At 44.5% G+C, this 72,089-nt stretch overlaps 1 non-coding gene across 1 annotated transcript; it reads left to right on the top strand.

Moving 5' to 3' along the window:
• Positions 1–33,626: 33,626 nt before the first annotated feature.
• Positions 33,627–33,731, top strand: LOC135054237 (U6 spliceosomal RNA). Its single transcript, XR_010243440.1, has one exon. It is a non-coding gene; the product is annotated as a U6 spliceosomal RNA (small nuclear RNA).
• The last annotated feature ends 38,358 nt before the right edge of the window (positions 33,732–72,089 follow it).

Genomic DNA, 72,089 nt, shown 5'->3' with positions numbered 1-72,089 from the left:
ATTGGAATGTAGGGCTATGCATAACTTAAAAGGTGGATAATGTTAAGCAAATTGTGAGTTGTGTTTTTTTATGCCTTTATTTCAAATCTTTATCACAAATGTATATTTGCGTTATAAAATTCTAAGATTATAAAGTATATAATACTCAGCGGGTAAGGGCTTGGAGACCGGTGCTCGGGATCCCGGAGGTCAGCATACAGACCCTGGGATCCCGGCAGCAGAATGCCGATGGGCGGGGCTAGCGCAACAAAGCCCCTTGCGGGCTCGCTGCACTCACTCTGCAGCAAGCTCACCACAGGTTCTATTTCCACTCTATGGGTGTCATGGACTCTCAAGAGTGGTAATAGTCCCGGTAGGTTAGCATTCTGTCTGCCAGCATTTTGATTGTTTGGGATCCCGCCATCAGTATGGTGACCACTGGGATCCCGAGCAGCGGTCACAATACCACATCCCTACTCAGCAACTAACTAGCCTAGTTACAGGGAACAAAACATCATTGGTGGCCTGCCATCATCTGTCCCTGCAATCAGTAACACACTACTTCAGTAGCAGTGATACTTACCACCCTCGTGTCAGCCTTCTACACGGGTCGCACAGTGAGGAGTGCCATATGAAGATGGCTGGTGTTCTTGCATGTTGAGTTTGCTCAATATTAGATAGCCCAATCTGGCCTCTAATAATGAATGGGCCTTTTTCTTAAAACATTCAGAAATGCTAGTTTCAGCATGTGTAATGGGCCCATTAATGTTGAAGACTTGGCCCCAAAGTAATTATCTGTCATGATTCATGGGTAGATTGATGGATGTTTACCTGTACTAAGTAATTGACTAAGACCCAGTACAGAGGCACACAGTCTAAAATGCTGGTGGTGTTCAACAGGGACCCTGGCAAGGAGGTATGGACTTTGCTGCCCTGCCACGCAGGTCATGGCACTCTGACAGGTTTTCCTAATACAGGAGCTGTTATACACTGGAGACTGAACTGAAGTTGGATGATGACCTGTATGTCGGCCTAGAACTGACTACTACACAGTACACCAGTCTGGAACAGGCTAAGCTTGAAAATGGAGTTGGGCTAGGAATAGTAATCCTGTGAACTAGGCTACTTAAAGACTGTGGCTGTATATGTACTGCTTTGTATTGAGGTAGAAGGCTGATGAAATGCACACACAATAATATATGCTTGCTGCAGGAGTTTGCTGGAGATATCAGGAGAACTGGATGCTAGAAGCACAAAACTGAGATGACAGGGGGCCAGATATATTAAGCCTGGAGATGGCATAACGCAGTGATAAGTGCAAGGTGATAAACGCACCAGCCAATGAGCTCCTAACTGTTAACTTACATATTGGAGCTGATTGGCTGGTGCATTTATCACCTTGCACTTATCACTGGTTTATCACTTCCTTATGCCTTCTCCAGGTTAATACATCTGCCCCAATAATGTCCTTTAGACTTACCATTTAGCAGTAGACAGGAACTTTGCACATGAAGCAGATAGGAAACTTGCTTGCAGTACAATCAGAGTCTAGCTGCTCACTGATTCAGGAACATTGCAGGAACACAAAAAGTGCGCTATTCCAGGGACAGTTAGCAACTGGTTAATAACAGATATGAGCTGAACTCTGAAGAACCTGGAAACTGTTGCTGAATACATGAAGCTCACAGGTGGGATGCTCAATTGGTGGTTAATAACAGATATGAGATGAACTCTGAAGAACCTGGAATCTGTTGCTGAATACATGAAGATCACAGGTGGGATGCTCAATTGGCAAATACACTCACAGCAGCACTAAGATAAAGGCTCATCAACACGGCTAGTGGTTTCAGGAGCAGATTACAGCAGACTAGTAACTTGAATACACTGAAGAGTCTGGAAATCAGTGAAGTTCAGCTGGGCCCTGCAGTGAGCTGAGAGCAGGTAACAGGTAAGATCTGTAGCACAATCACTATAGGATCACTCTGCTTATTATTAACGTGATACGGTAAAGAAATGTACGATTGTGGTTAATGCTATTTGGTTTGTATAAGACTGAACCACACTCTCCTTTTCAGATACGTTAGAAATATTGTGATACTGTGAAGAAGCTTACGACTGTGGTTTATGCCTCATGGTGTATGTTAGACTGGACCACATTACCCATGCAGACATTTTTCAATACCGTGCTACTTTGATAGCTACGTAATTGTATTAACCAATACTTACAGGAAACAAACTCTACTGCTCAGAATACATTCCTAACTCGGACCCTATTACATTTCCCCCATTCTCTGATTTTCTAAATACATAGATAACCACACGACTCTGCCTTTGAAGATATTGTCACACTGCATTCAACTAATGGTGATTGTGCTGGGGGGGGGGGGTTCTGTGCCCCTGATACTAGTACAGTAACAGTAACAATGTTAATTGACAAACAGTGATATAATGTACATATAACCAAATGGGTAGACACACAGAGCACTGATTGAAGGCTGTAGTAGAATTATCTATAGGATACATTGCCCAACAATTGGGCATGTGGAATTAACATATTACTTATCTTCGATGATCATGGACTAACATAAATTTATCTATTGTAGATATATTCAGCATTATTATTATTATTGGTCTGCATATAAAGAAATATATTGTTGACTCCACAGAGGACATCCATAGATGGTCATCTGTAATTCCTTTCTGTATAGGAGTTTAGTTGCAAATATCTACAAATGTAGTTACATTCATTCATCCTCCAGCTTGGACGCAGAGGCACACACGCTGCACCGAGGCACAGGTGCGACCTATCCCGCCAAGCTGTGGCTTAGTATGCTGCCCATATATTCCTATGGGCATGCATACTTAGACGATCATGTGCATCCTAGTCGTGGGCACACTTGCTGCTCCCGGATTGTCGCGAATACGCCAATCTGCAAGATGGATGAGCGTGGCTACATCTGTACTTGTTTTTCTCATTTATAAGTAAAATTTTATAATCCCTTACTTATTTTAACAGTTTTTTTCTGTTTACGTATCACTGTCAAGTCTTATATATCTAATCTTTTAATTGAAGCAATAAGTTATATATATTTTTAACATTTTATATATATATATATATATATATATATATATATATATATATATATATCAGAGATGAGTGGGGTCTGTTCCCTGAGAACCAGAACGAGGCAAAACTTCATTATCCTGCTGTCGGATTCTCACGGGGGTTGGATTCCATATAAGGAGCCATGCGTCACCGCCATTTTCACTCCGGCATTGGGGAGTGTAGAGAGAAAATGTGTCTCTGACCTAAGTGTCCTGCATCAGTTCAGTGTTATACCCCTTTCACATCGCACAAATAACCCGGTATCGACACGGCATATTGCCGTGTCGAAACGGGTCAGTGTGCGATGTGAAAGCGCCTTTGCCGAATTAGCGGGTCGCCTGACCCGGTAATTCAACCCGGTTAAAAAGAAGGGTTATTACCGGGTTGAATACCGGGTCAGGTGCAGTGTGAATGGGAGCTGTTCCGATGCGACACGGTTCCCATTCACAGCATAGGGAGAGGCGGCGCAGGAGATGAGCTCATCTCCCAGCGCCGCCTCCACCCCCGCCTCTGCAGCTGCTGCGCCCCCCGCTGCTATGGCAACCGACCCGGTATATTGCCGGGTCGGAAAGCCAGCAGAGGAGAGCAAATGCCGGATTCCACCCGGTAAGGACACGTTTCTCTTACCGGGTAGGATCCAGCATTTGCGATCTGAAACCAGCATTAGTGTCTTGTGCTGCATCATTCCAGTCACAGTGGTTGTGTTCTCTGCTGCCATATGTCCAGTGCTGCTGTATAAGTCCAGTCCAGTGGTGCTGTGCTGCATCAGTCCAGTGGTGCTGTGTTGTGCTGCATCAGTCCAGTGGTGGTGTCTTGTGCTGCATCAGTCCAGTCACAGTGGTGGTGTCCTCTGCTGCCATATGTCCAGTGCTGCTGTATAAGTCCAGTCCAGTGGTGCTGTGTTGTGCTGCATCAGTTCAGTGGTGGAGATTTGGGGTGGTATTCAGGTTGCCGACTGTCGGGATTCCGGCGCCCAGTATACCGGTGCCGGAATCCCGACAGCCGGCATTCGGACAGATTTTCTCCCTCGTGGGGGTCCACGACCCCCCTGGAGGGAGAATAAATAGCGTGTCGCATGTAGAGAACCCGCAAGGGGCTCATTTGCACTCACCACACTGTCGGTATGCTGGCGGTCGGGCTCCCGGCACCGGTATGCTGGTCACCGGGAGCCCGGCCGCCGGCATACCATACTACACCCGGTGTATTGTGCTGCATCAGTCCAGTCACAGTGGTGGTGTCCTCTACTGCCATATGTCCAGTGCTGCTGTATAAGTCCAGTTCATTACAGTGGTGCTGTGTTGTCCTGCATCAGTACAGTGGTGGTGTCCCTGTTCTGCCATATAAGCCCAGGGATACTGCTGTATAAGTCTTGTTGTATTGCCGTATAAGTCTTGGGGTACTGCCGTATACGTCCAGTACAGTGGTGAAGCTGTATAAGTTCAGGGGTACTTCCGTATAAGCCCAGGGGTACTGCCGTATAAGTACAGTACAGTGGTGCAGCTGTATAAGTTCAGGGGTACTGCCGTATAAGTCTTGGGGTACTACCATATAAGTCCAATACAGTGGTGCAGTTGTATAAGTTCAGGGGTACTGCCGTATAAGCCCTGGGGAACTGCCATATAAGTATTGGGGTACTTCCGTATAAGTCTTGGGTACTGCCGTATAAATCTAGGGATACTGTCGTATAAGTCTAGGGATACTGTTGTATAATTCCAGTGATACTGACGTATAAGTCCAGTGATACTGCCATATATGTCCAGTGGTACTGCCGTATAAATCCAGTGATACTGCCATATATGTCCAGTGGTACTACAATATATGTCCAGTGGTATTGCCATATAAATCCAGTGATACTGCCATATATGTCCAGTGGTGCTGCCGTATAAATCCAGTCCACTAATACTCCCGTATAAGTCCAGTGATACTGCCGTATAAGTCTAGTGATACTGCCTTATAAATCCAGTGATACTGCCGTATTTGTTCAGTATTTCTGCCGTATAAATCCAGTCCAGTGATACTGCTGTATATGTCCAGTAATACTGCTGTATATGTCCAGTGGTACTGCCGTATAAATCCAGTGATACTGACATATAGTGGTACTGCCTTATAAGTCCAGTGATACTGCCGTTTAAGTCCAGTCTAGTGGTGCTGTCATATAACTTCAGTGGTGCTGTCCTGTGCTGTATATTATTTACTCCAAATAAAGGGGTTAGTAATATTTCATCCAAATAATTTTTACAGGGTTTGTCCTGTATGGTGTAGAGGTATGCTCTCTTGTGCTGCAATAATGGAGAACAAAAATTTGGAGGATAAAATAGGGAAAGATTAAGAACCACTTCCTCCTACTGCTGCTGCTGCCACTGCTGTTGTTACTGCTGGGAGTCGATCGTCATCCCAGAGGGGAAGTTGGAAGACCACTTGTCCAACAGTCTTTTGCGTGGAAGATGAAATATGACAGCAGTCATCTTGTTGCAAAGCAGATAACTGAGGCCTTGACAGCTATGTTGGTGTTAAACGTGCGTCCAGTATCCACCATTAGTGCAGTGGGACTGCAGTGCCAACCCTAGATGGGCCAGGTGTTTGTGCCGCACACTTGTGTCACTTAGTCATACAGCTACCTCATTGCACCTCTTTTACTTCTTTGCATGATGTGCTGTTTGGGGCCTAGTTTTTTTTAAGTGCCATCCTGTCTGCCACTGCAGTGCCAACCCTAGATGGGCCAGGTGTTTGTGTCGCACACTTGTGTCGCTTAGCTTAGTCATACAGCTACCTCATTGCACCTCTTTTACTTCTTTGCATGATGTGCTGTTTGGGGACTAGTTTTTTTTTTAAGTGCCATCTTGTCTGCCACTGCATTGCCACTCCTAGATGTGCCAGGTGTTTGTGCTGCACACTTGTGTCACTGAATTTAGTCATACAGCTACCTCGGTGCAACTTTTAGGCCTAAAAACAATATTGTGAGGTGTTCAGAATAGACTGGAAATGAGTGGAAATGAATGTTATTGAGGTTAATACTATAGGACAGAGGTTCCCAAACTGTGTGCTGTGGCTCCCTGGGGTGCCTCGGGACACTTGCTGGGGTGCTCTGGGTTAGTGGTACAGGACCAATTCAAATTATTCATGATCAATATAATAGGCAAAACCAGTTCTGGTGGCTGCCAGTCATAAAATATGTGGCCAAACAGAAGCAAATCTTGTCCCTCACCACACACCTGACCCTAAGGATAACATATATACATAGATCTACTTAATGTAATATTTCTTTCTAAATTTCTCAATAAGAAATTTTTGGCCTAGGGGTGCCGTGAAAAAAATTCTGATATTCTAGGGCGCCGTGATTCCAAAAAGTTTGGAAACCACTGCTATAGGATCAAAATTACCCCCAAATTCTGTGATTTTAGCTATTTTTATGTTTTTTTCAAAAATCATCCAGATCACAAACCAAAACCAAAACATGAAAGGGTGGTTTTGCTAAAACCAATCCAGATCCAAAACACAAGCGGGAATCCATAACCAAAACACAAAACACGAAAAGTGCCCACCGCACATTTCTACTATGAACACAATGAGAGATCAGGGACATCATGCAGCATGAGAAGCTTTGTGGCCTGACAGGGATGCAGTGCAAGGCACAGGCAGCAGCAACATGTTCGGTTTAAGCAGATATAGTTGACCAAAACAAAGCATCCCAGGGAGACCCTGAAGCACATGGGTAGCATAAAATTGGTGGGGGCAATGAAGGATTAACTAACACTGCCATCTGTGAGGCACACCAACTCAGTCCCTCTTCACATAACAGGTGCATGCATGTGTTGTAGTTGCATATGCTGCATACATGAGTTCATCAGTGTATGCACCATAATTGCATTTTAATGCTTATTTTAGACTTGCCACATAAGACTGGATGCATTCAACAGGGTCTTGCTATGTTAAACACAAGTATGTCCATGATAAAAATGTTATCAGGGAGACAGATCTCCTCAAACTTTGCTATCAACACCTCAGGGTCCTCTCTTTATCATCTTCTCTCAGCCCAAAAGTATATTATTTATGCACCACCTCAGCACCAGCAAGATTCTGGAGCTTCTAAGTTTGTACCTTCTTGGACTTGTCTGCCAGCAACTTATAAAACAGCATATGAGGGCTGTAACTAGCTAGGGGTGTGTGAACGATGCTGCCACACAGAGCCATGTAGGTGGCACCGCCCCTGCCCAATAGTCCCTGTATATGGCTCGAGGAGGCCAGAATACTAGCTCCAGTGCTGCCTGGAGCGTCTTAAGGATGCACACCACAGCCCTTACAGCTCCAGGCATTGCTGTAATTCTTAGTGATAGTGGCCTCTACCCCTCCAACATGACACAGTGTCCTCAGGTGGCTTCGCTGGCACAGGATGTCGGGGCACCCAGTTACAGCGCTGCAGAACTTTAACCATGTGCTCATTAAAAAATAGTGGATTTATCTGGTAGAGACCCTGAGTGATCACGGGCCCTCATTCAGAGTTGATTACCCCAAGCAACTTTTTGCTGCTGCTGCGATCAACTAATCTCTGCCTATGGGGGAGTGTATTTTAGCATAGCAGGGCTGCGAACGCTTGTGCAGCCCTACTATGCTGAAAAAGTTTCCTACAAAACAAGACCAGGGTAAGAGTTACTTACCCTGTGCCATGGCTCCAGCGATGAAGGTCCTGGTCCTGACGTCAGACATCCGCCCTCCAAACACCTTGACACGCCTGCATTGGACTCACCACGCCTGGAAAACGGTGAGTATCCACCCTGCCTCCCGCCCATCCATCTTCTTGCGATTGCGGCTGCGATCACATTTGTCGCTGGCGTCGTCGTTGCCCAGCGACGATCGTCGCCAGGCAACGACACTCGTGCAAAATGCGTCTGCTGCGCATGCGCATTTCTGACCCGTTCGCACCGCAGCAAAGAACTGCTGAGTGCGAACGGGTCAAAATGACCCCCACTGCCTCTTCTGACACCAGGTAGATTGCATTGGTTCACTGAAAAATGTTAGGAAACAAGTGCAGTGCAGCATGCATCTTTACTCGAGAAATGCTAACACTGAACTGATTGTTAACACTCCTGGCAAAGGGTAAAATGGCAGGCTAAAGGTTCTGCCAGCAATATATGAGGTGTGGCTATTAAATAACAAGACTATACTTGTAAGAAATAAACCATTCTGCATGAGTTAAAAGTGACTGGGAGAACATTGGCCCTCATTCCGAGTTGTTCGCAGCAGTTCATCGCATCGCAAACGGCGGAAATCCGCAAACTGCGCATGCGCGGGTGCTGAACAGCGCGTGCGCAAAGGCAGCGATACGACGCCTGTGCAAAAATACTAACAGAAATTTCTCTCTTACTACACCACCGAAAACAGGGAGTGACGAAGGCGTGACAGAGGCGCGGCTTCGCAATCTGACGACATGGGCGTGAAAGTGAGCGTCTAGTGTGGGAGTATGCAACCAGCAGTAGGCGTGTTTTGAGCAAAAATGCGTTTCCGATGGTAAACTTAACACAACAAATCTTCGCTATCTTGACGCAGCATAGGAGTAGGTCTGCAGTTACTCTGCATTTGCGAAGTACTGTTACAAGTGTGTATGCAATAATTAGCAGTTAATTTGAGAGCCCATTCATCTGTCGGCCAATTACTTCCTAAACACTGCTCTGCTGAAATACTGCAAACAGCAATTGTGTGAACACATTACATGTTTATTGTAAGCACCTATAAATCTGACACGCTGCCAAATAAGGCATGAATTGTTTTAGTTATTAACTAAACATTGATGTTAAATGCATGTTTTAATTTTGTCTTAAATACTACCAAATGCAAACAAGTGGAATTAACCAAACTTCAAAACTACATCAGCAACATCTAAACTACATAAAAATATTCCTTTGTATATCACAAATATCATGATCAACATAATGCAGCATACACTTTTTTTTTTTTTAAATGTTTAACTTTGGTTCGAATATCTGACAATGTTTAATATTATGTCATGTTGCATCTAGTAACCCAAGAACCTAGTTGTAAATACTATTTTAATATGGCCATTAAATTGTTGTGCAAGGCATACCTGTTGCATTTTGAAAGATGCAATGTTTGTATGAATAATCGGATTGTTCCCTTGTTCCACAAATGTCTATATGCCATGCAAAACTTTACTGTGCTAAGTTTTACATAATGCATTAACTTTAATAAAGTACACAAACAAAATTGTTTTAAATATTTTTTTTACTGCAAAAATATATTCATTGGGCAAAACAACATGGCTACAGGTGAGCATCACAGACAAAGATGGACATAGCAGCAAGCAGATGCCACTGACACAAATCACATAGCAGAACCCAGTACTAGGGAAACTCCATCTTCTGACAAAATAATAATTTTAATGTTAATAAATAATATGGTGTGAACACCTAGCCAGACATATTTTTTTGGGGAACTGAGTTAGATTCTGGAGCCAACACACAAACACAACAATACACAGCACGCTAGGAAGAGGAAGATGGCTCTGGTGTACAGGAAAAAAAGCTCACAGGCTACAATATACCAAAACAGAAATGTATCTTTTTACTAAGAGGGAGTTAGCCATTCTGGCCACACAAGCCAACACAAAAAATACATCGAGCCAACATGAAAAACATGGGTGCTGCCCATCTGGAGAGACATCACTTTCTCTTTTTTTTCCCGCCTGATGATGTTCTTCCTGGCTTGGTCTGCGAAGCGACCTTCGAGGGCCCTGCCCAGTGGGATGTTCTTCCTGGGCAGAGGGAGGGGAGGGAGCAGATGTGGCTGGCTCTCTGCCACTGTGGGCAAGGGAGACAGCGAAGTCCTGGACCCCTGCAAGATGGAATTTGCAAGGTCTTTGAAGGAGGAGGCGAGTTGCTCTTGGCCCTGCCTGATCTCTGCCAGACCTTGGCAGAGTTGAGCTACACCTTGCTCCACACTGGTTCTGTGCTCAGTGAGCCGGAAAGGTATCTGGCTAACCTCCCGGATCATCCTGTCTTGAAACGCATTCAGGCTCTCACCATACCTTGCTATTTCAGACAGGATGGCCGGGATAGCAGAGGGTTGGGTGGGGGGTCCAGTTGGAATCTGGATTGGTGGGATTTGTGGTCCCACAGTGCCAGAGTCACTAGGTCCCTCCACCTCAGCCTCAGCCACATAACCCTCCTCTGACTCTACCTGCTCACCCACCTGTGCTGTGTTATGTTCAAAGGAAATAGAAGAATGAGTGGAAAAAGATTTTTTCAATTAAACATGAGCCTTTTTGAACCACTTAATTAGTTGTTTATGAATATGTGTATAAACTTACCAGGCGAGTCACGTGCCGTCAGTATTTCAGGCAGGTCTGTGTCCATATGAGACACCCCTACCCCCTCCTCGTAACTGACACAGTCCATCGCCATCTCCTCAAGTTCTGTGTACTCCACAGTGGCAGCTGTTCCTCCCCCTGTTGCCCTCGAGGCATTCCACTAACTTTTTAAGAATACTTGGCACAGATAATGGACTGGCAATATACACTTACCGTCTTCGAACTTCCTGTGATGGTCGGAATATTGAGCCGACTTCATTAACAGAATGAGTGATGTCCCTCCAGATTCTATCTTTGGTTGCAGCACCCACGTTTTTTGGTCCTCGATGTATTTTTGACATGGCCTGTGTGACCAAAACACGCAACTCCCTCTTAGTGAATGCAGGCTGCCTTTTTTTTCTCTTTGAAGTAGCCTGTGAGCTTTGGTCCTGTTCCTCCTCACCATCTTCCTCTTCACTAGCTGCTTGTGTAGTTTGTGTTTGTGCGGCTAATGCTGAATCTCCCTCAGTTACCCCAGTATGTATGTCTGGCAGGGTATCCTCTCCTAATTGCTGGATATCAGAAGTTGGAATGTCTCTAGTACTGGGTCCTGCTACTTCAGAATCCACCTCTGCGGATTCCATCATCTGCCTACGCAATGCTAGGCGCCTTTGTGTCAATGCGGACATCTGCTGCTGCACGCGGTCCATCTCTGCTGCCAACTGCTCACGAGTAGCCATGTTGCTAGTGGCATGTCTGTTTGCCCAGGTGTGTAGCTATATATAGCTGCGTGTCCATTGCGGTAATTCACACAGGTGTAAATTATGCTAATTCTGTGACTGATTGTACTGCTTATTTAACAGTCTGGATTGCAGCCTGTGTGAGTGGGTGTATGATGCCAGAAGCAGCTTTGTGCTCTTTCAGAGAAGGTGGTCGTGTTTGCTCCAACTTTGCTGAGTGAGTTATTTTTTCAGTATATTGCAGACAGATGGGCGTTTGTTAGCTTAAAAAATTATCAATGTTGTGTTGCGTAGTGCATATTTTTTGCTAAGTTTCTTTTGTTAGTATTACTAAATTAGGCAATTACCAAACCAAGTATGTATGGGTGTGCAATGGAAGTTTCTACTTTTTAAAACAGGGTATAACTATTTTGGTGGATAACTGTTTGACATATAAATGGATTCTTATGGCATATGTTAGATTTTTGTTACCTGTACTTTACAGTGTGTCTGTTCTATTGTTCACACTGGATACTTTATTTATTAGACTCCTTTTCTGTCTCTTGTAGGTGTCTCTGTGAATATTATTTTGGGTTCATTTTGTATGCCAAGTGGGCTATTTTCATTTAAGTTTCCAACCCCAATTGGCTGCCTTAACATATTGAGCAGGTAAGTAGCCTCTCTCAGTGTGTCCTGCCGTTTGTTGCAAGTGTCTATCTGATCTCTTAGACTCCTTTTCTGTCTCTTGTAGGTGTCTCTGTGAATATTATTTTGGGTTCATTTTGTAGGCCAATTGGGCTATTTTCATTTAAGTTTCCAACCCCAATTGGCTGCCTTAACCTATTGAGCAGGTAAGTAGCCTATCTCAGTGTGTCCTGCTGTTTGTTGCAAGTGTCTATCTGATCTCTTAAACTCATTTTCTGTCTCTTGTAGGTGTCTTATTTTTTAGATTTAAAAGCATTTACTTTTGACAAGGTATGGCTGATTTTTGCTGTATTTGCAAATAAAGGCCACCCGTTTTAATGTAGCATATGTGTATTGTGTTTTTTTGCAATTTGTTTTGTATTTGTTTTCATAAAATGAGTCATACTTATTTTCAATACTATATATTGTTGCATTCATTAAATGGGTAGTGTTGTTTTGCATTTTGGATTTTTAATTTGTGATGTGAACCTATGTTGTGGAGAATTAGCTAATTTATTTTTTTTTGGATCCTAATGAAATTTTTAAGAAATGGAGTACACACAAGCAGTAAGTTAACACCCATACACTTTTATTTTGAATATGGATGACAATGTTTATTTTACGTTTGTTTTTTGGTGTCATGATTCTTACCTTCTTTTTAAGTTGGTGATGTCTATCCATGTCGGTGCGGAAACACTCCCACCCCAACCCACAGAACCACTCCCACCCCAACCGCCGTAAGCCCTCCAACATTAACCGGCTCCTCATCATCCAAGGCAACGGAGGTGTGCTAGGCTACCAATTTTCCGTACCCGTGTCCTTCTTTTTGGGATGCCTGATGATGTAGTGTTGCGTAGATACAGACTGCCACCTCATCTAATCCTAGACACTCTCTCCATAATAGAGAGTGATCTAGAACAATCCATTAGGTATCCTACAGCAACACCAGCTTTGACACAATTCCTTGCTGTGTTACATTTTGTGGCCACTGGTTCATACCAGCATGTTGTGGGAGATCTGGTTGGCATGTCGCAGGGCCAGTTCAGTAAGGTCCTGCGGCGTGTCAGCCAGGCTTTCCTTAAGAGAGTGAAGCAATTTATTTCTATGCCTTTGGATGTTGGTGCCCTGGATGTGGTGAAGCGGCAATTTGAGGAAGGTGGTAGTCGCTTCCCACATGTTTTTGGGGTTGTGGATGGCACACATGTAGCTATTGTACCACCAAGACATAATGAAGAAATTTTTCGAAACAGGAAACTGTTTCATTCTCTGAATGTAATGGTTGTTTGTGGGCCATCCCTCCAGATCCTGTCCCTGAATGCTAAGTTCCCGGGGAACTCCCATGATGCCCATGTCATTAGACAATCAGGGATATGGCAGAGATTAAGATCGATGGAAGGACAAGACATGTGGTTATTTGGTGAGTATTGTTGCATATTTGTGTTTAATTTTTATTTAAAACATTTTTAATTATAAAAATATAATTTTTATCTTTTATTCTCATCAAACAGGAGACCGTGGATATCCTTGCACCCCCTGGCTCATGACTCCTTACAGTAAGCCCAGGCCAGGACCACAGATGGCATTTAACTCCGCACTTACTGCCACTAGACAGCTGGTGGAGCGCACGATTGGTGTCCTTAAAGGGCGCTTTCGTGTGCTCCACCGCACTGGTGGCGACATCATGTATTCGCCAGACGGTAAGTAAAATTGTGGTCCTGTGCGCTATCCTACATAACATCGCTGTAAGGAGTCGCGTTGAGCTTCCTCAAACAGAGGAATTGCCTGATGAGGAGCCAGGGGTTGGGCGGACAGTCGGTGGGGGGAGTGTTTCCCGGAGGGGAAACGAAGTAAGGGCACACATTGTGCGGGATTATTTTCAGGTATAGTGATTTTTTACATATTTTATAAATTTGTTCAAAAGTCACTGTATGTTTATGTTCAGTTTGCTCTGATGTCATTTAGGTAGCTATTGAAAGTTCATTGTGTAATTGTTTTGGTGTGTGTGTCTATATTATTCGTTGTTTTTGTTAAAATTCTTACATATTAACCTTACAATGTATTATGAAACAATCTGCTGTTTTTTTTTATTATTATATTTACTTTACATAATTGGTGTAATAACTGTTTGATTATTGCTTATTTTTTTTTGTGCTTCTGTTTTCATTACAAAATACACAAAATATGATCCTAAATGTTGTAAACTTTGTGACTTTGTGCAGCTGATTGTTCTTGGCAAATGTGGTGAGTACACAGATTTTAACAATTATTTTTCTAACAATGTGAGTGTGTGTGTATGTGTAATTGTGAGTGTACGTATTTTTTGGATGTTCTTCCGCGACTGCGAATTTCCGCTATAGTGAACTACCCCCTCTGTCCTTCACAGCAATGCACAAATCAATAAAGTTTATGCAATGCACACATCAATAAAGTTTATAAGATGACACCATAAATCTACCACCAATCACATGCCACCACACACTATAAATATAAGCCTATATATGGAAAACGCCATTGCCATTATGCATGCAGCAGATTTTTCTCGCTGCGAGCTGCACGTTCTGGTGGCAGTAATGGACCGCCGCGTAGGCCGCGCAGGGCCCTTTATCCCAAATAGGGTAAAGCGCAAGGCCTACGCGGAGGTCCGTCGCTTATTGAGAACCGCCCGCAGCAGGAGGACCATCATTCAATTGGAGAGGCGCTGGAGCGACCTCCGCAGGCGTACGCCGGACCTGTTGGCAGAGCTCCGCCAACAAATCCGTGACATACGTAGGCGCAGTAAGTAAAATATTACAGTCAATAACACTGAGAATTTTTGCATAAACTTTGCCTACTTTCACTAAGTGAGAGTGTGAAAATTTGCACACTTACAAAAAACTATTGTAGAATAAACATGACAGTGTATGTGGGTAGGGCAAGCAGTACTGACTGTGTAGCAAGGTGCTTCTGCAAAAGTGAATGTTGTTGTGTAGAGTTCCTACACAGCCTGTCAACTTAACCCAATAACTTGCTTAGTGGGTTTAATTTTATAATGTGGGAGGTTTTTTGAACTGGTGATGTTGTCTATATCAAACAATCACATTCTATATATTATCTGATAGAAGCAGCTTAATAAATGTTACGTATAATCTAATTGGTTGCTATGGGCAACATCACCAGTTTAAACATAAAAAAACTTAATAATGTTACCCCTGTCTCTTTAACATGGGACAGAACAGAGTAATAGGAATATGCTGATGTTATAAATGTATATGCTACAACCTAAATATTACATATGTCATTCTAGGGTGAGCACACCAGGCCCCTTCTCAGGCCCCCTCTCCTTCTGTCTCCCCCTCCCCTTCTCCAGCCCACTCCCCCTCTCCTGGCCACACCCACTCTCCAGCCCACCCCCCCCTCTCCGGCCCACCCACCCTCTCCAGACCACTCCCCCTCTCCAGCCACCTCCACCTCTCCGGCCCACTCCTTCTCTCCAGCCACCTCCCCCTCTCCGGCCCACACCCCCTCTCCGGCCACCTCACCCTCTCCGGCCCACAACCCCTCTCCGGCCACCTCACCCTCTCCGGCCCAATCCGACTCTCTTTCCCAATCCCCCTCTCCAGCCCAATCCCACTCTCTTTCCCAATCCCCCTCTCCGGCCCAATCCCACTCTCTTTCCCAATCCCCCTCTCCCGACCAATCACCCTCTCCGGCCCAATACACCTCTCTTTCACAATTCCCCTCTCTGCCCCCCTCCCCCTCTGTGTCCCAAAAATCCACTCCACCACCCTCACACTATCATTCTCAAACCCCCTCTGTAAGGTCCTCCCCCTTCCATCCTCTTACACAAATAGACCCTCCTTCCCCCATCCTGCCTCCTTCCCCCATCCAGCACCCATCCCCCATCCAGCCAACCTCACCCATCCAGCCTCCATCCCCCAGCCAGCCACCTTCGCCACCATCAGAATGGGCAGCAGAGGCCCCAGAGCCACTTGAGGGAGGTGGGCAAGTGGCAGAGGAGAGTAAGTTCACACACATTCCTTTTTTTTTTTTTTTTAAATGACACATTCAAATAAATGCAGTGTAGTACTGTGGGCAATCTTTTGTCAAGGTTAAATGCTTGTCTTCTTCATCATGGTATGGATGATGCATTTACATTTGTGTGAGGAACATTATATGTACAGTGTCTACATCTGCAATGTTGAGGATGCTCACTCTGGGTCGCCAATCACTATGTCGACAGGTTTGGCTGCACAACAGGGTTTGTATGTGATACATTATATGCAAAACATTTAGACCTGAGTGGTACTTTTTGTGTGGTTTTACTTTTACAATTGTGCCTGGGTATTGCAATATTTTCAAATTAAAGTCGCAGGAGTCACTTTGTTAGGCAGGCTAAGGACACAGTGATTTGTGTTGTGAACGTTACACTCCTACTATTTAGGATTTATACATTTAGAAAGCTGTTTGACCTTATGTTGTAAGGCAGGCTTTCATGGAGTGTGGGCATGCTATGATATGTGGTCCTTCTGAAGATGTGGATATGCAGTGTGATGATGCAGGGCCAAAAAAAAAAAAAAAAAAAAGACTGCTTCACTCCAGATGTTTATGAATCCCTGCATGAGGCTACATTTACTAAGATGGTATTACTATTTAAGTTGGTATTTTGGCCATAGCAACCAAGCAGATCATACTTTTCAATTATTTTGCACCTTCTACAAGATAATATGTTGATTTTGATTGGTTGCTATGGGTAACATTCCATCTACAATATAACTCCCATATTACTGTATGTACCCCATGGTGTCGTACACTTTGTTTAAGTTAAAAATAAAAAAACCTTGCTGAGCAGGCTTGTGTGTTGTTCTGCTAATGTTTTCTCATTAAAACATCCATGATGTAGTTACTTGGCCATTAAAGCAGGCCTGTCCAATCTGCAGCCCTCCAGCTGTTGAAAAACTACACATCCCAGCATGGCCAGACACAGCTTTTGCATTCTCTGACAGCAAAATTAGGTCAAGGCATGCTGGGATATGTATTTTACAAACAGCTGGAGGTCCGCAGTTTGGACATGACTGCATTAAAGTGTGCTTTGTGCCTTGTTTGTATAATAGGTAATGTGAGGAAGTTATTAATGTTTATTTTGCATCTTAATTTCAGATGTTGCGGTTGGAGATCCCACAAGTTTGGGCGAAATTCTGGCCAGCATGCGCCAGCAACTACAAAATTTACTGGCAACAGTCGATTTGTTGGAAAAATTTGTTTAAAATAAAAAAAAATATTTCTAAAAATTTTGTTTAAAAAATCAAATAAAAAATAAACATTTTTGATTCAAGTTAATCGGGTGTTGTGTTTATTTATGCAATAAAGGAACTGCAGATTGCCTAGCAGAAATTGGTTAGCTTAAACATTTCTGACATGTAACTTAAGAATGTGAATTTAAAATTTATACCGAAAATAAACATTAAAAATAGTTAGGAGCTTATTGATTTTAAAAACATGTTAACACATTTATTCACACACTACACCTCTACAAAAAAAAAAGCCACATTTCCCACATCTATATTAAAAATAACTTATTTACAATGTTAATGGCCAATTATGCCTACAAAGTGTTCTTCAGGTATTATTTGGAGACTTAATTGGTTATGACCATTAACAATCATTACACTAATTGGAATCGTAATTGAGGAAGGCTTGTGGAGCCTTATTTAACTTAAAAGTGAAAAAAAAAAACATTGCTGTGCGTTTTTTTACCAAAAGCGTGAGCAATTTTAAGAGGAATGTGTAAATATACGAGAAGTTAGGTTTTATACGATGAGGTTTGTGGTATTGCGATGGGTTCACAGTAGTGCAATGTAATTTGGCTTACGCCTACTTTGTGTATTACTGCGTACGAAATTGGAAAAATACGTTGGGGGCGGATTTTCGCTTTTGTGCAACGTATTCGCAATTTTGCGAATATGTTGTGCGAATGAAAAAAATAGCGAACAACTCGGAATCACCCCCATTGACCTTGGACTATTGCAAAATGTTTTTGCAGCTTTAACCCTTCTTCCGCTGATAATTTGCTGTAATTTCAAGAAGCTACAGTATGTTTTTCCTGTGCATCATAAAAATGCTTACAGTAGTTGAAACGTGGAGCAACATGTTAACGTAAATTTCTTAGTTAAATTGAACAAAACACAAACCAAATCTTTCTGTATGCTAACTAGAGATGTGCAGCGGACATTTTTCGTGTTTTGTGTTTTGGTTTTGGATTCGGTTCCGCCGTCGTGTTTTGGATTCTGACGCGTTTTGGCAAAACCACCCTTTCGGATTTTTGTCGGATTCGGATGCGTTTTGGATTCGGGTGTTATTTCAAAAAAACCCTCAAAAACAGCTTAAATCATAGAATTTGGGGGTAATTTTGATCCTATAGTATTATTAACCTCAATAACCATAATTTCCACCCACTCATTTCCAGTCTATTCTGAACACCTCACACCTCACAATATTATTTTTAGTCCTAAAATTTGCACAGAGGTCGCTGGATGACTAAGTTAAGCGACCCAAGTGGGCGGCACAAACACCTGGCTCATCTAGGAGTGGCACTGCAGTGTCAGACAGGATGGCACTTAAAAAAATAGTCCCCAAACAGCACATGATGCAACGATAAATAAAAAAAGAGGTGCAAGATGGAATTGTCCTTGGAATATGTTGTATAAACAGGACATGCACACTTTAACAAACCAATCATTTCAGCGACAGGGTCTGCCACACGCAGGGCCGGCTCCAGGCATGTTCCAATAGAGCGGCCGAACAGGGCGCCGCACTTTATGGGCGCTGCTAGCTCTGGCCGCCATATTGGAGCCTGGAGCCGTCCCTGCAGCACTGCACTGTCTGTCTCCCCTGCCCCCGCTAACTGGCGCCGGCCCGTGAGCCAACCAGAGCTCGCGGTCCAGCAGCTGAGGCTGATTGGCTGCCGGACCACGAGCTTTGATTGGCTTGCGGGCTGGCGTCTAGTTGAAGTGGCCGCCGGAGATTGAGGGCTAGGAGAGGCCCACGCTGTGATTTCCTCCCACCCTCAGCTACAAAGCAGCATGGGCAGCAGCCTCAACCCACAGGAGCAGACTCGCGGTGAGCAGCACAGGGGGGGGGGGGAGGAAGGAGGAGGATGTCTGGCACTGGGGACATGTCTGGCACCGGGGGCATGGTACATGTGTATCTGGTATTGGGGGCATGGGACATGTATCCACGTCCTCTCTGTACCCTCTACACAGGTGAAAATGGCGGCGACGCGCGGCTCTTTATATGGAATCCGAATCTCGCGAGAATCCAACAGCGGGATGATGAGGTTTTGCCTCATTTGGGTTTTCCGAGTCAGTCGGGAACAACTGAGCCTGCCTCGGACCCGTGTAAGACACGTGGAGTTCGGGAGGGTTTGGTTCTCGGAGATCCGAACCCACTCATCTCTAATGCTAAGCAAGGCTTACAGACAGATAGTATTTTACATGTATGTGTGTTTGAGTGGCACAAAAGATTTAGTGACGGTCATAACGATGCCGAAGATGATGAACATCCGGGAAGACCTTGCACATCAAAAACAAATGAAAATGTGGAAAGAGTTGAGAGAATTGCTTGACTTGACCGTCAATTCAGTATCTGAATGATAGCAAAATGGTAAACATGGCCAAAGAAACCGTTAGGCAAGTTTTGCATCAATATTTATTCTTAACATGACAAGGTTTGTGCTAAGATGGTTTCACCTATAGGGGTTACCTGTCTCAGAGGCTGCAGCAGCAGAGAGTGGGAGCCGGAGTACAGCGGTCAGGGTGCATTGTGACTATTACCTAGTGACGGTAGCTGTCTCCGGCTTCCAGTGGTGCAAGTAGAATTTTTTTCTTTACGGTACTGATAGTGCGTGCCATAGGTGCGCTGCAAAATGCGTGTAACCGCACATCATGAGGGGGCGTGGCTGCACAACACCTGACACCACCCAGCACTGCTCCTTCAACCTGCTTAAAGTCTGCCCTCTAGCAGTGCTCCTCCAGGCTCCTTTCAGCCCCCCAGTACCACTTCCCCACCTTCAGACTCCTTTCACCCTTCACCAAACACCATTCCTCCTCCATGTCACATCATTCCTCCTTCAAACACCATTCCTCCTCCATGTCACATCATCCCCTTTCCAAACACCATTCCTCCTCCATGTCACATCATCCCCCCCCCCTCCAAACACCATTTCTCTTCCATGTCACATCATCCCCCCTCCAAACACCAATCCTCCTCCATGTCACATCATCCCCCTCTCCAAACAATCCTCCTCCATGTCACATCGTCCCCCCGTCCAAACACCATTCCTCCTCCATGTCACATCATCCCCCCTCCAAACACCATTCCTCATCCATGTCACATCATCCCCCTTTAAATAATCCTACTCCATGTCACATCATCCCCCCTCCAAGCAATGTTCTTCCATGTCACATCATCCCCCCTTCAAACAATCCTTAGTCATGTCATATCCCCCTCCAAACAATCCTCCTCCATGTCACATCATCCACCCTCCAAACAATCCTCTTCCATGTCACATCCCCCTTCAAACGATCCTCATCCATGTTACATACCCCCTCCAAACAATCCTCCTCCATGTCACACACACCCTCCCCCATGGGACCCACCAAACTCCCTTATTCCAAGATTCTCTGATTTTCCTCCTTCCCCCTCCTGCCAAAGCACTGTTCTCTTTCTGGCAGCCTCACGTCGAATCACGACAAGTAACCACCGAACCACCTAGTCATCCTGCTCCTCCTGAGTCCTTACTCACTCCTCAGTCTGAGTCACGCTGGTCACTTCACCACCATGACTGGTGAACGTGGACACGGACACAGACGCAAAGGCAGTGGTTACTGCAGCTGCTGGGGTCCTGCACTGTCACATGCATGGAGGAGCCAATTAGGCCGTACACACTGGCCGATACCACTGAAAGATATGAACGATCTCGTTCATTAATGAAAGAGATATTGTTCATATCTTTCAGTGTGTATGCACCAATGATGAACAATGCGTGGCCCCGCACTCGTTCATCCTTAGTGCCATCTCATTTAAACATACAAGACAATATGGACAATCTCATCTTTATTAGCATGCAAGGGCTATGGGGCCGGGTGACGGGGGAGTAAAGAAACACCACGGCTAGGTCACCTGTCAGCCATATTGGCTGTCGGGCACCTCGGCAAGTACAGTATATAGGGCCCATTATTGTAAGCCACGACTGGGACGTTCGGATGCAGTGGCTGGCAGGGGTGGGCAAACAGGGGGCAGGCATAAATTAGATTAAGATAAAAAATCAAGACTACAGCAGGGCTGTTGGTACGGCGTACCGGCAATATATTTCTTAATGGTATGCCATACCACATCGTACCACCGCACTTGCACCCCTGCCGGCTTCTACAGTGCAGCAGGATGATCCCTGGCTACAGAATGGGGGGCACTACTCTGACACATCCTATTGTATAAATCTGTCCTCTGTCTCCCCCAGCCTCTTCCCTTTTCTCCTTTTCCCTGCTGCTGCTGCTCTCTGTCAATGTAACTGATGCTGATCTGTGCTTCCAGCACCCATCTCTGACACAATCCTCCTCCTTTAACCTTCTAATCCTCAATCAGCTGCTCCTGCCCCTCCTACATCTCCTATACCCTGTAAACTCCCCTGGAGCTGGGTAATTGTATCCAATGCAAAGGGGTGCTGTGCAAAATAGGAATGATGGGGTTATGCATTGTACAAATGATGTGTGATGCGTTACATGTTAATGCAGGAGCAATGAGAATGCAGGAGAAATGAACACGTGATTTGCATTAAAAATCCACGTGTGTGTGTGTGTGTGTGTAGAGAGAGAGAGAGATGCTGCATTTTATAAACATAGGCACGAGGCCCTTAATCCAGGGAGATGATTGTAAAAGTGGCCCCTGTACAACGTCAAAAAAGGGTATTGAAATTGCATTTGGCTAGTTGACAATTTTGCCAAAAATTGGGAATATCTTTGTAATATTTACAATATTTACGTGTCCCTGACGGGGGGTGGGGATATACTGCCTTGCCCCAGCTGCCAGAAATCCAAGTTTCGGCTTTGGTTTATTTCAGGACTAAAATTAGACTACAATTGGATATGGGTGCACTACAGTAAGTCAGATTCCATATGCAACACATTCTCAGTTTACTGAGTCTAGATTACTAAACACATACTGTACAGTAGTTAAAGGTATGCAAACGTCTTAATGTAATTATAGAGTAATGTTACTCAGAATTATCCATTACAGTGTCATTAAACTGTTTGCAAAATTCCTGACTAAAACATTGACTAAAATTAGACTACAATGAAAACTGAGATCCACTGACTAAATCTTGACTAAAATGAAGCAAAAAAAAAAAAAAAAAGGCTAAAATTTTACTATAAATCAACTACAATTTAGGTAAGTGAATAAGACTAAAACCAAATTGAAAATCAATGTCAAATGAATACTGGTACCAGAAGGTACAACAGTGTTTTAGAAACTTTTGCAGGAAAGATTCTGAGGAAAGAGGCTAGAGTTGTGTTAAAATGCTTTCATCCTCCATCAGGAGCATCACTAGCCTACACATGTCTCTTTGTGAAGATGTTTTTGGCTGAGAAATAGATTGCCGTGCTAGAACACCCTCCATAGTCACCATACCTAGCACCATGAGACTTCTTTATTTTCCCTAAAGTCAAATCTGTATTCAAAGAAACCTGTTTTGAATCAGTTACTGAGGTAAAGAAAAAAAATGACAGAGCTGTTTAGATAGCTGACAATAATGAGCTACAGCACAGGTTTGACCAATGGAAAATAATAATGCTACAGTGTGTGGAGGCAGAAGGGGAGTATATACAGTAGAAGGGGAATGGCGTTAAAATGTTATTAATAAAACTAAATGTAAATTATAGCATCAGTCTGGTTATTTAATAGCCATACCTCGTATACATCTACAATGCCTAACATATATTTACCTAGCACATGACCACCAGTAATTTACAATATATATCCTGCAAACATCCAGAATATCTGGCAAATAACCCTGCAAAATCCATATCTGCCTGGTAAATTACAGGCGTATACTTATTGTCTAACATATATTATCTAGAAAATGGCATTAGTAAAACACCCAGTATATTACTAGCTCATGTAAGTAAATGAAACTTATTACTGGTAATGTAAAATAACATCTTACTGTATATCATCTAATACTGTATCAGTGGTCTAATGGAAAAATACAATACAAGTGAATTTCAGCCAATACATGTTTATTGCACAGTTGAAATCATTATTATAGAATGTTGATCCCAGCACTACAGCAAAAAGTATTGTACTGTAATTTATTTCTCACCTCTACAATGCTCAATGCTCACGATAATCCTAGGCAGCGTTGGCTAAAATGTTGTGCTTCTTACAACCAGAACAGTAACAATCATATTTTTAGCAATATAAATACTTGGGAATAAATACTGCCTATAATATTACCCATGGGCATTATACCCGTTAAACCAGGTTAGAAAGGGAAACAGAAGTTCAGACTGTAATCATACTGTGATAACATTTATTGGGGAATAAATTAGTGTGGCAAGCAAAGCTCGGGATTCTAGCCTCGGGATCCCATATTGATCCCATTAATAATGCAAGGTAAGCACCTTGAATTGCAATTAAAATCACAAAGGACAGCTCTTCCTAAAAGAGCTGTCCTTTGCAAAGACAGGACTTCCGGATTTATGACTCTGTAGCCCTTCTGCGCATACACTAAATTACATGCGCTCTGCAGAGGACACTGGGAGAGATCAGATTGGATCCCTATCACGGAAGACTGTGAGCTTGTATCCAGTGTCAGACTGTGGCATGAAGGGCCCACTGGGGAAATGCAGTAGTAGGCGCCCATACTTAGGGGTGTTGCCAGCCTCCAGAGGTGGTGTGGCCAGCCACCAGAAATGTTAGGCTAACCATTAGAGAGTGCATGTCTGGGTCCCTTAATAAATATATACAGCAAATACTGCAAGTGCATGTATAATAATGCACCAGATTGATAACCGCAATGCACTGTAGAGAATATACCATATTCCTGTACAGTATAATGTAACATACAGTATGTATAATGAATAATTAAAATGCCCAGGCAGTAACCTGATCCCGAGAGGAGGAAGTGGGTCATTAGGCAGTGGCCCCTTGTGAGCCAGTCCGACCCTGCTTCTATTAGTCTGCTCCATCTGTCGATGGCATTGTCTAACGGGTCCAAGCTCTGGAGATTATCACATACAAAAGCTTGGTACATGCCAATGTCAATTTTATGAGTTTTGGACACATTTGGCTTAGTATCTCCCACAGCGTACACACTTGAGAGATATGTCGGTGGACCTGCCGTCGTGCCGATCAAGTGGCCGATCAAGGTAAGCATACACACTTACTGATCAAACACTCGATATGTTGGAATCTGTCATGCAGCTGAATAGTAGAGATGTGCAGCGGGCATTTTCCGTGTTTTGTGTTTTGGTTTTGGATTCGGCTCCGCAGTCGTGTTTTGGATTCGGACGCGTTTTGTCAAAACTACCCATTTGGGTTTTGGATTAATATGTGTTTTGGATTTGGGTGATTTTTTTTAAAAATCTCAAAAACAGCTAAAATCATAGAATTTGGGGGTGATTTTGATCCTATAGTATTATTAAGCTCAATAACCATAATTTCCACTCATTTCCATTCTATTTTTAGTCCTAAAATTTGCACTGAGGTCGCTGGATGACTAAGCTAAGCGACCCAAGTGGGTGGTACAAACACCTGGTCCATCTAGGACCAGGCACTGCAGTGTCAGACAGGATGGCATTTAAAAAAATAGTCCCCAAACATCACATGATGCAAAGATAAATTAAAAAAGAGGGGCAAGATGGAATTGTCCTTGGGCCCTCCCACCCACCCTTATGTTGTATAAACAGGACATGCACACTTTAACAAACCAATCATTTCAGTGACAGGGTCTGCCACATGACTGTGGCTGAAATGACTGGTTGGTTTGGGCCCCCACCAAAAAAGAAGCAATCAATCTCTCTTTGCACAAACTGGTTCTACAGAGGCAAGATGTCCACCTCACCTTCATCCTCCGATTCCTCACACCTTTCACTGTGCCTCCTCCTCACAGAGTATTAATTCGTCCCCACTGGAATCCACCATCATAGGTCCCTGTGTACTTTCTGGAGGCAATTGCTGGTAAACGTCTCCACGGAGGAATTTATAAGTCATTTTGATGAATATCATCTTCTCCACATTTTCTGGAAGTAACCTCCTACGCCGAACGCTGACAAGGTGACTGGCTGAACTAAACACTCTTTCGGAGTACACACTGGAGGGGGGGTGGGGGGCAACTTAGGTAAAATAAAGCCAGTTTGTGCAAGGGCCTTCAAATTGCCTATTATTCCTGCCCATATACGTACGAACTGTCTGACATGCCTACTTGGATGCTGTCACTCATATAATCCTCCACCATCCTTTCAATGGTGACAGAATCATATGCAGTGACAGTAGACATGTCAGTAATCGTTGGCAGGTCCTTCAGTCCGGACCAGATGTCAGCACTTGCTCCTGACTGCCCTGCATCACTGCCAGCGGGTGGTTTTGGAAATGTCATCCTTTTCCTGGCAGCTCCAGTGGTGGTAGAAAATGAAGGAGGAGTTGGCGGGTCACGTTCCGCTTGACTTGACAAGTGTCTCACCAGCAGGTCTTTGAGCATCTGCAGACTTGTGTCTGCCGGAAAGAGAGATACAACGTAGGCTTTAAACCTAGAATCGAGCACGGTGGCCAAAATGTAGTGCTCTGATATCAACAGATTGGCCACCCGTGAATATTGGTTAAGCAAATGAAGGGCACCATCCACAAGTCCCACATGCCTAGCGGAATCGATCCATTTTAGCTCCTCCATCAATCTCTCCAGCTGCTTCTGCAAAAGCCTGATGAGGGGAATGACCTGAATTAGTCTGGCAGTGTCTGAACTGACTTCACGTGTGGCAAGTTCAAAGGATTGGAGAACCTTCCACAACATAGAAATCATTCTCCGCTGCGCTTGAGTCAGGTGCATTCCCTCTCCTTTGCCTATATCGTAGGCAGATGTATAGGCTTAAATGGCCTTTTGCTGCTCCTCCATCCTCTGAAGCATATAGAGGGTTGAATTCCACCTCGTTACCACCTCTTGCTTCAGCTGATGGCAGGGCATGTTCAGGAGTGGTTGCTGGCGCTCCAGTCTTCGGCATGCGGTGACTGAATGCCGAAAGTTGCCCGCAATTTTTCGGGCCACCAACAGCATCTCCTGCACACCCCTGTCGTTTTTCAAAAAATTATGCACCACCAAATTAATTGTATGTGCAAAACATGGGACGTGCTGAAATTTGCCCACATGTAATGCACGCACAATATTGGTGGCATTGTCCGATATCACAAATCCCCAGGAGAGTCCAATTGGGGTAAGCCATTCTGCGATGATGTTCCTCAGTTTCTGTAAGATGTTGTCAGCTGTGTGCCTCTTATGGAAAGTGGTGATACAAAGCGTAGCCTGCCTAGGAACGAGTTGGCATTTGCGAGATGCTGCTACTGGTGCCGCCGCTGTTGTTGCTGCGAGAGGCAATACATCTACCCAGAGGGCTGTTACAGTCGTATAGTCCTTGCTCGCTTAGTCTGCCCTGCTCCACTTGTCCACATGTCCGTGGTTAAGTGGACAGTGGGTACACCTGCATTTTTTAGGACATTGAGGACACTGTTTCTGACGTTTGTGTACATTCTCGGTATCGCCTGCCTAGAGAAGTGGAACCTAGATGGGATTTGGTACCGGGGACACACTACCTCAAGCATTTCTCTAAGTCCCTGTGAACTAACGGTGGATACCAGATGCACGTCTAACAACCAAACATAGTTGTCAAGGCCTGAATTATTTGCTTTGCAACAGGATGACTGCTGTGATATTTCATCTTCCTCGCAAAGGACTTTTGGACAGTCAATTGCTTAGTTGAAGTAGTACAAGTGGTCTTCCGACTTCCCCTCTGGGATGACGATCGACTCCCAGCAGCAACAACAGCAGCGTCAGCAGCAACAGCAGCAGTAGGCGTTCCACTCAAGGATCCATTGGAGGAATCCCAGTTAGGAGAGGACTCATCAGTCTTGCCAGTGACATGGCCTGCAGGACTATTGGCGTTCCTGTCTAAGGAGGAAATTGACATTGAGGGAGTTGGTGGTGTGGTTTGCAGGAGCTTGGGCACAAGAGGAAGAAGGGATTTAGTTGTCAGTGGATTGCTTCCACTGTTACCCAAAGTTTTTGAACTTGTCAATGGCTTCTGATGAATGTGCTCCAGGTGACGTATAAGGGAGGATGTTCCTAGATGGTTAACGTCCTAACCCCTACATATTACGGCTTGACACCTGTTGTCAGCATTTCTGTTAAAATAATTCCACACCGAAGAGGTGATTTTTTTTGTAATGTGACCAGGCACGTCAATGGCCATATTCGTCCCACGGACAACAGGTGTCTTCCCGGGTGCCTGACTTAAACAAACCACGTCACCATCAGAATCCTCCTTGTCAATTTCCTCCTCAGCAACAGCAACACCCATATCCTCATCCTGGTGTACTTCAACAGTGACATCTTCAATTTGACTATCAGGAACTGGACTGCGGGTGCTCCTTCCAGCACTTGCAGGGGGGCGTGCAAATCGTGGAAGGCGCCACCTCTTCCCGTCCAGTGTTGGGAAGGTCAGGCATTGCACCCGCCGACACATTTGGACTCTCCTTGGAGATTTTTGATTTAGAACGCACAATTCTTTGCTGTACTTTTGCCAGCTTAACTCTTTTAATTTTTCTAGCGGTAGGACGTGTGCTTCCATCGTCATGTGAAGCTGAACCACTAGTCATGAGGAACATAGGAGAGGGCCTTAGCCATTCCTTGCCACTCCATGTCGTAAATGGCATATTGGCATGTTTACGCTTCTCCTCAGACGATTTTAATTTAGATTTTTGGGTCATTTTACTGAACTTTTGCTTTTTGGATTTTACATGCACTCTACTATGACATTGGGCATCGGCCTTGGCAGACGACGTTGAAGGCATTTCATCGTCTCTGCCATGACTAGTGGCAGCAGCTTCAGCACGAGGTGGAAGTGGATCTTGATCTTTCCCTATTTTACACTCCAAATTCTGTTCTCCATTTTTTAATGTGTGGAATTATATGCCTGTAATATATCTGGAATAAGACGGCAGTAATGTCTGGAATTAGATACCACTAGATAGATACCAGATACCACTGTGACTGGAATGATGATGACCCATGCACAGTGACAGGACACTACCACAGCACCCTACAGCAGCAAGATGCAGCACAAGACACTGTGCTAGTATTAGTAATGTATTATTACTGAGCATCACAATGCAGCACAAGACAATGATCAGTGATACAGAGCACTGATGATACTACTGAGAACTGACACTGAGCAGCACGATGCAGCACAAGACACTATACTAGTATTAGTAATGTAGTATTACTGAGCACCACGATGCAGCACAAGACAATGAGCAGTGATACTGAGCACTGATGATACTACTGAGAACTGACACTGTGCAGCACGATGCAGCACAAGACACTGTACTAGTATTAGTAATGTAGTATTACTGAGCACCACGATGCAGCACAAGACAATGAGCAGTGATACTGAGCACTGATACTACTGAGAATTGACACTGAGCAGCAAGATGCAGCACAAGACACTCTACTAGTATTAGTAATGTAGTATTACTGAGCACCACGATGGAGCACAAGACAATGAGCAGTGATACTGAGCACTGATGATACTACTGAGAACTGACACTGAGCAGCATGATGCAGCACAAGACACTGTACTAGTATTAGTGAGCAGCACAAAAGCACTCTGGAATTGTCACCCCCCCCCCCCCAGATACCACTGTGACTGGAATGATGATGACCAATGCACAGTCACAGGACACTACTAACACAGCACCCTACAGCAGCAAGATGCAGCACAAGAGAGATACTGTACTAGCATTACTGAGCAGCAATAAGCACTGATACTGAGCACTGATACTGAGAACTGACACTAAGAGAACGTAGCCACGTCCTGTCTGTACTCTCTACAATGCCGGAGTGAAAATGGCAGCTATGCGCGGCTCTTTATATTGAATCTAAATCTTGCGAGAATCCGACAGCGGGATGATGACTTTTTGCCTCGTTCAGGTTTTCCGAGTCAGGCGGGAATAACCGAGCCTGCCTCGGACCAGTGCTTGACACGTGTAGTTAAGGGGGGGGGGATTCGGTTCTCGGCGAACCGAACCCGCTCATCTCTACTGAATAGGCATATGAAATTGCCTGCGCAACTGGCATTGGCCCCTGTAGCAGGTTCACTGGCAGTCGGCAGATTGCTCGTACACGCAGCACCATGCACAGATATATCTGCAGATTCTTCGGCTATCAGCTATATGTCACAGACATATAGCTGGTACACACCCACCGACTCCACCACGATATATTGGCATGATAATATATATGTATGAGGGAAGAGACGGTGCCTTATTGAAGGCAGTAGGCATGAGGCTGCATGTATTTTTCATATACAGTACATTCAGTCTAATGCGCACATGCAAACTTCTGCTCATTGTGGCTATTGAGACTAGCTTTTGGCCCTCATTCCGAGTTGATCGCTCGTTAGCTGCTTTTAGCAGCAGTGCAAACGCCAAGCCGCTGCCCTCTGGGAGTGTATCTTAGCTTAGCAGAAGTGCAAAAGAAAGGATCGCAGTGCTGCTACAAAAAAAAATTGTGCAGTTTCAGAGTAGCTGCAGACCTACTCCTACCTTGCGATGACTTCATATTATTTAGTTCCTGTTTTGCTGTCACAAACACGCCCTGCTTTCGGCCAGCCACTCCCCCATTTCCCCAGCCACACCTGCGTTTTTATCTGGCACGCCTGCGTTTTTACACACACTCCCCGAAAACGCTCAGTTTCCGCCCAGAAACAACCACCTCCTGTCAATCACTCAACGATCAGCAGTGCGGCTGAAAAGCGCCACTAGACCTTGTGTGAAACTGTATCGGTTTTTGTGAAAGTACGTCACGCGTGCGCAGTGCGCACCATACGCATGAGCAGAAGTGCCGATTTTTTTGCCTGATCGCTGCGCTGCAAACAACGGCAGCTAGCAATCAACTCGGAATGACCACCTTTGTTACGTAAGGTGCTGCTGTATTGGAAAATGCAGCCAATATTGAACTATGGGCCTAATTCATGTGTGTATGAAATTGCAATTGTGATTCTCTAGGCTACAGAGCTGCTAATGTTAGCAAGTGAAGCTGTTAACCAGAAATAAAAAGAAATGTCCATCGCAAACACATTTGCAGCCTATATGCAAAAACAAGGAACATCGAGGATAAGAGTACCCCTATGGCTATGTGGACTGCACACAGAAGTAACAGCGCTGGCACCATGATTTTGCACATAGAAGCTTACAGTCAAAAGTGGATACACAACCCAAAAACAACCATCACACGCCTACATTTTTCCAATTACTCCTGTTAACATGTCCAAACGGTCACTTCCTGTTGATCACTTCTCCATGAAATCCTCATTGTAAGCAAGATCATAGCGGCACCTATATGATGCATGTGCATTGCAATTGCAGCATATGTGCAGTTGGGGGGATTTGATCAGATGAGGGCTGAATAAGCACGAGATCATATAAGAGCCCCTTTTTTTGTGGTTGGTTGTTTATGACAAAGCAGTTGCTAGGTAGTTTTTCCAAGGGACCTTGGGAATTTTCTATAGGTTGTTTTCCTTGTCCATCAGTATTTGTGGGTGTAGGCTTCAGTGCATATAAAAGCTTGGGTCATGTGCTTCATACTTCCTCTTGCCATTTGGACAGCTAATTGACACAGGCTCTGTGCCTGGTTTTTTTTTATTAGGGCTGCTGTTTTAATTATCCCACACTGTTTTATTGCTTCCCCCCCCTCCTCCTCTCCTCCTCCATCTCCTTTCCATTTTCCCCCTCCAGCCCTGCTGCCCTGCGTTCCCCTTCCTGCATGGCCGCTCACACCTCATGTCCTGCATTCCCCTTCCTGCATGCCGCTTACGCCTCATGCTGGCGTGTGCGGCTCATCCCCGTGCCGCTGCCGGTTTATATGGCCTTGGACCATGTCTCGGCCTCTGGGTACGGCGTTCAGCCACCCCACCTCCACCCCTCCCGGCATCTTCCCCGGTCCCCGTCCGCGGTGCCTGGCAGCGGATGCTGCTCTACGTGGCGTCTGCTGGCCAGGGTACACGCGGCGGGGGCCATGCACGCGGCGGGCGGTTTAGTTTCCGGAGCACCGGCCACTGGCACCTTGCCTCCGGTAGCCGGGCTCCGTGTGCAGGGTCTCTTCCCCCGCCACGTGGTTGGCGCAGTGCTGACGCCACAGCGGGGGGACAGACTGGCGCGCGGTTCTCTGGGGGGGGCGGCCGGATCGGCTTCCTGTGGGGGGTGATTTGGTTGTCTTGGTGGCTCGGGGTCCCCCAGCTTACACATGTGGGTGGGGTTTTTTGTGGCTTCGGTCCGGTCACTGGGGGTTGGATCACGGGGGTTCCTCCTGGGGCCCTGCAGTGCGGAGGGGTGCCCCTACGCCCACCGTGGGCACTCTTCAGGGTCCCCTGTCCACTGGGTGCATTATGCTGCGCCCTCATATTGGTGGATCTGCTGCCCCCCCTGCTGGGCATGATGGGGGTTGCTGGTGGTGTCTCCGGACTCCCTTGCTGGCTCCCATCATTGGCCGGTCCCTCCTCCCCTTTTTCCACGTCGGTCCCTCCGGTTCCAGCCCATCGCCACGTCGGTCCCTCCGGTTCCAGCCCCTCGGCGGCGCTTTGTTGCTCGGCGGTTCCGGTTTCCTGCTAGGCTCACTCTTTTCTTCCCAGCTACGCGTTTCCTTTTCGGGCGTCGTCAGGACCGCGGAATAGGAATCCATGAGTCGGAGGCCGGGAGAAGATTCGGTGTCGGTGTCTGCTAGAGATGTTCGGTCGGGATCGTCGTCGGCTGGGGTGGTTCCGGGTCCTTCAGGTAACGGTGAGTATGCTGTTTTCTTTGTTCCTTCAGCATTGTTTAGTTCTAGTTGTGTTTCCTCTGGTTTTCCCGGGCGCCCACGTAAATTTGATTAGCTTACTGAGCGTTGCGCGACTACGGGAACTGGGTACGACGGGGTGCCGGTGGCTACGGGCATGTCGGCTCCCTGATGTTTTGGTGGCAAGTTCATAGTGCCATGTCGGAGGTTGCGGGTGGTGCGAACGGTGTGACTGCGGCATTGCTGCCACACTGCACTGTGGTCATGCAGTCATTTCCCACCGTGGCTCTGACTGTGTGGAGTTTTTACATTCTCCCCAGACGTATGTGGGGTCCTTGTTAATCCGCACATATACTGGTAGATCGTGGGTGCCAATTTATTTTAGCAGGGTAGGTAGTGGATACGTTTAGAAAGGGGTAGGTGGCCTTGTTCTACATTACGGGGGTCGTGCTATGCGGTCGTGATAGGCAGCAGCTGGGGACGCGTGATTTTCTTGGTGGTTGCAGCTAGCTCGGTGGGGGGTGCATGGGCCTCTTATTATCAGGGTTTCTGCCTGCCATGCTGGTGCTCGGACCATGGACTGTCCTATTGGCACGGGCTCCTGCCCTGGGGGGTTGAGGGTTAGTGTTTGCCTCGTATTATGGTTGGCGCAGGGTGGGGGTACATTATCTTGTTCGCCTCTCTTGCGGGGTAGTCACACAGTCAAGTATGCACCCTGGTCGCGAGTGGAACACTTTCCGCTCCTTCAGGGGCCATGGTAGCTAGCACGGAAAGGCCCTTCCGCTGTTACCGGTAGGTGGGTGCCCATTTCTGTCACCTTTGTCTCACCCCCATGGGGTTTTGTTTTCTACTGCTTTTCCGTATGCTTCCTGCAGGGAGCGTTTTTCTGTCTTTTGACTAGTCCCTGCGTTTGGGTGACATTGCGGTCATTTTTCCTGCTGATTGGAGCTGGACGTCACGTCCGCTTTTCACCTTCTTCCCTTGCCCCAGTATCCGTTTTTCTATTTCTGGGTTTTCCGTTGGGGATAGGTTTTTTCTGCGTCAGTTGTTCTGTTCACCTGTTGGTTTAATTATGCACGTTTTTTGCATGGATGCTTACAGACCGCTTGCGGTGATGGCTCGGGGCCTTGTTTTCTTTCTCTAGGTACTTTAGGGGTGGTTCACGCTTTTCATGATCCTCCCCCTCGGCCCTCCGCCTGTTATGTTGTCTGGTTCCCAGAAGTTGGCGGCGCGACATTTTTTCCCCGGCGTTGTGACCCGGGCATGGCACCTGGGGTGGCGAGGCATGATTGTGCCTCCTTTGCTACATTACGTGCATTGGTGCCTGGGACGGCTGTTGATGTTTCTTTTCGTGCCTGACTTGTATCTGGTTGATGGCCGAGTTGTCCAGCTACTTGGACGGGCTAGTGGTGGCTCCTCCCATGCTGCGGATGATGGCTTTGATTGCCGAGGTTCATTGGCTTTCTTGGGTAGGATTGTTTACTTCGGCGGGGTGGTTTTTATTTGGTCACCTTAGGTACTTCGAGGGCCTTGGTCTGCGGGTTTTTTCCCAGGACGGCAGGTCTGGGACAGCCAGGGCGTCTGCCTATGCGGGCTCTTCTTTTCGCTCCGTACCATTGCGGCTGGATGCTCTATCAGGTCTTTCGTGCTATCCATGGCCTTTTTTTTCATCGGGCGTTCCGGATCAGTGGGTTGGAGGCCGGTGACAGGTCGTATTTGTACGCCGGTTTGCCTTTCAGTGGAGTTTTATGGCGGGGTGCCTAGATGGTGGTCGGTTCGGCAGCACATGAATTGTATGTGGGTAGATACAGAGAAGATTAAATGGTCTCTGCGCAAGGATGCCACACCAATCGTGAGGCGTTCCATATTTTCCTGTGCAGACTTGTGGTTTCTGCATGGGATTGGGATGGCCGGGGTCATTAGTTTCCCCCTTTTAGAGCGCAGGCGCTTACGGATGGTGGCACATTGCCTTTGGCGTGGGTGTGTGTCCGGTGCGGCCTTTGGGGATGGCCATTTTCTCTTGTGTGCCCTCCTGAGTCCTCTTCGCTAGTTTTTCAGTTTCTGTATCGTTACGGTTACGGGGGTTGCCAGGGGCTTGCAGTGGGCGGGGTCCAGGGTACCCATTTCCTTGTGGATTGGTGGGGCTACGCCTGCTGCAGCGGCAGGTTCTTCGGTGACAGCGTTAGGTGCTGGGCTGCTGGGGATATGTGTGGTATACAGCCTCTGTGCGTTTGGGAAGGGTTGTTGGGCTATTGATACCTGTTTCCTTGAGGATTGGGGCTGTTGCGCATGCTGCAGTGGCGGGTTTTTCAGCGGCAGCCCTTCGGGTGCTGGACTGATGGAAGTCTGTGTGCTATGCAGCCACTGTACGTTTGGATAAGGTTTTCGGGCTCTGGTTCCCATTCCTTGCGGATGGGGGGCTGATGCGCATGCTGTGGCGGCACTTTTTTCAGCGGCAGCACTTCGGGTGCTGGGCTGATGGGAGTCTGTGTGCTATGCTGTGCATCATTTTGGATAAGGTTTTCGGGCTCTGGTACCAATTCCTTGCAGATTGGGGGCACTTCGGGTGCTGGGCTGTGGGGACGGTGCATGGTATGGTGTTTTTAGGGCTGGGGTACCCATTCCTTGCAGATGGGGGCATCTACGCATGCTGCAGGTGGCAGGTTCTTCGGCGGCAGCGTTTTCAGGTGCTGGGCCGCTGGGGATTTGCTTTGTTTTGTGTTTTACGACTGGGGTGGTTGTTCATTGCGGATTGACGAGGCTGCGGTGGCAGGTTTGGAAGCGGCAGCGATTCCGTTGCTGGGCATCTGCGTGGTGTCCGACTGGTGTACGTTGGATGCGTTTTCGGGCTATGGTACCCATTCCCTGTGGATGTGGGCAGTTACGCATGCTGCGGCAGCAGTTACATCAGCAGAAGCGAATCAGGTGCAGGGCCGCTGAGGGTGTGCATAGTATTGCGGTTTGGTGGACCGTCACTACCAGCCAGCGGTCAAGGGTGTGCATAAGTGGTCATTGTGGGGCACCCCCTTTTGGTAAGTCGACGAGTGTCCTCTCCCTGTGGGTGGACTACGGATGTCCCCTATGGTTTCGTCCATTGCTCTGCTGGAGTAAAGGGTGGTGAGTCCTGCACAATGCAGGCTATGCTTTAGGAGGCTTGGGAAGTCCTCTCCTAGGTTATTCAGTTTTCTGCTAGTTGACTGATGCTGGTGGGTTGGTAGCGCCTTTTTCTAATGGCGTTTGGATGCGGCTTCAGGGCTATAGTACCCATTCCTTGCGGATTGGGGGCGCTGCGTGGACTGCAGCTGCTGTGATTCGGGTGCTGGGCCACCGGGAATCTGCGTTGTATAAGTTTTGTGTATGTTTGTAAGGTCTTAGTTGCGCCTGTTGTTTGAACCCAAAAATTATGTTTACCGGTCAGTTTTTGAACGGATAGCGTTCAGGAATTGAGGGTGTGAAGCGATTTTAAAATTTTCCTCCAAGGGGGCCAAATTACAATTGGCTTATCAAAGGTCCACAGGAGGTTTTTTGAGTTTTCTCCTTCACTTGGGTTTGTTTTTTGCTACTGTTTACCGTGTAATTTTATTGTCTGTTTTAGTCACAGGTGTTAGGGATATTTTCTTTATCAGATGCTATCGACACGCAGGAGCGTGTGCATGTTGGGCCATTTAAAAAATTTTTGGGCGGCTTCGCATCCTATGGTAAGAGGAACGGCTGTGGTTTTGGTCGCGGGGTGGTCTGTGGGTAAGGTGCTCGTGGCTTGCGTGGGGGTGATTTGGTGAGATTTCTTTTCTACCGGGTAGGTAGGTGGTGTCGCCCATTTAGGTGTCCTGCCCTAGTCAGTACTGTGTTTGGGTCGAGTTCGTAGGCTTCTGCCTCATTTCTGCTATCAGGTCCCCTTTTGTTGCTCCATGCACTCTCTGGCTTTTCAGCGGCGTTCTGCTGTCATTGGCTGGTGGAGGATTATGCTTTGTTTTTATTGTAGGGGTGCAGCGTGTTTCTCTGCTGTCTGTTCGGGCCCTGGAGACGGTGGCTCTTCAGGTTTGTTTTGTAGCTTTCGGTGGTTTGGTAGGGCGGTTTCTTTTGCTGGTTCTCCGGGCTGAAGTTTTTGGTAATGTTAAGCATGTCAGTCTTTTCCCCGGGGGGGTCGGTGATTTTCTTGATGGGACGTTTGGGTTTTGCTTTAGCTTACGAGGTTGTTTTTATCTTTTTTCTGGGGATGGCGGTCGTGGTTTCGTAAACCTCATTGTGGCGGAAAAGTTGCTACCAGCCAGCGGTTATATAGGCCTAAGTGGTCATTGTGGGGCACCCTCTTTCGGAATAGACGGCAAGTGTGTCCTTACCCTGCGGTTGGACAGTCGGACGCTCCCCTAGGGAAGCATCCATATTTGCCAGAGGAAAGAGTGGTGGGTCCTGCACAATGCGGGTTAGGCATGTAGGAGGTAGTTGTTGTGGTAGTCCCCTCCTCAGTTTCTGTGATATAATCAGATGACTGGAGCTGGCGTTTGGTAGCGCCTTTGTCTTTGCCATCGTCCAACATAAAATCTAGTTTAAAGTTCCGGTCAGTCATCAATAAATACCGTCTGATCTTTTAAATCTAGCTATTGGTGTCCGTGTCTTTATTTGTAGTGCTAAGCTAGCTTAAAGTTAAAGTGTAAGTGATCACAATAAAATGATGGGCGCCTTATACTCATCAATGTTTATTTTTGTATAATAACTGTATAACAATTTATGTAGCTTGAGAAAGCAGCAATCCTTAACAGTTGTAGAGTTATGTCTTGGCAAAATCGTGCGTAGCACTGCCAACTTCATCAAAAGTATCTATCAATATGATCAGTTTCACAGTGTATTTGCTGTCCAGATCATTTAGTTTAGTTTGTCCACTTTCTCTTTGCAATATGCAACCAAAAATTCAGTGTTTTTATAATTTCCTGTAGACCAAAGTGTTAAGATAAGCATCTAACTTCATTCAATTGCAACTGTTACATATTGTAGTACTTCTGCCATTTCTCTGAACTCTGCTTTCTTGACTGATGACCTGTTAAATGCAGTATATAAACCTTCTCAGAAGTGCGGTATCTTCTATTTAATGAAGCATGAATGCAGGCATCCTTAGCCCCAAGTCAGAAACAGAAACAGTCCTGCCACACAATACTGTTCCAGTGAATGTCAGACATCATGTATAAGTTGTGGAGTAAAAACACTGAGTTTTCCTAGCATTATGTAAACATAACCATATTTGTTTTTTGTTTTTTTATCCAACTCATTGTCTGTTTAAAATGTTTAAACCCCTTCACTGCAGATGACGAGTGGGACACTTTATCTTCATATACACTTAAACTGTGGATGATAAGTCACACTTATCATCTACATGCTGCTGGAAAAGGAAATAAATGACCTTACCCACTGGTCTGGACTTCTTAGCCAAGAAGTCTGGTTCTGGGCACAGACATCGGCATGCATGTTCATTACAGTTTTGTAAAAAAAATAAAAAAATGTAAATGAATGTATGGTGTGAGGGACTTTAAAACCCCTCTATCTCCCCAACCCCAGCAACAGAGTAGATGGGGGATCCTTCATTTGAAAGTTACCTCTTTCACAGTAGATGACCCCATGAGTAGGGCCGGATTAAGCCTTGGGGGTGCCCAGGAGACTTTAGACAGGGGGCCCCCTGGTGGAAGGGGGAGAGATATATTAAAGTGTCCATACCTCCCAACATGATACATTCCAGGAGGGACAAAATGCTCTCTAGATTAACTTCCCTCTTAATATATGATTGATATCACCTGTGCTGAACTATTTAATTGTTAAGAAAAGTGTTTCAACACAGGTGTTTATAATCATAATTTAAGAAGGAAGTCCAGGTTTAGTGCATTTTGTCCCTCCTGGAATGGGTCATGTTGGGAGGTATGGATTGTGTATATTAAATTTAAACCGATGGGGTATATAAGATTTAAACTAACAGTTTACTAATGCCTGGGTACTGTGTAGAGTGCTACCTAATTGAAAGACAACTATTGTATACAGTTTTCTATTAGTGGAACAAAAACAACTTAAACAACCTGAAACTAACTTATCTTGTCACATGCACGAATAACAGCAGCCTCTGTACTACTTACACACTGGGACAGGACTCAGGAGGTCTCTCTCTAGACCCTCATTAAATAACAGGTTACACGGGACCCAGTTACCCAGGCAAGGAGGAGGAAAAGCTAGGATCCCTGGGTCATTTTCTTATCCTCCCTCAATATCTATCCCCTGGTCAAAAATCTCCTTTGGTAGCTCATGAAATCTGATACTGTGTCTCTGCCTGCACAGCATACTGTCCGCCGTCTGGCTGCCTGTTCTGCTGCTGCATAAGAGGGAAACCTAGTGATGTCAGTGGGTATTGCCAGATTAAGGTGGGGATACAGGGCATACCATACCCTGGGCCCCCCTTTGTTAGGGGTCCCCATCCGGGGGACCCCTGACAAAGGGGGGCCCAGGGTACGGTATGCCCTGCATTCCCACCTTAATCTGGCAATGCCCATGAGAGTTACTGCCTAGAGTTCAGTGTGATTACAAGGTATTAACCCTATTTAATAAAAAATCATGGAGTCCAGGGAAGGTCTTCCACCAACCTGGTACCCAAAAAGCAGGGTCATCAACATTTCAAAGAGGGGGGTCCCAGCTTTCAAACTATGTTGTCCCCTACTAGTTATTGTCTCTTAATTACAGATGATCATCAGACTATGGGGAATAAGTAGCAAAGCTTGGAGAGAGACAAATTACCAACCAATCAGCTTCTAACTGGCCTTTTTTACAACACAGCATGTAACATGACAGTTAGGAGCTGATTGGTACTTTATAGCTTTCCAAGCTTTGACACATATGCCCATGTGTGCCCTCTCACCATCAGTGTTTTGTGGGCACCCATAGTTGAAAGATTATGTGGCCCACTTGTAGCTATTGTCTTGGGATCATCTGTGATCACTAGACAATAATACCCTATACTAGCAGGGGTGTCTTAAGCAAGGAGGGGGCCCGTGTGCAGACTCCGGGTGGGCCCCCTCCTCTCCATGGCACTGTAGGCTCCGACACTGCGCCAGAGCCTACTGCGCATGTGCAGGTCTCCGGAAACATGGCGCCCGCCATGTTGCTGGGACAAAATTTAAAGTGCACATGCGCTGCGGCCATTTTGGAGTCAATTTTGTGCTGGATGGAGGCGGCTGCAGCGTCCAATGCTGGACTCCGGAGAGGTGAGTACTGAAATATGGGTGCAATGTGTGCAGTGTGGGCCCCCCCTGGACCGCACACATTGCACCCATTATAGAAACACCAATGTATACTAGGAAAATAGCTGCTTTCAATACTTTAGTGAGAGGGTGAGAGGGTACCACCTGCCCTATCATGCCCATAAATACATATGTAAATGTGGGGTCAATCACATATTTCAAAGAATGTGCCCTCTTTGCAGCTATCCTCTTGATCAATGCTGATCACCAGAGGATAGCTGCTCTGATCAATATTTTAATTAGCACAGGGTCTTTGCATTTGCAGACTACATATTGAAATAGGCACTATGAATGGTAGTCCTGGATACATTTATATTATATTTTAGTATTCGCATAGGGTTCGGGGCTTGGGGACACGGGGTTGGTGTGACCAGGCAGCTTTGGGGCATCATAGTTTATTGCACCACTTAATTTTAAACTTTTTAGCATCTAAACTATTTTTTTACTAATGTTACACTTTTTAACACCCTAATTACTACTTCTTGCCAATGTAACACTTATAGCACATAGCTGTTACTTCTTATTAATGTAACACCTTTTAACACTTAAATTGCTACTTCTCATTAGTGTGATGCCTTGGGGTGGTTGGGTTGTGCTGGCCCAGGGGTGTCCCATGACCTGGACTTGAACCTTAGGAATGTTAGGGACCCACCTGATGAGGTAACTTAGCTGTGGTAGGTGGGTCCATTTTAGGCTAATAACCTCAATTTTACTCAATGTTAAATTGCAGAGTTTTTTATAATTGTTCTGATTACTAATGTCCTTTTTGCTTAGAGTGTGCACCTGCATTTTCTCTTTTTTTCTGTTTGGAACTACAAGTCTCAGCATGGTAGCACCTCTTATTATGTTTAGAATTAGAGTGCATAGTTCAGCAATGCCCAGACCTCACCCCCCACACCGAGTTGCCAATCAACCCTGAAAATGAATAGTACCCTAACTGATGATGTTTAATACCCCTCCATTGGAAGTTAATACTCAGAGGTGCAAGGGTTATATTTATAAACATTCATCTACAACTTATAATTTTTAATGGAAAGTCCAAATACTGTGTTATTAATGGATAAAGTTACAGTTACCATGGGTGTATCTATAATGGGTGCAGGATGTGCAGTGAGCTCTTGGGTTCAGCGGTGCCCGTACCATACACCCTGCACCCATTTGGACACTTATAGTGCTTCTCGATTGGGACTAAATAAATCACTGGAAAAATGGAGTGTGCTCCCCATTTTCCAGATGATCTGTGCATGTGCAGTATAGAAATCACTGTTAAAATGGCACAACTGCCATGTTCCTAGAGATACTGTATGTGCATGTGCACTAGAGTCTGACACAGTGCCAGAGTTTCCTTGGGAATGCGCCAGTGAGATAGGGGGGACCACACAGAGACTGCAAGAGAGACTTCTCCTCTGTTAAACTGCCCCTGTTGCCCTAGTAGGAATTTTTCTTATGTTGCTTATACCAGTAAAAGACAATGGGGCTGATTCTGAGTCGGACTCAGCCGCGTCAGCGTCTATGTCTTTTGCCAGTGACATGTCTGTGACTTTATGCAATTACAGCTACACGGTATACATCCGTGGATATGAATGTGCAAGGACAGAGATGCCCACTGTCAGCATGCTGAAATACCAATTGGTGCATCCACAGGCCTCACCATCAGTTTATCCACCCAGTATGGTCTCCTAAGTGAGTATTGCATCTCTGTATGCAACTGCTTTCAGCGACATATCTGCTACACTCACATAACAAACTTATAAGATGGGCCATCTCCGTGCATCCGCTTATCCACCTCCCTTTCACTGCCCAGGAACACCCAATTCATTTTCAAGATACTTCTGATACCATGCGTCTTCTGTGTGCTTCAATTGCAACTTTGACTCTGTGTGCATGTTGTCTGGATGATAATGAAACTATGATTCATGTGTAGTTGAAAACAAATCACTCCGACATCGGCAGTGCATGCAACTCAGAATCAGGCCCAACAGCTGGTTGAAGTTTTCCACATTTACAGTCTTTTAGTGCTCATCAGTGGTGGATTTTACCTAGTGGTGCAAGTAGAAAAAATGTTTTATAGGTACTGTGTACGCGCGCCTGAAAAAATGGGTGTGTCCAAATGCCACATAGGGTGTGGCCAATGAAAATGGGGGTGTAATACACATATAGGGGAGCCAGATACACTTATGACACCAATAGTGCCAGATACACATATGCCCCCACAGTGCCAGATACGCCCCCACCATGCCAGATATGCTCCTACAGTGCCAGATGCACAAATGCCCCATGGTGCCATATGCACAAATGCCCCCAGTTGTGCCATATACAGTATGCCCCCACAGTGCCAGATACACATTGCCCTAGAGTGTCAGATACACATTGCCCCAGAGTGCCAGATACACATATGCCCCCACACTGCCAGATATGCCCCCACTGTGCCAGATACACACATACCCCCACAGTTCCAGATATACATATGCCTCCAGAGTGCCAGATATGCCCCTTCAGTGCCAGATATGCCCCTTCAGTGCCAGTTATGCCCGCACAGTGCCAGATACACATATGCCCCCGGAGTGCCAGATATGCCCCCACAGTTCCAGATATGCCCCCACAGTGCCAGATATACATACCCCTACAGTGCCAGATACACATGTCCCCACAGTGCCAAATATAGCCCCACAGTGCCAGATATGCCCCCACAGTGCCAAATACACATGCCCCCGAGTGCCAGATATGCCCGCACAGTGTCAGATATGCCCAGAGTGCCAGATATGCTCCCACAGTGCCAGATAGACATGCCCCTGGAGTGCCAAATATGCCCCCATGGTGCCAGATACACATGCCCCCAGAGTGCCAGATTTGCCCCCACAGTGCCAGATATACATATGCCCCAGAATGCCAGATACACATGCCCCCACAGTGCCAGATATGCCCCCACAGTGCCAAATATGCCCCAAGAGTGCCATATATGCCCCCAGAGTGCCATGTATGCCCCCACAGTGCCAGATATGCCTCCACAGTGCCACATACACATGCCCCCAGAGTGCCAGATACACATTTCCCCAGAGTGTCAGATACACATTGCCCCAGAGTGCCAGGTACACATATGCCCCACAGTGCCAGATATGCCCCCACTGCGCCAGATACAAATAATCCCAGTGCAATTTACTACCATTGTTGCTGCTGCCTGTGTCTGACACTATCTTCTGCTGGGGAGAGGAGAGCGCAGCTCATGCTCCTCCTGTCCCTCTCCTGCCATCAGTCCGGTCTCCTGATCTGGCGCCGGTCTGCAAACCAATCAGGGCTCACGGTCCGGCAGCAGCGGCTCCTGATTGGCTGCCGGTCCGTGAGCTCTGATTGGCTCACGTACCGGCTCAGCGCACGCCACCGCCGCTGCCGGACTCAGGAGTGCCTCGCAGAAGAGCATGTTGTGCTCTCCTCTCTCCAAGACCCGGTGTCTGCAAGGTGGCGGCACGGCGGTACGGTGTACCTGCTGGGATTTTCTTACAGGTATGCCGTACCGACCCGTACAGCCATACTTGCAGCACTGATTTTACCCCAGGTAAAATCAGGCACCCTGATGAGTGTCAGTGAAGCCAGATGCAGTTCATGACTGCACTGGCTTCACTGTGACTGTCAGTGACTTCTTATTGGAAGTACTACCTGTCAGTCACAGACACTACAGGCAGTCCCATTGGGAGGTGTTTTCTCCCTCTGGGACCACTAGACTGTGCTGCAATAACCTTTAATAAATATATACACCTGGCGCCGTCATTAATCAAAGTCAGAGCAGCTTATCTCAGGGATTTAATCCCAATATCCCCTAAAAGAACAACAGCAATATAAAAAGAATAAGACTGCACTTCTAACTATAGTGTGGAGATTTGGAGGTTCAATTGTATGATTGCCTTTTTATGTGATATATGTGGTCATTTTTATACTGGCCGGTATCTATATATTGTAGTGATGTGCACCGGAAATTTTTCGGGTTTTGTGTTTTGGTTTTGGATTTGGTTCCGCGGCCGTGTTTTGGATTCGGACACGTTTTGTCAAAACCTCCCTTAAAATTTTTTGTCGGATTCGGGTGTGTTTTGGATTCGAGTGTTTTCTTTACAAAAACCCCTCAAAAACAGCTTAAATCATAGAATTTGGGGATAATTTTGATCCCATAGTATTATTAACCTCAATAACCACAATTTCCACTCATTTCCAGTCTATTCTGAACACCTCACAATATTATTTTTAGTCCTAAAATTTGCACCGAGATCGCTGGATGACTAAGCTAAGTGACCCAAGTGGCCAGCATAAACACCTGGCCCATCTAAGAGTGGCACTGCAGTGTCAGACAGGATGGCACTTAAAAAAATTGGCCCCAAACAGCACATGATGCAAAGAAAAGAGAAAAAGAGGTGCATTGTGGTCGCTGGATGGCTAAGCTAGGCAAAACACAAACACCTCAATATCACAGGAATTATTTGTTCTAATCAATGGTATTATTGGTCCAAATCACTGGAAGAAAATGACAAAATCACAGGAATTATTTGTTCTAATCAATGGTATTATTGGTCCAAATCACTGGAAGAAAATGACAAAATCACAGGAATTATTTGTTCTAATGAATGGTATTATTGGTCCAAATCACTGGAAGAAAATGACAAAATCACTGGAATTATTTGGCAAGATCACTGTATTTACTAATTATAAATCACTGATATTAATTGGTAAAATCTCGCTATCCCTGCCTAGTGAAGTGGAATCTAGATGGGATTTTGTACCGGGGACACAATAACTTCATCAATTGTCTAAATCCCAATGCACTAATGGCGGAAAACAGGTGCACGTCTAACAGCGCACTGATTATACTGAGAACTGGTTATACTGATCACTGATGATACTATGGAGTACTGACACTGAGCAGCGAGAGCAGCACTGGACTATTGTACTGTAGTATACTGGTCACCACAATGCAGCACTGACACTTAGCACAGATAATAAGCACTGATCAGGATACTAGAAGTGACACGGTGCAGCAAGATAATGCTATGGCCTACTGTACTGCCCTTCTATATACTGGTGGTCACCACAATGCAGCATTGTACTACTATAGTATATACTGGTCACAACAATGCAGCATATATTAAGCACTTATTAGGATACTAGAACTGAGTCTGACACAGAGCTGCAAGATACAGCAATGGCCTACTGTACTGTAAAACTATATACTGGTGGTCACCACAATGCAGCACTGTCCTACTATATACTGGTCACCACAATGCAGCAGATATTGAGCACTGATCAGGATAATAGAACTGAGTCTGACATGGAGCTGCAAGAAACAGCAATGGCCTACTGTGCTGTACTACTATATACTGGTGGTCACCACAATGCAGCACTGTACTACTATATACTGGTGGTCACCACAATGCAACAGAGATATTCAGCACTGATCAGGAGAATAGAAGTGACACAGATCAGCAAGATACAGCAATGGCCTACTGTACTTTACTACTATATACTGGTGGTCACCACAATGCAGCACTGTACTACTATATACTGGTCACAACAATGCAGCAGATATTGAGCACTGATAAGGAGAATAGAACTGAGTCTGACACGGAGCTGCAAGATACAGCAATGGCCTACTGTTCTGTACTACTATATACTGGTGGTCACCACAATGCAGCACTGTACTACTATATATATTGGTCACAACAATGCAGCAGATATTGAGCACTGATCAGGAGAATAGAACTGAGTCTGACACGGAGCTGCAAGATACAGCAATGGCCTACTGTACTGTACTACTATATACTGGTGGTCACCACAATGCAGCACAGATATTGAGCACTGATCAGGATAATAGAAGTGACACAGAGCAGCAAGATACAGCAATGGCCTACTGTACTATACTACTATATACTGGTGGTCACCACAATGCAGCACTGTACTACTATATACTGGTCACAACAATGCATCAGATACTGAGCACTGATCAGGATACTAGAACTGAGTCTGACACGGAGCTGCAAGATACAGCAATGGCCTACTGTACTGTACTACTATATACTGGTGGTCACCACAATGCAGCACTGTACTACTATATACTGGTCACAAAAATGCAGCAGATATTGAGCACTGATCAGGAGAATAGAACTGAGTCTGACACGGAGCTGCAAGATACAGCAATGGACTACTGTACTGTACTACTATATACTGGTGGTCACCACAATGCAGCACTGTACTACTATATACTGGTCACAAGAATGCAGCAGATATTGAGCACTGATCAGGATACTAGAACTGAGTCTTACACAGAGCTGCAATATACAGCAATGGCCTACTGTACTGTACTACTATATACTGGTGGTCACCATAATGCAGCACTGTACTACTATATACTGGTCACAACAATGCAGCAGATATTGAGCACTGATCAGGAGACTAGAATTGAGTCTGACACGGACCTGCAAGATACAGCAATGGCCTACTGTACTGTACTACTATATATTGGTGGTCACCACAATGCAGCACACTGAGCACAGATATTGAGCTTTTCAGGCAGAGAACATAGCCACGTCCTCTCCGCTCATTCGACAATGCACGAGTGAAAATGGCGGTGACGCACGGCTCTTTATATGGAATCCGAATCTCGCGAAAATTCCGACAGCTGGATGATGACGTTTTCCCCCGTTCCGGTTTTGCGTGTTGGGCGGGAAGAACCGAGGCTGCCTCGGACCCGTATAAACCACGTGAAGTTCGGGGGGTTCGGATCTCGACGGACCAAACCCGATCATCTCTAATATATTGTATATGTTTTCATTTTTAATATTGATAAAAATTATATATCAATGTGCTGCAATAAGCAGAGAGCTGGCCACTCCCTGCTTCATGGCACTAGCCAGCTTCTATGGACTGCAAATGGTGCATTCCATAGAAGCTGGGGTTTGCACATGCACAGTCGCACCACGGCATCTGCGCATGCACCAATCCCGACACCTGTAGGATCCATTTTGCAGGTGCAAGGACCCGGGGCTGGCTGTCTCCTCTCCTGTGCCTGGCATGGGGCTAGTCGCAGCCCTCCTACTAAAAGTAAGTAGGAGCTGCCACTGATGCTCATACATAAACACTTCCTATTTGTGAGAGTGAATGAAAATTGTAACGTAGAATAAATTCTTGCATCTTAATTTCATAACAAAAATCAGAAAAATTTGCAGGGGCTAGTCGCTATTTTGCCAGGAGAAAATTGTTCACCAAAGCAAAAACTTTTCTATTTCTCTCTTTTGAATTGCCTGTTTATTGCACACAACAAAGAAAAAAATAAGCTTTTTGATTGCAATTGTGATCGGTTGCAGCATGAAAAGATATTCTGTTCATTGCATACATAACATGAATGAAGTGAATTGGTCTCTATTTTTCTAATTACGAATTTCATCCTCACCAAACCCCAGTCCTTTTTAGGTTGGGTACGAAATCCCAGCAGTCGGGATACCAACGGTCAAATTCCAGATGAATCCTTGTAAGTATTTCAACCCTACCCCTAATCCTAACTAATCAATCCCACTGCCTAACCCTAACCATTCCCTCCTGCTGCCCCTCCCGCAGCCAAACTGTAACCACTGCCCACAGCCTATCCTTAACTCTCCTTTTGGTGCCAAACCCTAACCCCAACCCCAGTACTTACCATCAGGATGGGAACTGACCACTGGGATACCGCTGTTGGTATTTTGATTGTTTGGATCCGGACCACATCCCCTCTTATTACCGGGGTTCCAGCAAGCAGGCACTTTCGCTGAATTAAATATTATTCAATCTTTGTATGAGAGAGTGTGTTACAAAGTATGATTTTAGGTGGAGAGGAGTGTGCAAACTTTGCAAGAGTGCAGTTTCCCATGCAAGAAGTTTTGGCTTCTCCCATGTGATCAGTCACTTACTGTCAATTTTTAAATCATTGTCCTGAATCCTCTATTAAAATGGAGATATTGTGAGATGGTTATTCTATTTTCCTATGTATCTGTTTTCTAGCTGTTGGTAAAGACATCCAAACGGACTAAAATCTTATCTATGCTACTTGTGTTTCATTCGTCTACTTCTGAATTCAATAAACAAGTGGCTTTGTAAATATTTAATCGAAAATATAATGCAGTTTCCTGCTTCTAAGCTTAGCTCCAGAAGTCTGTTGCCTGCTTGATGATTTTTCAGTCTCCCTTGGAACAGTCTTTCACTGAGGCCAATTAGTTACTATTAAAGTCATGCGATTTCGGTAACAATGTGGCCAGGATATGAAATGCCACCTCCCTCATATTTCTTAATGACCTTTCTAATGTCTACTCTTTTGTTGATGGTATTTAAGGAGCTCCTGAGCTTCTCCTGGGAGAATTCTTATTCAGCAGCACTTCAGAAACCAGAATCTGAAAGGAAGGGTTGGGTGGGGGGAATACCAGAACGGATCTAACCTCTCATAACCTTCAGAGACACGTTAAATGTCACCTAGGAATTTCTCATCTCAAGAGGCAAATTAAACAGACATTTCTCTGAGAGGCATATTTGACACCTGTCAGTCAAGCTTAAAACTAAGGCTTTTTTTAATTCTTCCAATCCACACGACTTCTGGAAAAAACATATTCTGTTATAATTCTACCCTCTGATTTCATATGTGCTGTAAAAGGCTACACTTAAGTAATGAAACAAAGTGCCATATGCTACAATTAATATTTAATGTTAGTACTTAGAGAAGAGCCAGTAGAAAAGACAGAATCCAGGGGAGAGTGGATTGTACTGCTCACGACATATCACATTTGATCCAGGTGGAACATTTTGTCTCTGTCATTCTTGAGGATCAATCTGAGTTCATTTAGAGGCGTTCTGGCTTTGTTTCCTGTTCTCATCTAATTGTGATCAGAGGCAGTGTTTGTTCTTTTCATTTAATTACAGATTAACATTAGAGAATTGTGTCAAGCAAAGATGAGGCTCCTGTACTAGAATATTTAAACTATGGCCTTTAATGTCACAAGGGAGCTCTGCAATGCTGGTTAACCATTCTGGTTGTTAAATACTGTACAAGGACATGTGCTAACTTTTTATTTTCCACATAAGATCTAATCTTATGTATCATACTGAAAAACTGTAATTTTTTTGAAATGTCAGTAGAATAAACTATATTATTGCACAAAGCAAGTTCTATATGTACACAAAGTGGCATTATGGATGGCATTACTCTCTGAATACATGGGGGAGGGTGCTTGGACTGTATCTTTAATTCTAAACATTATGAGAGGTACTTGTAGTTCCATACAGAAACAAAGAGAAAATGCAGGTGCACTCTCTAAATACTAAGGCGGGATGTACTAAGATGTTACGCTGCGCTAAGCTGCGTTGTTCTGCGCTAATGGCCCTCTTACCGCTCTGAAGCCCACACCATCTACCTCCTTCAGTAACGGTCTGGGGCCTGGCCACCGCACCTCAGGTCACATCACATGGAGAGAGTAGCCACAACCTGATCCTGCCATCCCCTGGGGGAAGGAGGCAATGCAGGACACCACAGTGACATTACACAATGGGAAGGGCGAGTGTCGCCCCGGGCTGATAGATGCATTTTTTTCCAGTTGTGGCTCCATGACACCCCATTATCCGCTCACTCGCTGCCGCCTATAGCCAGCGCCGGGCGGGGAGAGTGTGTGTGACTCTGGTGTCGCTATTCGGCCAGGAAAGGAGGAGGCTGTGGAGGGAGGAGGAGATGGTGAAAGAGAGAGGGAAGGGGAGAGTGCTGTGCAGCTCTGGAGAAGGAGGATGCGGTGGGTGGGGGCTTCAGAGCGGTAAGAGGTCTATAAGCGCATTGCAACACAGCTTAACGCAGAGTATCTTAGTACATCCCGCTCTAAGCACTGCTAATCAGAATAATTATAATAAACTCTGCAGTAAAACATAAAGTAAATTTGAGGTGCTTAGCATGATTTTGACCAAAAATATGGACCCACCAACCATGACCAGATGGCAACAAAGATGGCCCTTTACTTTTCAGTTGGTTATATCTTCTAGTTAAAAGCCCCAGCAATAAATATTACAGCACAGCAAAAAATAATTGATTTTGCTACATAGCAGTACATGTATAAAAAATATTTTATCAACGTTAGTGTGTCTAAATATGTCTAATATATTAAATAACCTTGTTCAGAAATAAATTAGGATATTGCTGAAACAATATATAACAAAAATAGGTGTTACAGTAAAAGCATTTTCAATGTTGGCAGGAACAGCTTGCTTAATAAATAAGGCTTTGGCTTTATAAACTGCATGCTACAGTGAGCAAGTAAAGATGGATATTTCAGAGTATACACAGTATTCCAGGTGCAATTATGTTCCCCTTTCAGACCCATCAGTGTCTAAAATTAGCTTAGTCTGAAATAGCACCGATAAAGAAGTGAACTCCAAATTTCTACTTTAACTTGTCCTTCATTTTTCTTACTCCTATAAAAACTTTTGTACTCAGATTTTCTCTTTGTCAAACTAGGAAATTCAAAGGAGACTTCTGAAACCTGGCAGGTTAAAAATGCATGTATTGTGAATAAATGTAGTAGAGCAGACAGCCTTATATTAAGCAGAAGAGGAGAGAGGTACAGGGCAGCAAGAGGGGGGTTAAATTGAATCCATCAACGTGGTTTTCATCTACATTTAAAAAGGCATTTTATTTGGTATGCATCTACATTTAAATAGGCATTTTATTTGGTATGCTTAGGGCAAGTGGAGAAAAGAGATATATTAGTGCATAGATGGAGTTTAAAACAAGGGACTCCCGGGATAAGCTAGGAGTATGCTTGCAGCAGCTTAAGATCAATGGTAAAAGAAATGTAAAAGCCACATATAAAGAACCTGTCTAAGGTAAATCCTATAGAATATCAGTTTAGCAGGCAAAGTATGCATCTCATGTATATTTACTTCTGCTTCATTAGCGTATCTTGTGACATACACATATAGTCATTTTCATAAAAAGAATGTGACACTAAAGTACCGGTAATGTAACATTAGATCTCAATTTTTAACTGGGAAAAGGTTCAATCTGTGAGGTGAATTCAATTAGATCCAAAGGTAAAAGTCACCATTGTAATCATGTGAACTCTTCCACCTCATGGCCACATCTCTCTATGAACTCATAGATTTTTGTATGCAGCACTATTAAAATCAGTGAATCAGGCAGTACCGTAAGTGCAACATATAGCTGCAAGTAAGTTGTATTTAGTTGAATCAACCCATATATAGGTCAAGAGCATGTATCATTTTATTTTCCTAATAGTCCTTTGCTGACAGCTACAGTACCTTTTCTAAATATTCAAAAAAGGTAGAAAAAGTATGCTCATGCCCTGGCTCCAAGTACAATTCTAAAGTTTGTGGATTGAGGGGTACATTTACTAAGCAGTGATAAGAGCGGAGAAGTGAGCCAGTGGAGAAGTTGCCCATGGCAACCAATCAGCACTGAAGTAACATCTATAATTTGCATACTATAAAATGATGCAGAGCTGCTGATTGGTTGATGGGGAAATTTCTCCACTGGCTCACTTCTCCGCTCTTATCACTGCTTATTAAATGTCCCCCTTAGTTTTATGCTATATGGATTCAGTGGATTAGACCAGTGTCATTACTTTGAGCACATTATGGTGCCTGCTTTATTATATGAACACACATAATGTGACAGAGACAGACCAGGGTTGGACTGGCCCACAAGAGTACAGGGGAAACCTCCAGTGAGCCCTACCGCCTGGAGGCCCACTTCCACCTCTAGGGATCAGGTGCAGGACTGTGCACTTGCATTATAAATTCTAAATATGTTACATTATACTGTATAGGACTTGTATTTACTATATATATATATATATATATATATATATATATATATACATAAAGGGGCCCAGACCATTCACTCTCTAATGGTTAAGAAAACCATTGTGGCTGCTGGACACATTCCTAAGCATGGGACCCTACCACTGGTTTCCCCCGGTGGGCCCTTCATGCCCCAGTCCGACACTGTGACAGACTGTGCTGTAATGCTGGATATTTCCTCTTGAAAAAGTGAAAAGTTTCAGAAAATCATTTGTCAAGTTCCACTTTTGCTTCACCATTCAGGGTAATTACTATTTTGCATTAATAGAGCTGCAGAAGGACTGAGAAGTCTGAGTCAAAACAATAATAATAGGCGGGATTTTCACTGTTGCCTTAAGGCAGTGGTTTTGAAACTGTGTGCTGTGGCACCCTGGGGTGCCTCAGGACACATGCAGGGGTGCCTTGGATTGGTCCAGGATGAATTCAAATCATTTTTGGTCAATGTACTGTAATAGGTAAAACCAGTGCTGGTGGCTGCTACTCATAAACTATGTGGACAAACAGAAACAAATTTTGTCCCTCACCACATAACTGACCCTAAGGATGACATATAAACACAATTTACTTCATTTAATATTTCTTTCTAAATTTGTCAGTAAGAAAATTTTGGCCTAGGGGTGCTGTGAAAAAAATTCTGATATTCTAGGACGCTGTGATTCAAAAAAAATGAGAACCACTGCCTTAAGGCCATTTAAAAAAAAAAAAACATTCCCCCACCCCAAAAAGTGTAATTGTACTGTAGTGTTTCAATACATATATATACTGCACATACTTTTGCATGGCAAATGTAAACATTGAATAGTATTTTGGTGATACAATAATTTACCAATGAATGCCTTTTCTATTCATCTGTTTTCTAGGGACACAAACTGTTGTAACATATACCTGATTAAGAATAATGATACTCACATATTATAGGACATAATAGATTAGACTTATACAGATTATAATACCCTCCACATAGGATCAAAATGAGACAAGAAAATGAGTAGCTCGAAGCAGTTCCGTTGAAAATATACATCCATTTTAATCCACAAATCTATTCTCCAAAATCCTGACTTTTCACCTGATCCGATAAAGGCAGTTGGATTGATTTTAAAACCAATTTGAACAAGTCTAATTATCACCCCACTGATCTATAGTTGCAGATATAATTTTTTTTTGCTTTCAGAACATAATCTTCTGATTCCTAAGAAGGCAGAATCCAATCAAAAATAGGGCACACTTTCCAGCAAAGTTTATAGTGATAACCTGCAATAGACTTCGTTTAATCACAAAAATCTCCAGCATCAGTGCAGAGCAGACACACTCCAGATATTAAACAGTTGTATTGAAACTGAAACACAATGCACAAATACATTCCCTTGCAGACGTTTTTGAGAACATGCTGCCATCCTAGACTTAAGCATAGTATTACTTTTCCATTCAAAACCTATAAATGGAAGGTTTCAGATCTAACTAATTCAATTATTCCGAATCATGTTTAAGTGTAAAAAAATAAAAAATCAACACAGCTAAAAATGTTATACGTATTATTTTGATAATGGATGTGCTATGCCTAAGGCACATCCTAAAAGCAGTTATTGGGCCCCCACACAGGCAGAAAAGAGAGAGTAACTTGAATATTTAGCTGTTAAGCCTAACATGCTACTCCAGTTCCTGTTGACACTTTTCACAGAACAATTCACAAAGCAATTGAGGCCCAATTAAAAATTAAAATCTTTTAGTGATAATTAGTATTTTGTCTAATTTGTAAAGAAGAACGCTACATTGGGTTGCTTTAAAACTCTTCCAGAATTAGTATGACAGTTGTGCCTAATGTATAATAAATGTTGTTTACAAGTATTCCGTTTCTCTGCAATACATGGTTTTAAATTGCATTGTCTGCAGAGTACATTTTAATTGTCTAAACAGCCGCTTGGAGAACTGGATGTTTTTATAATAGTTATAACTATAACTGAGTAAAATCAGATTTAATGGGGGCAACCATATTATCATGCTTCCACAGAGCCATAGCAAAATAGTGTTCAATGCTAAAAAATAAAATAAAATAAGAATTACCCATAATCCATTTTCCTGTAATATGTCACTCTGAACATATTTCCAATTACTGAGTTTTTCTTTTCTTTTCTTCTTGGTCTCTACATAGTATCTAGATCATCTTTTACATTTCTATTCTACACAAATAATGACCTACTTGTTTGTAAAATTGTATGTGAAATTGAAGAATTGCAATCCTGATCATCTTATGTAATATGTGCTCTTATCCTATAAATAGTGTGAAAAATGACATTAAAATCTGATTTTAATCAAGAAAATTTTCAAAAAGTAAAGAATAAAGAAAATAAGTAAAAGAAAATAGAACTGTTGAGTCAATTAATTTATGTATTAGTTTGTGGTAGTCCCCTTTACCATAAACATCCAATAATGTATGTTGATAACATTCTCATGATTAACAATATTTCACATTTAGTAACAATAAATTTAGCATTTTTAATCAGGTTTCTGGGTTTAGGTGGACCATTGATTTCTATGTAGTATTTAGAAATCAAAATGCACTAAAAATATGACCATTTATACAATGGAGCAGTTTAGACTTTTAGCATGATGCTGTAGATTGCCTGTCACTAGGGTGTCTATGTACTATGCCTTTTAGAGCTACAGTATAAAATGTATAGAGATAAAGTACCAGCAAATCAGCTATTAATGGTCATATCACAGGATGTGTTTGAAAAATAACAGTTAGGAGCTGGATGATTGGTAGTTTATCTCTATCCACTTAATCTCTCTCCAAGGGCTCGAAGAGCCTTTATCCTGTCATTAGTTTTATCATTCCTATTATTTGCTATTCTAAGAGTAAAGTTAAAATAGTAAATAATTTTAGTAAATCATTTTAGTATGCATTTTTCTCTCTTTCAAGTGTCTCTAGAATTAATCTGTGGTATGTGCCTTTAAAAACTTTCTTGTCGTTGTTTTCATCAATGGTATTGGTATCATTGGCTTAAAATGTCACCAATGTGAACAGTGATATTTCAAAGGGCCAAATTTAACCTCTAAATCTTTGGGATGTGTAGGCCTTGCTAAGGATATTTATGCAAAACAAAAATATAATCAGTATAATCTTATTTTTGATTTAAAGATTTTTATTCATTTTTTTTAAACAAGTATATACGTTATTCAGGTTTACAAAGGTAAATCAAACATTGAGTAGTCCATGAGGACTGAGGTATAAAGACTTTGTAATATGAAGGATCTTCAAACTTTATACATGTAATCGGTTGAATTATACAATCAGGTAATTGTACATGGTAATGATAGGTAAGGTTGTTTGATATAACTTATTATGAAGTAGGCTGTTTCATTACATGTATTAAAAAAGGTTTATCTAAAGGGGGTAGTTCCGCAACAGGTTTATTCTAACAGACATTTGACCAAGATTAGATCTAAGTCTGTGACCGACTTTAAACTTAATGATGTACACGAAGTGTACTTGACCAAATATGCGTCGGTGGTGCTCCCAGAGTCAGTAGGTTTAGGCAACAAAACGAAAGAGGAGAAAGACTCTATGTTGGGGCACTCTTTATCGAAAAATAGACACTAAGACTTAGTGTCTATTTTTCGATAAAGAGTGCCCCAACATAGAGTCTTTCTCCTCTTTCGTTTTGTTTGATGTATTAAAAAAGGATAAGAGAAGGGAGAGAAAAAATAAGAAATAGATGTCTTATCCAAGACATATCTAACTGTTATCAAAATTACCTGAGAAAAGGACAAAGACATTGAAGGGGGAAGGGGGGGGAGGGGAGGAATGGAGGGGGGGATATAGGAGTCATGTAGTATCAGATTACATCTTTGAGTGTATAAGTGCTTAATAATCAATGGAAATATTATGAAGCAAATTACGGTTCGACATAAGAAGTAAGTAGATTATGACAGATATCATTTTTTGTTTCAACATCTAGAGATGCAATGTATCTTCCCCATTTTTGTGAAAATTTCTTTACTTGGCTATTGGGGTCAAGAGATAGGGCTCTCTTGTCAAAGTAGATCAATTGTAATAATTTGTGCTTTAATTCCTGAATAGATGGGGAGGATTTCTCAATCCAGTGTATAAGAATGAGCTTCTTTGCCATGGTTAAGGTTACGATAAGAAAGGTGGTGATGTTATGATCTGTTGTGGGGAGGCTCCAACTCTCAAAGTTTAGACAAAGGCATGCCAGGGGGTTTACCTCTAAATTTATATTAAGAGAAGAATTAAGGAAAGCAATAACTTTTCGACAAAACTTTAATATCTTTGTGCAGGCCCAGAAAGAATGGAAGAATTTTGCATTCGTCATAGAACATTTCGGTCATCTGCCAGATTCCAGATTTGTCATATACCTTCTCTGGGCAGGAGCTATATATATTCTATGTATAGATTTAAAGTGAACTTCTTGCAAATATACTGACTGAAGGATACTCATTATCTGGGGAGTTCGGTTGTTGAAAAGGTCTTTTTCTGTGATGGTGGGGATGTCTGCCCTCCAGGTGCGAGTTAGTGTCTCTAAATGACTTTCTTTCTTTGGAGAAGACAGAATGTGGTAAAGTAATTTAGATTTGAATGTCTTCTTGTAAAGTGAGTTAAGCAATGTATCTAGGGGGTGGGTCACTTTGTAGCTCGAGTTGGGTGGTTTCAGGGATAGTGCAAAGTGACGTGCTTGGAGATATAAGTAAAAATGGGAATTAGGTAGATTATAGGCTTCTTTGAGCGAAGAAAAGGGTAGTATGATACCTCCTGGGTTGAATAATTTTGTTGCTAGGTTAAGTCCTTTCTCTGACCATTGGTAGAAGTTATTATTTAGGATGGATGGTGGGAAGTTAGGATTACCCCATAGTGGGATAAATGTGGATTTGGTTTGGGTAGATTTAAGGATTTTATTTATTCTATTCCAGCTATTATATGTATCTCGAAATAGGTTATGTTGTAGAATATGTTTGGGAATGAGACTGATCGGAGTATGGAGGAGTGCACCTGGAGAATATGGGTGGAATATGTGTTGTTCTAATGTTTTGTCTGTGTGGATGGAGGTCTGTAGGAGCCAATCCGCTATATATTGGAAATGGGTTGTGAGTGCATATAGAGAGAAGTTAGGGAGATTAAGGCCACCTGAAGGTTTTGGTTTATAAAGTTTTTTTAATGCGATTCTCGATTTCTTACCATTCCATAGGAAGGAAGATAGGGCTTTTTCCAGACTGTGGGTGTCCTGTTTTGTTAGTAGGCATGGTAACATTTGTAAAACATAATAGATTTTTGGAAAAATAACACTTTTTAAGACCGCTGCTCTACCAAATAATGATAAAGGGAGCATAGCCCAGGATTCTAATTGAGTGTATATTTTGGAGAATAGGGGAGTAAAGTTAGTTGAGTAGAGTGTCGAGGGGGTGTTAGTGATTTGTACTCCTAAGTACGTAACTTGTGATGATTGAATCTGGTATTGGGATAGGGCTGGATGACATCTGAGTGTGGCGCTTAATGGGTGGATGGGTAGGATTACCAATTTAGAGATATTTATTTTATATCCTGAGATTGGGCTGAATGAGGTGATGATATCTAGGATTATTGGTAATGATTTTGTTGGGTTGGAGATAAAGAGGATCATGTCGTCAGCAAATAATGAGAGTTTTAATTCTGTGGAGGAGATACGTATACCTGAAAATTGAGTTGTTGTTCGGAGTGCAATTGCCAATGGCTCAATTGCCAGGGCAAATAATAGGGGGGATAGGGGGCATCCCTGTCTAGTTCCTTTCTGTATTGGGAAAGGGGATGAGAGAAAGCCGTTACAGGCAATTTGGGAGGATGGAGATGTATATATTGTCTTAAGGGAGGTTACGAAGGCGTGAGGGAATCCAAAACGCTCCAGGGTAAGGAACAAATGAGACCACTGTACTAGATCGAACGCTTTCTCAGCATCTATAGAAAGAATGATTTTTCCATCAATCTCATCTGTTCCCTCCCTATCAGTCTGGACTGCTGCCAATACTTTGCGAATGTTTGTGACAGAATGTCTGCCTTTAATTAATCCTGTCTGATCCGGATAGATTATTACGGGGAGGAGAGGATTTAATCTAGTTGCTAAAATTTTGGTGAGGAGCTTGTAGTCATTATTTAATAATGAGATAGGTCTATATGATCCTGGGAGAGTGGGGTCTTTTCCTGGTTTTGGAATCAATTTAATAATTGCTGAATTGAAGTATAAGGGGAGTGAGGCATTAGATAAAATGTTATTGTAAAATGAGGTTAATACTGGAGACAGGCGATCAATAAGCAATTTATAGAATTCTCCACTGAATCCATCCGGGCCAGGAGTTTTTGCTGGTTTTAGAGATTTTTTTTTTTTTAAAGAACTGATTTTTATTGAGGTTTTTCATATATATATATAAGGAATATGCGTTTGACAATATGACATCAGCATCATAATGTGACGAACCTTAGAACGTAAGGAACGCATGAAAAGTGGATCAATACAAGTATATCTAAGCCAAACAGCAATATGGAATAGGAAAACAAAAAAAAAAATACAGTCAAACATGGGGGGGGGGGGAGGGGTTGAAAGATCAGAGCGCTGTCGGTCCATCAAAGGCAGAAACACCACATTATGGTGGGGTCATGAACATACAACCAGACATCATTATACTTAGTTCCTAATTAAGTTATTGTAACTAAACTGATATAATATTACATTATTAAAGATGATGACAAGCTAGGCATGTAGAGGATATGAAAAGACAAGAGAGAGGATGAAATCTAGAAGATTGACGAGGAGGTAAAGAGAGAAGGATAGGAGTAGGAGAAGAAGGAAGCCAGGTTATCTGGACATTGTCCACTGAGAATTTTCAAAGGCTGCAATTATCGTGGATTGAGTGGTCTGGTCTAGAGTAGCCATATAAGGGCCCCATTTTTTGTAGAACCCCGCAAGGCAAGAGGGACCCGTAAGGAGAGTGGACCTACGATCAAAATACAAATATTGTAACATAGTTTTCAGAATTTCAGCTAAGGAGGGGGTCGATCTAACAACCCAATGTTTCAGAATTGCTTTTTTGGATATGGTAAATAGCATGGTCAGCATGGGGAAGAGTAGGCTAATCCCTCTCTCCGATCTCCAGATAGAAAAATTAATGCAAAGACAGGCCAGCGGGTCAGGTCTCAATTAGAGATGAGCGGGTTCGGTTTCTCGGAAACCGAACCCCCCCGAACTTCAGCCTTTTTACACGGGTCCGAGGCAGACTCGGATCTTCCCGCCTTGCTCGGCTAACCCGAGCGCGCCCGAACGTCATCATCCCGCTGTCGGATTCTCACGAGGCTCGTATTCTATCGCGAGACTCGGATTCTATATAAGGAGCCGCGCGTCGCCGCCATTTTCACACGTGCATTGAGATTGATAGGGAGAGGACGTGGCTGGCGTCCTCTCCGTTTAGACTGTAGACTAGAGAGAGAGTAGAGAGTGACACTTGATTTACTAATTTTGGGGAGCATATTAGGACGGAGTACTACTTGCTGATAGTGTGACCAGTGACCACCAGTTTAATCCGTTCTCTGCCTGAAAAAAAACGATACACAGTGTGACACAGTCACATACCATATCTGTGCTCAGCCTCAGTGTGCCCTCAGTGTGCTGCATCATCTATGTAATACTGTATATCTGACTGTGCTGAGTGCTCACTGCTCACACAGCTTAATTGTGGGGGAGACTGGGGAGCAGTTATAGCAGGAGTACATATTTTTAACAGTGCACACTTTTGCTGCCAGAGTGCCACTGCCAGTGCCTGTGTGACTGACCAGTGACCACTACTACTTGCTGATAGTGTGACCAGTGACCACCAGTTTAATTAATCCGTTCTCTGCCTGAAAAAAAAACGATACACAGTGTGACACAGTCACATACCATATCTGTGCTCAGCCTCAGTGTGCCCTCAGTGTGCTGCATCATCTATGTAATACTGTATATCTGACTGTGCTGAGTGCTCACTGCTCACACAGCTTAATTGTGGGGGAGACTGGGGAGCAGTTATAGCAGGAGTACATATTTTAACAGTGCACACTTTTGCTGCCAGAGTGCCACTGCCAGTGCCAGTGTGACTGACCAGTGACCACTACTACTTGCTGATAGTGTGACCAGTGACCACCAGTTTAATTAATCCGTTCTCTGCCTGAAAAAAAACGATACACAGTGTGACACAGTCACATACCATATCTGTGCTCAGCCTCAGTGTGCCCTCAGTGTGCTGCATCATCTATGTAATACTGTATATCTGACTGTGCTGAGTGCTCACTGCTCACACAGCTTAATTGTGGGGGAGACTGGGGAGCAGTTATAGCAGGAGTACATATTTTAACAGTGCACACTTTTGCTGCCAGAGTGCCACTGCCAGTGCCAGTGTGACTGACCAGTGACCACTGACCACCAGTATATTGTGATTGTCTGCCTGAAAAAGTTAAACACTCGTCGTGTGGTGTTTTTATTCTATAAACGCATTCTGCTGACAGTGTCCAGCAGGTCCGTCATTATATAATATATACCTGTCCGGCTGCAGTAGTGATATATATATATTTTTTATATCATTATCATCCAGTCTATATTAGCAGCAGACGCAGTACGGTAGTCCACGGCTGTAGCTACCTCTGTGTCGGCAGTCGCTCGTCCATCCATAATTGTATACCACCTACCCGTGGTGTTTTTTTTTTTTTCTATCTTCTTGATACTAGTAGCTTACTTTAGGAGTCTGCAGTGCTGAGCTGACAGTGTCCAGCAGGTCCGTCATTACATAATATATACCTGTCCGGCTGCAGTAGTGATATATATATATATATATTTTTTATATAATTATCATCCAGTCTATATTAGCAGCAGACGCAGTACGGTAGTCCACGGCTGTAGCTACCTCTGTGTCGGCAGTCGCTAGTCCATCCATAATTGTATATCACCTACCTGTGGTGTTTTTTTTTTTTCTATCTTCTTGATACTACTAGTAGCTTACTTTAGGAGTCTGCAGTGCTGAGCTGACAGTGTCCAGCAGGTCCGTCATTATATAACATATACCTGTCCGGCTGCAGTAGTGATATATATATATATATATTTTATATCATTATCATCCAGTCTATATTAGCAGCAGACGCAGTACGGTAGTCCACGGCTGTAGCTACCTCTGTGTCGGCAGTCGCTCGTCCATCCATAATTGTATACCACCTACCCGTGGTGTTTTTTTTTTTCTATCTTCTTGATACTAGTAGCTTACTTTCGGAGTCTGCAGTGCTGAGCTGACAGTATCCAGCAGGTCCGTCATTATATAATATATACCTGTCCGGCTGCAATAGTGATATGTATATATATTTTATATATCATTATCATCCAGTCTATATTAGCAGCAGACGCAGTACGGTAGTCCACGGCTGTAGCTACCTCTGTGTCGGCAGTCGCTAGTCCATCCATAATTGTATACCACCTACCTGTGGTGTTTTTTTTTTTCTATCTTCTTGATACTACTAGTAGCTTACTTTAGGAGTCTGCAGTGCTGAGCTGACAGTGTCCAGCAGGTCCGTCATTATATAATATATACCTGTCCGGCTGCAGTAGTGATATATATATATATTTTTTATATCATTATCATCCAGTCTATATTAGCAGCAGACGCAGTACGGTAGTCCACGGCTGTAGCTACCTCTGTGTCGGCAGTCGCTCGTCCATCCATAATTGTATACCACCTACCCGTGGTGTTTTTTTTTTTTTCTATATTCTTGATACTACTAGTAGCTTACTTTAGGAGTCTGCAGTGCTGAGCTGACAGTGTCCAGCAGGTCCGTCATTATATAATATATACCTGTCCTGCTGCAGTAGTGATATATATATATATTTTTTATATCATTATCATCCAGTCTATATTAGCAGCAGACGCAGTACGGTAGTCCACGGCTGTAGCTACCTCTGTGTCGGCAGTCGCTCGTCAATCCATAAGTATACTAGTATCCATCCATCTCCATTGTTTACCTGAGGTGCCTTTTAGTTGTGCCTATTAAAATATGGAGAACAAAAATGTTGAGGTTCCAAAAATAGGGAAAGATCAAGATCGACTTCCACCTCGTGCTGAAGCTGCTGCCACTAGTCATGGCCGAGACGATGAAATGCCAGCAACGTCGTGTGCCAAGGCTGATGCCCAATGTCATAGTACAGAGCATGTAAAATCCAAAACACCAAATATCAGTAAAAAAAGGACTCAAAAATCTAAAATAAAATTGTCGGAGGAGAAGCGTAAACTTGCCAATATGCCATTTACCACACGGAGTGGCAAGGAACGGCTGAGGCCCTGGCCTATGTTCATGGCTAGTGGTTCAGCTTCACATGAGGATGGAAGCACTCAGCCTCTCGCTAGAAAAATGAAAAGACTCAAGCTGGCAAAAGCACAGCAAAGAACTGTGCGTTCTTCGAAATCACAAATCCACAAGGAGAGTCCAATTGTGTCGTTTGCGTTGCCTGACCTTCCCAACACTGGACGTGAAGAGCATGCGCCTTCCACCATTTGCACGCCCCCTGCAAGTGCTGGAAGGAGCACCCGCAGTCCAGTTCCTGATAGTCAGATTGAAGATGTCAGTGTTGAAGTACACCAGGATGAGGAGGATATGGGTGTTGCTGGCGCTGGGGAGGAAATTGACCAGGAGGATTCTGATGGTGAGGTGGTTTGTTTAAGTCAGGCACCCGGGGAGACACCTGTTGTCCGTGGGAGGAATAGGGCCATTGACATGCCTGGTGAAAATACCAAAAAAATCAGCTCTTCGGTGTGGAGGTATTTCAACAGAAATGCGGACAACATTTGTCAAGCCGTGTGTTGCCTTTGTCAAGCTGTAATAAGTAGGGGTAAGGACGTTAACCACCTCGGAACATCCTCCCTTATACGTCACCTGCAGGGCATTCATCATAAGTCAGTGACAAGTTCAAAAACTTTGGGCGACAGCGGAAGCAGTCCACTGACCAGTAAATCCCTTCCTCTTGTAACCAAGCTCACGCAAACCACCCCACCAACTCCCTCAGTGTCAATTTCCTCCTTCCCCAGGAATGCCAATAGTCCTGCAGGCCATGTCACTGGCTATTATGACGAGTCCTCTCCTGCCTGGGATTCCTCCGATGCATCCTTGCGTGTAACGCCTACTGCTGCTGGCGCTGCTGTTGTTGCAGCTGGGAGTCGATGGTCATCCCAGAGGGGAAGTCGTACTCGTAAGCCCACTTTTACTACTTCCACCAAGCAATTGACTGTCCAACAGTCCTTTGCGAGGAAGATGAAATATCACAGCAGTCATCCTGCTGCAAAGCGGATAACTGAGGCCTTGGCATCCTGGGCGGTGAGAAACGTGGTTCCGGTATCCATCATTACTGCAGAGGCAACTACAGACTTGTTGGAGGTACTGTGTCCCCGGTACCAAATACCATCTAGGTTCCATTTCTCTAGGCAGGCGATACCGAAAATGTACACAGACCTCAGAAAAAGACTCACCAGTGTCCTAAAAAATGCAGTTGTACCCAATGTCCACTTAACCACGGACATGTGGACAAGTGGAGCAGGGAAGGCTCAGGACTATATGACTGTGACAGCCCACTGGGTAGATGTATGGACTCCCGCCGCAAGAACAGCAGCGGCGGCACCAGTAGCAGCATCTCGCAAACGCCAACTCTTTCCTAGGCAGGCTACGCTTTGTATCACCGCTTTCCAGAATACGCACACAGCTAAAAACCTCTTACGGCAACTGAGGAAGATCATCGCAGAATGGCTTACCCCAATTGGACTCTCCTGTGGATTTGTGGCATCGGACAACGCCAGCAATATTGTGTGTGCATTAAATATGGGCAAATTCCAGCACGTCCCATGTTTTGCACATACCTTGAATTTGGTGGTGCAGAATTATTTAAAAAACGAGAGGGGCGTGCAAGAGATGCTGTCGGTGGCCAGAAGAATTGCGGGACACTTTCGGCGTACAGGCACCACGTACAGAAGACTGGAGCACCACCAAAAATGCCTGAACCTGCCCTGCCATCATCTGAAGCAAGAAGTGGTAACGAGGTGGAATTCAACCCTCTATATGCTTCAGAGGTTGGAGGAGCAGCAAAAGGCCATTCAAGCCTATACAACTGAGCACGATATAGGAGGTGGAATGCACCTGTCTCAAGCGCAGTGGAGAATGATTTCAACGTTGTGCAAGGTTCTGCAACCTTTTGAACTTGCCACACGTGAAGTCAGTTCAGACACTGCCAGCCTGAGTCAGGTCATTCCCCTCATCAGGCTTTTGCAGAAGAAGCTGGAGACATTGAAGGAGGAGCTAACACAGAGCGATTCCGCTAGGCATGTGGGACTTGTGGATGGAGCCCTTAAATCGCTTAACAAGGATTCACGGGTGGTCAATCTGTTGAAATCAGAGCACTACATTTTGGCCACCGTGCTCGATCCTAGATTTAAAACCTACCTTGGATCTCTCTTTCCGGCAGACACAAGTCTGCTGGGGTTCAAAGAACTGCTGGTGAGAAAATTGTCAAGTCAAGCGGAACGCGACCTGTCAACATCTCCTCCTTCACATTCTCCCGCAACTGGGGGTGCGAGGAAAAGGCTCAGAATTCCGAGCCCACCCGCTGGCGGTGATGCAGGGCAGTCTGGAGCGACTGCTGATGCTGACATCTGGTCCGGACTGAAGGACCTGACAACGATTACGGACATGTCGTCTACTGTCACTGCTTATGATTCTCTCCCCATTGAAAGAATGGTGGAGGATTATATGAGTGACCGCATCCAAGTAGGCACGTCAGACAGTCCGTACTTATACTGGCAGGAAAAAGAGGCAATTTGGAGGCCCTTGCACAAACTGGCTTTATTCTACCTAAGTTGCCCTCCCACAAGTGTGTACTCCGAAAGAGTGTTTAGTGCCGCCGCTCACCTTGTCAGCAATCGGCGTACGAGGTTACATCCAGAAAATGTGGAGAAGATGATGTTCATTAAAATGAATTATAATCAATTCCTCCGTGGAGACATTGACCAGCAGCAATTGCCTCCACAAAGTAGTACACAGGGAGCTGAGATGGTGGATTCCAGTGGGGACGAATTGATAATCTGTGAGGAGGAGGATGTACACGGTGATATATCGGAGGATGATGATGAGGTGGACATCTTGCCTCTGTAGAGCCAGTTTGTGCAAGGAGAGATTAATTGCTTCTTTTTTGGTGGGGGTCCAAACCAACCCGTCATTTCAGTCACAGTCATGTGGCAGACCCTGTCACTGAAATGATGGGTTGGTTAAAGTGTGCATGTCCTGTTTATACAACATAAGGGTGGGTGGGACGGCCCAAGGACAATTCCATCTTGCACCTCTTTTTTCTTTCATTTTTCTTTGCGTCATGTGCTGTTTGGGGGGTGTTTTTTGGAAGGGACATCCTGCGTGACACTGCAGTGCCACTCCTAGATGGGCCAGGTGTTTGTGTCGGCCACTAGGGTCGCTTAGCTTACTCACACAGCTACCTCATTGCGCCTCTTTTTTTCTTTGCGTCATGTGCTGTTTGGGGAGTGTTTTTTGGAAGGGCCATCCTGCGTGACACTGCAGTGCCACTCCTAGATGGGCCAGGTGTTTGTGTCGGCCACTTGGGTCGCTTAGCTTAGCCATCCAGCGACCTCGGTGCAAATTTTAGGACTAAAAATAATATTGTGAGGTGTTCAGAATAGACTGAAAATGAGTGAAAATTATGGTTATTGAGGTTAATAATACTTTGGGATCAAAATGACCCCCAAATTCTATGATTTAAGCTGTTTTTTAGGGTTTTTTGAAAAAAACACCCGAATCCAAAACACACCCGAATCCGACAAAAAAAAAATCGGTGAGGTTTTGCCAAAACGCGTTCGAACCCAAAACACGGCCGCGGAACCGAACCCAAAACCAAAACACAAAACCCGAAAAATTTCCGGTGCTCATCACTAGTCTCAATGTCGTATGGAAATTGGTAATTATGAACACAAATAATTTATTCCAAAAGCGTTGGATCCTGGTACAGCTCCAGAGGCAGTGGTAGAAAGAGGCTCTAGCTCCTTTACATTTAGGGCACCTATTAGGGATTGCAGGATCAATGGGTATCTGTTCATAAGGAGGCAAGTATGCTCTATGGATGGATTTTATATGTACCTCCTGTAGGTACGCAGAACTGAGGATTGACATGGTCCGGTGGTGATGGTCTAAGAGGAGGTCACAGGAGGTCACGCTTAGAATGTCTGCTTGCCAGGAGGCAACCAGTCTGGAAATGAATGGCATGGATGGGATATTTACAATGAGTGAGTAAATTTGCTTTAATTTGTAGGGATGGGATTCCCAGTGCTTTAGAATCTTAGCTAGTGGGGAAGAGGGAGACGAGAGGATAGAGTCGAGGCGCAATGAATGGAGATAGTGTCTCACTTGTAGAAACATATAGAAGTGGGAGGACGGAATAGAGTACCTGTCTCTTAGTGTTGCAAATTGAGCGATATGGCCACCCGGGTCGAATACTTGTGAAGCAGCGCACAGCCCCCTCTCCCGCCATCGGACAAAAAGAGCATTGTGAAGGGAAGGAGGAAATGAAGGGTTTCCCCAAAGGGATACATAAGAGGAAACAGTGTGGTCAGATTTGAGTTTCCTATGTAATTTCACCCAACTAAAGTAAGTGTCTCGAAATAGGGGGTGTTTCAGGATTGATGGAGGTATGTCAGGTTTTTTGGTGTGTAGAAGGGCGCATGGGGAATAAGGTCGAAAAGTGTCAGTATCTAGAGCCAAGTCAGTATATGTGCTTTTTCCTAAGAGCCAGTCAGCAGCATATCGGAGAAAGATTGTAAGAGAGTAAGAAAGAAAGTCCGGGACTCCCAGTCCACCCATTGACTTGTCCATGACTAGTTTTGCAAAGGCCACTTTTGGTTTCTTCCCATGCCATATAAATCGAGTCATATCCCTGCGCAATGCAGCGCCATCCGCTTCTCTGAGGCTGAATGGAAGAGACTGCATAATATAAAAGATTTTGGGAAATATTACAGATTTAAGGACTGCAATCCTTCCTAGTAATGAGAGCGGTAGGGTAGCCCAACCCTCTAGTTTAGAAAGCACGGCCTTAATGGCCGGGGAGAAATTAATCTCGTAGGTCCGCGAAATATCACGTGTAATATTTACCCCAAGGTATTTAAAGTGAGACTGAGTGATCGTGAAGGGTGATGCCTGGGTAAGAGAAGATAGTGTGGAAGGGGGGACGTATATAGGAAGCAATTCTGATTTTGTGACATTGATCTTATAGCCAGCCTTTTCACCAAAGTCCGAAATCAAACGCAGGATTTCCGGGACTGACGTGAGAGGGTTCGAGACAAATAACAACATGTCGTCAGCGAACAGGGCAACTTTAAGCTCAGTGTTGCCAATAGAGATGCCAGTAAAGGAAGGGGAAAGCCTAAGAGCTAATGCTAGAGGTTCTAGAGCGACGGCAAAAATGAGTGGGGAGAGAGGGCAGCCCTGTCTAGTGCCTTTTTCTATATAGAAGGGGTCTGATAGGAAACCGTTGCAAGAAATTTGAGTGGCCGGGGATGAATAAATTGCGCGGTTAGCCTCAATAAACGCATCAGGGAATTTAAATCGTGTCAAGGTTGCGTAAAGGTGTGGCCATTCGACGAGGTCGAAGGCCTTTTCCGCGTCCAAGGATATGATGGCATATCCTAAAGAGGACACGTTACCGTGGCAGGAATGCAAGGCCGCTATCACCCTTCTCACATTGACCACCGAGTGTCTACCTGCAATAAAGCCTGTCTGATCGGGGTGGACAATGTGGGGGAGCATGAGTTTCAGACGATCGGCCAGTATCTTGGCGAACAACTTGTAATCTAAGTTTAACAAAGATATTGGTCGATAGGAGCCTGGAAGGAATAAATCTCTGCCTGGTTTAGGGAGCAGTTTGAGGAGTGCCGAGTTAAAGTGGGGTGGGGGAGTCTTAGCTAGCAATAAGGAGTTGAAAATGTCTACCAGAATGGAGTCGAATTTATGGGAGAGGAGTCTATAAAACTCTCCACTATAGCCGTCAGGACCTGGGGCCTTATTGGGTTTTAATTGTTTGATCGCTGACCGGACTTCAATGATAGTGATCGGGAATAGAAGTTGAGAGGCCATATCATCTGTAAGAGCAGGGTAAGGTAGGGCTTCCCAAAAGAGAGGAGTGTTGGAAGAATTGTCAGCAGGGGTGGGGGGAGGGTGTGTTGGTTGAGAGCAGGATGTCAGGGGATGCGAAGCAGGCGAAGGCGGCTGCAAGGTGTTTGGAAGGGTGGATGAGTACAATAGGGAAAAGTAAGACTGCATGATATGTGCAATCTGTTTGTTTGTGGAAGTCAGTGTGCCTTGCTGTGTGCGGAGAGGGTGAACCACTGCAGGTGAAAATGTGCCACGAAGCAAGTTAGAGAGTAAGCGGCCAGACTTGTTCCCGAATTTGTGGAACTTGTAGTGGACAGAAAAAAGGTATTTATTTCCCATTTCGGAAATGTGTTCGTCAAAGTGGGTTTTAGTAAGCAGATATGCTTGCTTAGTGGCTGGTGAAGGTGCTTGTTTGTACGCCTGAAAGGCCACAGTGAGAGCGTTCTGGAGCGTCAGATACTGCTTTGAGAAATTCTTGTTGGAGGCTGCGGTAAAGGACATAATCGCTCCTCTGAGTACGGCTTTCGCCGACATCCAAAACAGAAAGGGATTCGTCTGGAGATGTTCAGAATTGGTAGTGCAATAGTCATCCCAAGCAGCCTCCAAGAAGGACTTGAAAGTAGCAGAGCGACAAAATCTAGTTGGGAATTTCCATAACTTAGTCGTGTCCCTGTCATCTGGAAAGTGGATAGTCAAAGAAATCATAGCATGGTCTGACAGTGAGATGGGGGCAATAGAGCAGTCCGTGACCTGAGGGAAAAGAGCATGAGAGATGAAGAAATAATCGATGCGAGAGAGAGAGCCGTGCGCCGCCGAGAGACAGGTGTATTCTCGTTCTGTTGGGTACAGGGCTCTCCACAGGTCTATAACCTGTAGGGTGGAGGTTAAGAGGGGGATGCCAACCTTAGGGAGTGGAGGGGTGGTCCCACGGGTGTTTGATCTGTCCAGTAGGGAGGAAGAGATCAGGTTAAAATCTCCACCAATAATCAAATTGTCACCCATGAAGGGGGTCAGAAGGGTAATCAAGCTCTGGAAGTATGACTTAGAATAGGGAGGGGGATATATACATTTGCCAGCGTGAGCCTCTTTCCAAGTATATCCACCGAGACCACCACATATCTACCTGTATCGTCAGTAACAACACGGTGAACCTCATGAGCCAGAGTGCGTTTTACCAGGATAACCACTCCTCTTGCCTTGGAACTGTAGGAAGAAGATGCCAATACAGACCAGCCCAGCATTCCTAGTTTTGCAGATTCAGAGGGAGTCAGATGAGTTTCCTGGAGGAATGCCACGTCCACGCCAGACTTTTGTAAGAAAATCAAAATTTTCCTGCGTTTCGCCGGAGAGTTGATACCTCCGACGTTCCAGGTTGCGTAGCGTAGACTAGGCATCCCTGCAGGAAACAGGGAGAAAAAGGAACAGCAGCTTAGAGCATAAAAAGACAAAAAGGGGAACTTTTAGTACAACTATGTAAAAGGATATCATACATTCTGTCCAAGCTATACAGGGCAGGACAGCGCCCACAGGAATTGGAGGAGGGTACCAGGCTGTGAGGGAGGGGAGGAGTGTACGGGAGGGGAGGTAAGGAACACAAATGAAAAGAGGCATACAAACGCTAGCATTTGATGCCAGACTTCCAAGCAAAAGCACATAAAGTATCATAACAAAAAGGACATACATCCAGCACGGAGGGGCGTGTCCGCCCCGATCCTCAAAGTGCAGCAAAATACTAACATATAGCTGTATAACTGGGGCCCGTAGGTCCCGGCAGCGCGTTACACATAAGAACATTGAAATATCATGTAATATAGAGAAAATGAGCCACTAAATGCGGAAAAAAAAGGGTAGCGGTATAAACTCAGAAATCCCTAAACAGACATGAAATCATGCAAAACAGGGAGAACTTAATGAGACAATTTAGAACATGGAGCACAGTCCTTCATTTAGCTGAATCAGAGATGTCTGCATCCTTGGCCTGGTACAGCTCCTGGAGGTAAGCCAAAGCGTCAGGCGGGGTGTAAAAGTCCTTAAATGAGGACCCGTCATAAATGCGAAGCCTGGCAGGATATAGCAGGCCAAATTTGCACCCTTCAGCGACTAATTGAGAGCAAACAGGGGAAAAGGATTTCCTGGCCCGTGACAATTCAGCGGAGTAGTCTTGAAAAATATGAAGCTTATGTCCTTCCCATGACAAAGATTTAGCTTTGCGAGAGGCCGACCATATCTCCATTTTGTGTAGGTAATTTAAGCAGCGGAAAAGGGTAACGCGGGGTCTCGGCCTGTTAGGGGTCGGAGTCGGGCCCACCCTATGGACCCTCTCTATTACCATGTCCTGGCAAACCGCCTCTATGCCTAAAAGCGAGGGTAGAGTGTTGCGGACAAAATGGGCCAAAGCGGGCCCCTTGATAGATTCAGGGAGGCCGACCAGCCTAATATTGTTTCGACGCGATCTGTTCTCAATATCGTCTATCTTGTTCCACAGCTGGTAGGAATCGTTAGTGAGGCGCTTCACGGTGTGTTGCAAATCACCTATATCATGGGAGGCTACACTGATCTGTTGTTCTGCGTTAGAAACCCTGTGGGTCATATGTTGCAGCTGACTGGTAATATCAGCCACTGCTTTGGATAGAAGGGGAGTCATGGTAGCTGTAATGGCCGCCACCACCTCTGAGTAAGTCACAGGGGCATCACAGCCTGCACTCACGTGTCCCCCAGGTCCTTCGGCCGCGGTTTTCTTATGCAGGGGTGGTGCACTCTCCACTGCAGAGTCTGCCTGCATGGTCCCTGCGGCCCGCCGCTTCTCCTGGCGTGGAGGCTGCGGCTGCTGCTGCTGGTGGTCCGTCTGGGGCTGCGGCGTCAGCGGCGCTATAAAGCGGTCCATGTCGGCTGCGGGGGGTGCAAGGTCACTGCGGGAGGGCTCCGTTCGCCAAACGAGGCTTTAAAAGCCTAATAAAAGGTGTCTGTAGAGGAGCGGGGGACGGAGCTCAAAACGGAGCTCAGGTCTCCATGAAGCCGGAACCGGAAGTCCTGGTTTTAGAGATTTAATAGTCTCTCTGATCTCTTCTACCGTGATTGGTTTAGTCAATGATGGGGTTAGATCTTGGGGAATCTGAGGGTATGAAAGTGTCTGCCATATGGTATGGGGGTTTGCTGAGAGGTAAGGGGTTTCATTAGTGAGTGTGTCAGGTGGTTTTTCAGGTGGGTTAGAGGATGATGCAGGTTGGTTGGAGGTATATATGGCCGTGAAGAATTCTTTCATTATTTGGGTGATTTGTTTGTTTGAGGAGGTGTGTGTTCCGTCTGGGAGGAGTAATGGGTGCACTCGCATTGGGGGTCTCGTGCCGTTTAGTATATTTGTTAGAAATTTGCTAGTCTTATTACCGAATCTATGGTAGCGGAAGTTAGAGAAGAATTGGTATTTATCTGACATTGATTGTAGTAGTTCATCGAATTTAATTTTGGCTTTAAGTATAAGGATTTGTTGGAAGGAGAGGGGTTTTGGGAATATATAGAGTATGCGTTAGAGAGGGATTGTTGGAGTGAAATATATTGGACTGAGTTTCTTTTCTTAATCCGGGATTCGTATAGCATGATGGAGCCTCTAAGGACCGCTTTTGCAGACATCCAATAGAGAGAAGGATCTGTAGCTAATAAGTGTATGTTATGCTCGTGATAATCTTCCCAAGCTTTTTGGAGGTGTGCTATAAATTTGGGGGAGTTATTCAGTTGAGCTGGATATCTCCAAGTCCTGTGTGTAGAAGTATCATTTTGGGTCTTCAGTGTGAGCCATACCAAGGCGTGAACTGATATAATTATTGGTTCGATACCTGAGTCTGTGACTTGGGTAAGGAGGGTATCAGATAGTGTGATATAGTCTATACGGGAAAGGGTATTATGTGCAGAGGATAAGCATGTGTATTCACGTTCCGTAGGGTTAAGGGCTCTCCATACGTCAACCAGTCGGGTCATATTTAGAAAGTATGGTATTCCCAATTTAGATAGTGTCGGGGTCGTTAGTTTATATTGGGACTTATCTAGGTATGGGTGAGATATTAGATTAAAATCACCTCCTAGAATTATCTTAGAGGAGGCATGAGGTAGGAGTTTCTGTATTAATGTAGAGAAGAAAGATTTGGGTTTGGAGTTAGGGGCGTATATGGAGCATAAGATATAAGTAGTGGAGTAAATTTTGGTTGAGACTATGACAAATCTGCCATCTGGATCTGCTTCAGTTGATAGGGTTTCACAGGGGATATTTTTAGAAATCAGTATAACTACTCCTCTGGACTTAGAGTTAAAGGGAGCGGATGCTAGGAGTCGCCAATTGAGCATCTGCAGTTTGACTGATTCTTTAGCTGTGAGGTGTGACTCTTGGATAAAGGCTATATCTAGTTTTTGTCTGTTTAGGTAAACCAGTACCTTACGACGCTTTGCTGGAGAGTTGAAGCCTCCCACATTGATAGATCCAATCTTTAGCGTGGACATGTAAGTTCAACGTTAGATAGCATCAGCAGCACAGTGTACACTCTTTTATACTTGTCGACAAGACTAGCTGTAAGGGAGAAACATAAGGATGGTATACAAGAAGGGGGGGGAGACAAGACAGCATAACAACAAATGAAATCAGATTCTCCATGAGTATGTTCCTCATGAGGAGTATAACTTTCATATACCGTATGGTATATTGCTTCCGTATCATGGGAAAAAAACCAGTAAGAACTATACAACATTTTATTGAGTGCTTGTATAACTAGAATGAGACGTATCGGTGCATGTCAGGTGTTCCGGTACCCGAGTTAAATGTTAATGCGACCTCTCAGAGGTCAATATAGGTGGTAGTGTGGTATTCAAGTATGGATGTGAGTTTAGAGCAGCAGTAGGATAGGGAATATAGATCTTGATGTGGGG

This window comes from Pseudophryne corroboree, chromosome 2 (assembly GCF_028390025.1).
Source record: "Pseudophryne corroboree isolate aPseCor3 chromosome 2, aPseCor3.hap2, whole genome shotgun sequence".
Taxonomy (NCBI): Eukaryota; Metazoa; Chordata; class Amphibia; order Anura; family Myobatrachidae; genus Pseudophryne; species Pseudophryne corroboree.
Note: the sequence above shows the minus strand (reverse complement) of the source record. Positions and strands in the feature narration are given on the sequence as shown.